Source organism: Marmota marmota, unplaced genomic scaffold, assembly GCF_001458135.2.
Source record: "Marmota marmota marmota unplaced genomic scaffold, marMar, whole genome shotgun sequence".
In the NCBI taxonomy this organism is placed as follows: domain Eukaryota; kingdom Metazoa; phylum Chordata; class Mammalia; order Rodentia; family Sciuridae; genus Marmota; species Marmota marmota.
Window position 1 is genome coordinate 18,225,294 of NW_025999999.1, and position 72,089 is coordinate 18,297,382.

General features: G+C 39.6%; 1 protein-coding gene across 1 annotated transcript; it reads left to right on the forward strand.

The window, feature by feature from the left end:
- Nucleotides 1-4,110: 4,110 nt before the first annotated feature.
- Nucleotides 4,111-34,376, forward strand: Fhip2a (FHF complex subunit HOOK interacting protein 2A). The gene is made up of 16 exons (XM_015494871.2): nt 4,111-4,381; nt 8,825-8,994; nt 11,644-11,748; nt 12,193-12,315; nt 17,755-18,048; nt 18,435-18,631; nt 19,905-20,019; nt 20,523-20,599; nt 20,677-20,869; nt 20,976-21,145; nt 21,497-21,640; nt 22,758-22,848; nt 25,735-25,878; nt 30,470-30,610; nt 30,952-31,055; nt 31,149-34,376. Exons 2-16 carry the CDS (start codon nt 8,875-8,877, stop codon nt 31,252-31,254), a joined length of 2,124 nt encoding a protein of 707 aa, XP_015350357.2. The 5' UTR covers nt 4,111-4,381; nt 8,825-8,874; the 3' UTR covers nt 31,255-34,376.
- Nucleotides 34,377-72,089: the final 37,713 nt, after the last annotated feature.

A 72,089-nucleotide genomic window follows, 5' to 3' on the forward strand; every position in this document is an offset into this window, starting at 1 on the left:
TTCCCACTTGCTCAAAAACAAGAACTGTAATGTGATTCTTGTTTTCCTTCTCAGAAAGGACACTCTTCCCTCAGTTTGGAAATGATTGGCTGGGGAGAGTCTTGTGAAATGGACTGAGTTCTGTTAGTTGCCACATGTCTCAAGTCTGAAGTTAGGCCTCTGGTAAAGTTAGTTCCCAGATTGGATTGGATAGTTAGCACAACCTTTCCAAAGGATAAAGGACACACTTTTCATTCAGTACAATTTAGTCTTTGTGTCAGGCCCTAGTTCCTCCTAAATTCCAAGCATTTCCACCCTTGAGGACAGATTTATTCCAGAGAGGATAAAGGACAGTGTCAGGGAAGAAAGTTTTATCTATTTTAAGGAGTTTCATGGAGGTCATCCTTTAGCATTCAGATGCAGTGTTTTCAAATTGTAGATGATAATTATATAATGATGAATATAGATGATAATTTTTGGGACCAGCAGTTCTTTAAAAATCTACTCTGTGTTGAGAATTAAACCTCAAATCAAACACATGTAATGTTTTCTCTTTCAGTGCTGGGGCCTGATCTCTAGGTCTTAAGCATGCTTTACCCCTGAGCTGTATCCCTAGCTGTGTGTGATATTTTCTTAGGTATATTTTTGTCCAACAGGTGACCTCTGACCTCAGTCCTTTTCTTATTTAGCAGATGTTTTATGAGCTGCCATAAAAGCATGACACAGTGCTGGGGAAACCAGGTATATCTGTCACAGTGATTATAGTCTAATTTGGGAAGCCAGACAAATTCACAAATTAAATCTTAGAATAAGGAATACACAAGAATGTGACCTCCACCCTAGAGCCAGACAGAATAGGGTTCCATTCTTGCCTGTCCAGTACTTCTTTACTTGGACAAGTTACAAAGTCATCATACATTTCAGTTTCCTCGATATAAAATGGAAAGAATTAAATCCATTTTGTAGAATTGTTGGAGAGATTAAAATGAGATGTACAGGAAGTTCTTAGAGCAGTGCCTTGCACCTAGTAAGTGCTCAGTAAATTCTGACCATTATCGTTATTATTTGGATGATTTGTTTGGTCAGGCCAGTGAGGTCTGAGGTAGGTTGGGAACAAGCACTTTGGAGCAGTTGGAGAATGTCTAGAGGAATGGAGACTTGCTAGATTATGGAGAGGCAGAGAAGACAGGAAAGGATGTTAAGAAAGCTGGGAGGGGGCTGGGGATGTGGCTCAAGCGGTAGCCTGCTCGCCTGGCATGTGTGCGGCCCGGGTTCGATCCTCAGCACCACATACAAACAAAGATGTTGTGTCCGCCGAAAACTAAAAAAAAATATATATATATATTAAAATTCTCTCTCTTTTAAAAAAAAAAAAGAAAGAAAGAAAGCTGGGAGGGGAAGAGGCATTTAAAAAAATCCAGGAGTAGAATGTGCATGATTTGTGACAGTGAAAGCGGAGGCGGCCGTTGAACACCAATTGTCATTTGAATTATCAATGTAGTTTCTTTTTTGTGTTGGACATTGTAGAGAAAGTCCAGGTTTCTATTTAAAAGCACTGTATCCCAATGACAAGACAGTTAACTGGGTTTGGATCTTTATAGGCATCTGAGCAGAAATGGAAGTTTATTATGAGAATTTAAGACCATATAGTGTGTATAAACTTTGTAATATAACAACTCATCAAACAGTGGAGACTGCCATGCCATTCAACAAATGTTATTTATTGAACACTGACCTTGTGCCCTCACTGAGCTAAAAACCAGAAGTTGAGGGATGAAATGATGACACCATCCCATCCACCAGGGGTTTATAGTCCAGGGGAGGAGATGGCTAATTAACACTGATGAAGGGATAGACTGGGGGAGAGCATCAGGCTGATAGAGGGAACCTTCATACTGAAGGGAGAGGCTTCCCAGAGAACATAGTCCCAGTTAGATGTTCATGGTTCAGATAGTAATTGCATGAATTTTTAGAAATTTAATCTCTGTATAGCAAAAAGTTAAATTAGAATCTCCTGGTGCTGATTCACACACATTTCTTTTAAAATCCAGAGCATGATTTTTCTTTTCTTTTGTGCTGGGATTGAACTCAGGGCCTCATGCATGCTAAACAAGCACTCTACCAACTGAGTCACATCCCCATCCTCAGAGTGTGGATGTTTTAATGCAATGATAAAACAAGTAATTTTCATATTAAAATTAATAACTTACTAGGAAATTTGGCATAAGGAAATTTATTCATGTTTGAGTAAAATTGTTGATAATCTCAAATATTAGCAATTATTTGGAACTGTTTAGCTATCTACCCTCTGGGGAGAGGTATTCAGGAAGTAACTAAACACTGTTCTGCTTTGAGTTTGACTATATTCTGCAGCAGAGGTCACAATACAAATCCTGTAAGACCTCTGTGGTCTAGTGACTTACAGTTAAGTCCCACTGGTGAAATGACCCGGAAAAGGGATGCTGTAATTCCATAGAGTCCTAAGAGTTTCCTTGGAAAAATTTTTGCACTTAAAAAACTAAGCCTATATTCCAGTGGCTGGGGAGACTGAGGCAGGAATATGGCAAGTTCAAGATCAGCCTCAGTAAATTATCAAGGCCCTAAGCAATTAGAGAGACTCTGTCTCAAAATTTAAAAAATTAAGAAGCAAACAAACAAAATGGGCTGGGATGTCACTGAGTTGGTAAGCGCCTTGGGTATAAAAACCAAACCAAACTGAGGTTCAGGTCTTGAATCGGGGAATTCCATTTGCTTGTTCTGCTTCTTTGTACATTGAGCAATAGAATGGTAGTCTATAAAAGCTAGGTCCAAAAAACTAGGGAAATGTTCTGTATTTCGAAGAAGATTATGAAACCAAGAAGCCCACTAAAAGATTTTTTTTCTTTTCATCTGAAAATTTCAGAAAGATTATTCCTTTTTCACAATTTTTTTTCTCAATTTCCTGTGTCTCTCTCCCCATGTTCTCCTTGAAGTGTGGTACTCCCACAGGTTTTAACTCCTTAAAGTCTTTTAAAAAGGATTTCACAGCATTTTATGGAGAAACGAGGTGCACATTTAGGTTCTCTTAACCCAGTTCTGCTTGGTGCGGAAGAGCCACTAGCATTAAGATGTGCTGATTACTGAGCATTTTTCAGATCTATTTTTTTTTTCATTTCCTCTTTTGGGTTGAAACACCTAAGATGTCCATGACTGATGTTTAGTTTGCACAGTAGTTTAGAGATTATTTTGAAAGGGTTGTCAACTTTGAGGTCAATACTGAGGGCACCTAGAAGTCAAAGTGGAACAAGCAGGAGTACAGAGTAACCTGACCTCCCTTAGGCCGTCTGGTTGGAGGAAGCATATGAAAGTGGGAGATTCCTCTGCTGCCCTGCAGGTTCCCAGAAGAGAAGCCTGGTTGTTCTTAAAGCTGCGTCAACTCTGTACTTCTTACAAAAATTGACAACAGTATGGCTGGGCGAGCACTCGCTCTCTCTCTCTCTAAGGAAAAGAATATGTTGGGGAAGGCACATACATTTGAAATGCTTGTCCATTTGCAGGAAGATGACTGAGAGATGTAATTTTGGTCTAAAACTTCTGAAGTGAATTTCAAAGCTTAAAATGTAAAACATCTTTGACTTTGTGGAATTTAAATCGGTAGCGTCTCATTCATGTAGTTATTTTGATGCATTGCCGAATCCAGGCTTAAACACAAAAAGATTTGCATCAATATGTCACCAAAAGTAGGGAACAGTTTAATCTGATTATGACTTTGCTTTTGCTGTGTGTTTTAATAGTGGTGATGTGTAACTAATTGCATAGCAGCTCTTTACCACTCTGTATTTCAAAGTCCTAAGTACAAAGATCTCTGGTTATCAATAATTTGATTTTTTAAAAATATCTTTTAGTTGTCAGTGGACCTTTATTTTATTTATCTATATGAGGTGCTGAGAATCGAACCTAGTGCCTCATATACATGCTTGGGAAGCACTCTAACACTGAGCCACCACCCCAGTCCCCTCAATAATTTGATTTTGCTGACCCCTCAGTATAGAATATTGCTGTGTTTTTGTTTAATATAGCTACTTTTGAAGCCACAGATTTACAGGGAAGGGGCAAAGCCCAATATCATGTTTTAATAATGTTGATAAATGTGATTTTCCTCTTTTTGAATAAATCATTTTTAATTCTTGAATCCAACTCATTTTGTTTCTTTGATATCTGGCATCAAGTCAAATTAAAGCTCAACCCTGTTAAATCTGCGTTAGCATAATACATAGAGTTAGACTTTATAGGGAACTTTTAATGCCATGTTCATAAATGTTTGGTCTCTTTGTTTTTGTATAGCTCGCTCCTTCTCTTCCTCTACAAGAAGATTTTGTTTATCACTGGAAGGCAATTACCCATTACTACATAGAGACTTCAGGTAAGGAATGATGCTGATATTAATTAAGCAAAATTTATGGGTATACTAAAATATGTTTTAAAATAAAATTTCAAAATTAGTTTATATTTAATTTTAAACATTTTTAACTTTACTTTGTCTTTTATCTTCATTTATTCATTTTAAAATGTATCTTTTTGAGCATTTACGTGTCAGGCATTGCTCTAGGCAATGGGGGATAGAATAGTCAGACAACTCCCTGTCCTGATAGATTCTATGGATTGATTAGCAGAGAGGCAAACAATAATGGACAGATTCATAGTGTTCCAGATGGTATAAAGGGGAGAATAAGGCCAACTATGGAGTTAGAAGTATGTGTCTGGGGTAACAATGGGCAGTTATCTATTTTAAGTTAGAGAAAGCCACAACATCCAAAGTGATCTGAGCTGAAATCTAAAGAAGAGAGGAACTAAGCCAGCTGGATAACTGGGGGAGTGTCCCAGGCAGAGGACCAAGGTCACAAACCCTGGGGCTGGAGCAGGCTGCCTGCTTGGCAAGTCCCAATCACTTTGACCTATGAGAAAGATTAGATTGAAGGGACAGTGGGTTACAGCTGGTGGAAGGGTCAGGCAAGGATTGTCCAAGCGAGAGATCATAGTGACTTAGATTGGGTGGAAAAGGTAAGAATTGATTGTATTCTGAATGTATTTTGAAGGAAGGTTGGTTGGTGGATACTAGATATGAGGATGTAAGAGTCAAAGGAGATAACTAAAGGTTTGGGCCTAAGAAGCTGGAAAATTAGAGGTGCCACTTACTGAGAATAGGAGCTCTGAGGGAAGAGGGGGTTTGGAAGAGAATTCTGGACTTGTTAAGTTTGAGAAGCCCATCAAGTAGTTGGATTTATCAAGTAGACAATTTCCAACAGGCATCTAGACTTCAGAGATAGGAAATTGAGTCATCAGTATGTCAGTAGGATTTAAAGCCACGTGTCTAGGGAGGAAGGAGAGATGAAAGAGAAGGTATTCAAAAAACACCTTTGGGCTCAGTGTTCAGAGGTTGGGAAGGGGAGGATAACAGTAAAGCAAACTGCTTTTCTCAGTGAGGTAGAAGACAGCCAGGAGAAAATGGTGTGCTTAAAGAAGAGGAGTCCATTCTGTCTCATGATGCTGATGGCAGGCTAATGAAGACGAAAAATGGATCACTGGCTTTAGCTACAAGGAGCTCATTAGTGGGGTTTTTATTTTTTTGCGGGGGGAGGGGGGTACCAGGGATTGAACTCAGGGGCACTCGACCACTGAGCCACATCCCCAGCCCTATTTTATATTTTATTTAGAGATGGTGTCTCACTGAGTTGCTTAGTGCCTCTCTATTGTTGAGGCTGGTTTTAAACTCAAGATCCTCCCACTTCAGCCTCCCGAGTCTCTGGGATAACAGGCATGCACCACCATGCCCAGATTCATTAGTGTTTTGTTCTTTTTAAAATATTTATTTTCATGTGGTGCTGAGAATCTAACCCAGTGCCTCATGCATGCTAGGCGAGCACTCTACCTCTGAACCACAACCCCAGACCTCATTAATGTTTTTGATAAAATCCATTTTAATGGCACCTAGAAAAGAGAAGTACTGACTGGAGTAAATGTAGGAGAAAATGGGTGGAAAGCAGGTATAGACAATGTGTGTAGACTGCTCTCTCGAGGTGTGCTAGCATAAAGCAAGAGGGAGATTGGGGGCAAGAGGGGGGTTTTTGTTTTTATAAAGATGTAAGACGTGGCAGTTTTGTACTTCGGTGGCAACATTCTAGTAGAGGACAAGGTGGGTGCAAGAACAACCAAGGTGGTTTCTGAGTAGTACCTTTAGTCGGCAAGAGTGTTAGGATCCAGTGTGTTGGTGGATGCCCATCCTTCGGCAGGCACTGGACACTTCCTGCCAAAACAAGGGAGGAAGCAGAACTAGGACCAGTGCAGCAGGTGGGTAAGTTGGATAGGGAGTCTACAAGTTACCTTCTGGTTGCTTCTGTTTTTCTCACTGAATAGAAAGAATGGAGGATAAATATGGGGAATGTGAATAGATTTCATCAAGGATTGGCAAGCTTTTTTTTTTAAATTCTAATTTGTTATATATGACAGCAGAATGCAATTCAATTTATAATACACACTTAGAGCACAATTTTCATGTCTCTGGTTGTACACAAAGTACAGCCACACCATTCGTATCTTCATACATGTACCTAGGATAATGGTGTCCATCTCATTCCACCGCCTTTCCTACCCCTATGCCCTCTCCCTTCTCCTCCCTCCTCTTTGCCCTATCTAAAGTTCATCTATTCCTCCCATGCTCCCCACCCCGCATCCCCTTTGAATTGACAAGTTTTTTGTAAAGGGTCAGAGAGCAAAATGCTTGAGGCCTTGTCAGCCATACAGTCTCCTTTCCAGCTGTTCAGCTCTGCTGTCACAACACAAAAGCAGCTGTAAACACAACAGAAAAGAAGGAGCATCCCTGCATTAATAGCACAACTTCATATTTATGCAATGAGTAAAAATTAGGAAAAATATATATACCTTTAAATGTAAAATTTAGTTTTTAACTCATTTGTTTAGCAAACAGATCTACAAAAGTGATTTTTTTGTTTGTTTTTTAAATATATCTGCATTTTTCAAATGACTCTTCCTAGTTAGCCCTTGTGATTTTTTTTTTTTTCCTTCTTCAGGACTTTAAAGAAATGCACAGGTTCTTGCTTTAAAAGTTGTTTTCCCCACCTAGTAGCAGAAACAAGTGTGTATGTTGCAATGAAGTAAGGGATAAATAACAAAACCTCAGTCAAGAAGAGTGTCAGGTACAGAAAGAGAATGAGGAAGGAAGAAATAGAAACAGCAGTGTCTGACCCGGGCTGGGCTGTAAAGGATGAGTAGGAGTTCGTGAGGTAGACGGGAGAGTGAAGGCATTTCAGGTGGAAGGCTTAGCATGTGCTGAGGTACAAGGACATTGATAGTTTAGATGGCTGAAACTAAGTCTTATCTTCCAAAGAGCTAGGATTTTGATACTGTCAAATTAAATTTAGTTAATTTACTTCTTAAATTAAAAAGTCTTTCTGGTCACTTTCTCCCCATAAGTAGTTATAATCAAATCATGCTTGAACACTCATTGTTTCCTGGAGTATTTTATACTTAGCTATATATTTATAGGGAAAACATTTTTAAAAATCAAATTACAAACAAATTTATAAATCATCTTATATTAGTGCGAGGTTGCTCATTTTAGAAGAATACAGAATTAGACCTAATAAGCTAACATTTCTTGAATTTTTACTGTATGCTAAGGCACTGGACTTCACATGTGTTATTTCACTGAAAACATAATAGCACATACTGTTGTATTTTAGTTGTGTTTTATAGATGTTGGTGACTGAGGCTTGAATAATCTATACTGAGTCATCCAGCTAAAAGTAACAACCACTACTTGAGTCCAAGTGCTTTTCACAACTGTCCATACCATATCAAATTAGATATGTGTATTCTCCTGGGAATCGAGGGTGACCCTTCTCTTTCCGCTGTTTTCTGCATCCAGCTTAGTTTTATGGTTAACTGTGCTTATGTACCCATATGTGCTTATGTATGAAGCAATGTATCAATACATAGCTCATCGGGGTTGTGTTGCACAAGCTGTAGAAGGATTAAGTGAACTTAGAGCTTGGCATTTCCTAAAATATTTTGTATTTAAATGGCCTATAATGTTTTGTATTTTATTAAGAATAATTTAACCCTCATGCAGTATGGAAAGATGAGTAAAACCAAGTCCAACTGTGATGTTAAAAATATCCAACTTCTATTTTTTTTAATCTGTAATTTTAGTAAGAATTCTGAGAAGCAACTTTGAAAAACGAACTTTGGTACTAGCTATTATTAATGAGAGGAGATGTCAGAAATTTTAATAGTAGGTTTCCTTTTGGCTCCTCATATTTTAAAAGATGGAGATGGATTGAGGGCATTAAGTGACCGACTTCCCAAAGCTACAAAGTAATTGTAGTAGCAATAAAAAAACAGAACCTGTCATTTCCATATGTCCTGGGTTTCTCAGCTCAATAGTCAAAGCCAACCTATTTTTATATGAAGAGACTTAAAATTATTCACATCTTCTAAACTATGTGGGGAAAAAAAAGGCAAATTACAGGTACATAGAAAATTTTTATGTTACATATATTTTACCAATTATCTTCCCATTTTCCACATAAATGACTCACTCTATATTATCATGGATGAATATTAGCTGATAGAATTTATTTCAGAATCTGAGTTTTTGAATAAGAATATGGAATAGCATCATCTTAATTCTCACAAAGGTCATCATACCATGTATATAGACCTAACATAAGTTCAGATTTTTCTCTGTGTGAATAGGAATAGGGAAAAATAGAGGTTGTTTTAGGTGCAAATATGCAGTTTAAAATGTTTGAATATTTCTTTGATGAGCTTGTTTTTCACTATCCAGATGACAAAGCCCCAGTGACTGACACGAACATTCCATCCCATCTGGAACAGATGTTAGATATACTGGTTCAGGAAGAAAATGAGCGGGAATCCGGAGAGACGGGGCCATGTATGGAATATTTGCTCCATCACAAGATCTTGGAAACATTATATACCTTAGGGAAAGCTGATGTAAGTTCCTACTCCACAACATGTTCTTGGGCATGTAATACATACATGATGTCTTAGAGATAAAGAAATGGCCAGTTAAATTATAGAGGTCCATATCACACATGGCAGGATTCAAGTCCAGATCCTGGGACATAAACGTTGTATGGCCTGTACAAAGGTGCCATCCTTTGAGATAGCAAAGCTCCCAAGTGCTCCAGACAACAGCTGGTACCTGGACCACTTAGATTCCAGGGTAAACTTTCATGAAAATAAACTCAAGTCCATGTGCCCAAAATCAAAGAAAATGGGAAAAAACCTAGGGACAATTGGGTTACAAAAATTATTTTTCACAGTCCTGGAAGAGAATGTCACTGATTATACTGACATTTAAACGAACTGATGAGTGGAACCAATTCAAAATTTTAGGCCTAATGAATTTTGAAAATATCTTTGCAAAGGTAATACTGTCCTGTAAATAACATTTTATGCCATGAAACTTTCAAATTATATTCATGCATCACTAAATGACAGGGATATGTTCTGAGAAATGTGTCATTGGGTGATTTCCTGTGTGCCTACCCAGACCTTCATGGTATAGCCTACCACGCGCCGAGGCTATATGGTCCAGCCTGTTGCTCCTAGGCTACAAACCTATGCAGCATGCTACTGTACTGAACAGTAGGCAGTTGTAACACACTGGTGGGGATTGAAACATAGAAAAGGTATAGTAAAAGTAGGTGATGGGAATTTCTCAGCACCATTTTAAGCTAATGGTGATCATCCTTATATATGTGGCTCATCTTTGAAATGAAGTCACGCAGTGCATGACTGTACTTAGAGCAGTTTTGAGACCACGTGGTAGTGTGAGGGAAGAGGAGGAGCCTAGGGTTGGGTAGGAGGCCTTGCTTCCCTTTTCGGCTTTGTCACTGACACACTGTGACCTTTGGCAAGTCTCTTTGATTAATCTTCCTGCTCTTTAAGAACATGTAAGTGGGGCTGGGGATGTGGCTCAAGCGGTAGCGTGCTCGCCTGGCATGCGCGAGGCACTGGATTCGATCCTCAGCACCACATAAAAATAAAATAAAGATGTTGTGTCCACCGAAAACTAAAAAATAAATATTAAAAAATTATCTCTCTCTGCTTTAAAAAAAAAAAAAAAAAGAGCATGGAAGTGATTGATCAGGAGCCTCCCCTAACTCTAAAAATCTCTGATTCTATTCTGTGAATTTCTATAACATGTGAAAGGCAAACTGAAACGATAATGGACACACTTTAATACCAAAGAGAGTTCCGACTAGTTTTAAAGTGTATAATACATTTCAATTTTAGGTTAAATGCATTCACTTTATATTTTCTAAGCCACAAATTCCTAAAAACCTGTAATTCATTGTCTTCCTATCTGTCTCCCCAACCCCTATCCTTGGAGAAAGTGATTCTACAATACTAAACTGTATAAGTAATTGTACTCCTAGTAAATTTATTTTGATACAGGTGGTTATAAATATTATTAGCATTTTACCTGAATAGTGCAAGAAACTTATTATCTTAAAAAATATCATTGTATGGGCTGGGGCTGTAGCTCAGTGGTAGACCACTTGCCTAGCATGTGTGAGGCCCTGGGTTCAATCCTCAGCACCACATAAAAACAAATAAATAGAATAAAGGTATTATGAAAAAAAATTATTAAAAAATATATCGTTTTGTAGCCTGGTGTGGTGGCACATCCTATAATCCCAGTGGCTTAGGAGGCTGAGGCAGGAGGATACCCTTTTGAGACTAGCCTCAGCAATTTAGCAAAGCCCTAAGCAACTTAATGAGACCACGACTCAAAATAAAAAATAGATAGGGCTGGGGATGTGGCTCAGAGGTTAAGTGCCCCTGGGTTCAGTCCCCGGTACAAAAAAAAAAAAAAAATTGTCCTTGAGATTACAGTTTATACTATTTCCAGGTAGCACATCTATGATGATGGTTTGGGAAGATTCCTTTTATGATCATATTTTAAATGGAAGGAAGTATCAGTGCTTAATTATAGAACATGTAAGCTGCTGATTCATGTTCTCTTCATCTACAGTGTGAGTTATCATTAGGTTTACCTACTTTTCAGCAAATACTTAAAATAAGTGGCATGTTACAAATACTTCCTTAGTGAATATTCTTTGCCTATAATTATCACATTGTAAATACTTTTGCAGCAAATTTAGAATAAATCACAACAGTGTGTACCATAGGATTCATTTTACATTTGTGTATTAGGAGGCTTTCTTGCTCCTGTGTTCGGATAATAGAATGTTATTGATTACCTGTCATTAGTGTAAGTCAGAAGCTTCTGCCTTTGCTCCAGCAGGGCATCAACTACTATAGTTTTGTGTTACCCTCCCATTTACAGGTTAATGTTGCCTGAACCAATCTTAGCAACATATTATCATTGTTTGTAATCACTCGAAGCTATAGTTTTCTGCACTATATTATGGACTCAGATGTATAATTTTTTTTTCTAGAATACCAGACCTTAATATTAATTGAAAATTTTGTTCTGACAAAGTCAGTGGCCAACTGCATTTTGTCTTTTGGAGGTGGAACGCATTTGCAAGTGTCCCTCCTCCTCTGTGTTAGGCTTTCAGGTGTGTTTGCATTACTGTTCTCTTCCCGTTTGCTTTCCTTCCTAACCAGTGCCCTCCAGGAATGAAACAGCAGGTTTTGGTGTTCTACACTAAGCTCCTGGGAAGAATCCGGCAGCCTCTGCTTCCACATATCAATGTGCATAGGCCAGTGCAGGTCTGTTGTTCCCCTTGCATGAAATCATTTTGATTTCTTTTGTATAGAATAATTTTGATATTTTCCCAAGAATAAAGTCAATAAAGGAAATTATTCTAAAAATAACAAGCAAATTAGCAAATACTTGAGTTTTCATTATATATGGTTATATTACTTGTACTTTATGTCTTTTTATTTCTCTTCAAGTTTCATACATTATTATATTTTTTTTACTTTATGTCTATGATATTGTGAAAAGAGTTTATTATGTACCCCATTAAAATTTTAAATTAATGAACTTGAAAAATTTACTATTACTAAGTTTATTTTTATATGTGATTATAAATATTGCTAGTGTTCTAATTCATGCAAGGTATTTGCATTAGTTGAAATATTTAAATATCCTTAAAGTAAATGAATGGCTATTTGCATACTTTTTCAAGGTTTTAAAAATGTTTTTGACAGAAACTGATTCGACTCTGTGGTGAAGTCCTTGCAACACCAACCGAAAATGAAGAGATTCAGTTCCTCTGCATTGTGTGTGCGAAGCTGAAACAGGATCCCTACTTGGTTAACTTTTTTCTGGAGGTATGTTATGCTTCTCAAACCCCAAATATGCTTCCATGCAGATCATTATGAAAATTGAGTTCTGTGAGTAAGCTAAGGAGGAATTACACTTTGCAAGTTAACAGAAAGCTTGTTTCATTTCACAGAATTGTTTTTCATTTAAGATCACTGTTTTGGGGCTGGGGTTGTGGCTCAGAGGTAGAGCGCTCACCTACCATGCGTGAGGCACCGGGTTCGATCCTCAGCACCACATAAAAATAAAATCAAGATATTGTGTCCACCTATAACTAAAAAATAAATATTTAAAAAAATCACTGTTTATTCTAATTTGAAATCTCCTGGGAAAAAGAGATTTTCAAAGAATGCAGTTGAGCCAGATACGTAGGACGGTACCAGGTCTGGACAGATACCAACTGAGTATCTGATTACAGCTTGTTGGAGAAGTCACCACAGTTCAGATCAGGCGGATTCAGCCAGGCTTGCTCCACTGTGTGATGGGGTAATCTAGCGTGGGGCAAGGAGGACATGTGCAGATTTGGACAAGTTGTGAAAAATCACTCTTCAACCTCATATGGCAGTTGGGTTTGCTCTAGTTATTTGTGCTGTTTTTATAGCCATAATCATCAAATCATCGTTTACTTAAAGTCAGTTGATGTTTTGGACTTCACTTTCAGTCTTGAAGTATAAATTAAATTTTGTGCACTCTTTGATTGCATTTGCTTTCTTTGTTTCCAGTAGTGAAAACAGGAGTATGTTAAAAAAAATAGCTACAGTGTTTTTATTTAAAAAAAAAAAAATCTCTTTTGTCTGTCTTTCATTTTAGATTAAGGTGTAAGTTATGTGCATCACGATTTACTCTTTTTGGTCTATAGCTCTGTGAACTGACAAACACATAAAACAGGGTAACCACCACCACAATCTAGGCACAAGGTTGCCCCCCATCTCCCACCCCCAGGCCCTTGGCTGTCCATGCCTCCGCTCCCAGCCTCCAGCAGTAATGGCCTGTTTTCTGTCTTGACAATTCTCTTTTCAAAAGCATGTGAGCCTGCTTTTCCACCTAGCTCAGTGCAGCCAACATCTGTCCAGGCTCTGGTTCCCTTGTTCAGGTGAGTAGGTCCCTGTGTGCCACAGGTTTTGGTTCATCAGTTGGGGACTTTGGGTTGTTTCCTGTTTGGAGCAGTTACGACAAAAGCTACTGCAAACATTCACACACAGATTTTTGTCTGAATTTAGATTTTCATTTCACTTGGAAATATTCTTAGAGGCAGGATTACTAGTTACTGTATACATATATAAATGTATTTATTTTCATAAGATACTGCTAAACTGTTCTCCAAAGTGGTTTTATCATCTCACATCCCAACAATATATGGAAGTTCCTTTTGTTCCCTGTCCTCACCCAGCACTGAGAGTAATCAAGGTTTTTTTTGGTGTGTCTGTGTGTGTGTGTGTGTGTGTGTGTGTGTGTTTATTTGTTAGCCATCAAACTATAGATGAGTTTGTCTTCTACTCACACTTTTGAAGAAATAATTTAGGACCCTAATAGGCACTGTTAACTGAAGGTAGGTAAGTGGTTTAGGGACAAAATTTATATGAATTTTAATTTGTAGGTAGTGTTAAAGACTGTAAATGCCTGTTTTTCATGATGTGCATAATATTTTATACATTGTTATTTTACAAGTTTGATTCAAAATGATTTAAATAGTCTTATGATTTATATTTCTAAATATTTGTCAGTTCTTTTAGTTTTTTCTATATTTATAATAAATAGATCAGTTTGAGTATGAGATTTTTCTTCTCAAAGTTCATTTTTGCTAATGTTTTCTTAGATCCTTTGTGTACTTTAGATGTATGGATTTTCCCCCAAACTTAAGTTTGATTTCTTTCTTTCTTAAAATTTCTAAAACTTGTTTCAGAAGTACGTAGCTACAAGTCAGAAGCAGAAGAAGTTCTCAGGCCTATAGGTAGAAATGATGAGATGTACTTTTTGTTCCTGCCTTCAGAGAAACTTACATTTAAACCACTATGAAGAACACCCTTCAGAATGGTGACATGCCTGCTTTCTGCAGCATTTTTTAAAATATTTATTTTTTAGGTGTAGATGGACACAACACAATGCCTTTATTTTTATGTGGTGCTGAGGATCGAACCCAGGTCCTGCCCATGCTAGGTGAGCACTCTACCGCTGAGCCACAATCCCAGCCCCTTTGCAGCATTTTTATAGCACATATTTCTCCAAAGCCTGAGGTGGTACATGTCTCCACTTTTTTGAACAAATACTTATATTCACAAGCTTTTAATGTCAGTTATTACAGCATTCCTAGCATTGGAGTTATTTATGTGCCTTTCATATTCTCCTGCTGGTCAATAAGTTCCTTGAGGACAAGGACTCTGTCTTATTAATCTTTGGTTTTCCCTAGCTTCTTTAGTATTTAGTACAGTATAATAACTGCTTAATTAACCTTTGAAAGAATGGATCTTTAGAGAAATGCAGTTTTATACTTTAAGTACAGATGGTAGTGAAAATATTTTGCAGTTCTCAAGCATGTGTCCCCTGAAGTCAAATCTCTTTCATTCGTATCAGCTAGTACATGCACCTACTATGGGCCAAGTGCATACATATGATAGTTGTGTTAGAAATAGTTTTTGCCCAAAGTTGTTTACAGTGTGATGAAGAGGGGACGATCAATGTTCAGATACTGGGATAGAGGGTGAAATAAGATGAAGATCATAAAAATGATTCAAATGAAATTCCCTAAGTGCTCACAGGATGAAGAGTGACATTTGTTCTAGGTCATCAGAAAAGACTTCATGAAAGAGGTCACCTTTGAAATGAGCCTTGATGGATGTTTAGGTAAGATTAGGTGAACATAAGAAATAAAATATGTTCAGAAAACACTAAGATGTGTAAGAGTAGCCTGGACAGGCTAGGAGCTGCCAAAGGCTTTGAATGGCAGGATGGAGATTCATGCTTAATTGTGGACACTGGGGAGCCACCAATATTTCTTGAGCAGAAATATTATTACATGACAGTCTCTGTCCCTTAAGAAGTGAAATTGGGGCCAGGCACAGTGGCACATGCCTAAATCCTAGCCACTCAGGAGGATTGCAAGTTCAAAGCCAGCTTCAGCAACTTAGCAAGGCCCTGTCTCAAAATAAAAAAATAAAATGGGCTGGGGATGTGGCTCAGTGGTTAAGCATACCTGGGTTCAATTCTTAGCATCAAAAAACAAAACAAAAAAACCCCAAAACACAAAGAAATGAAATTGGTAGCAGCACTTTATACAATGGGTTCCTTTGGTAGGAGAGAGAAAAATGGGGAAACTAACTTGGAAGCTGCCAGAGTAACCCCGACAAGAAATAATAAGAACTATAACTGCAGGTGCAGTGGCACATGCCTGTAATCCCAATAGCTGGGGAGGATAAGGCAGGAGGATTGCAAGTTCAAAGCCAGCCTCAGCAAAAGCGAGGTGTTAAGCAACTGAGACAGAGACACTGTCTCTAAATAAACCTCAAAATAGGGCTGGGGATGTGGCTCAGTGGTCAAATGCCCCTGAGTTCAATGGCCTGTATCCCCCACCAAAAAAAAAAAGAACTGTACCTGAGTTGCAGCAAGAGGGTTGAGATGAAGACCTGGAGGTAAGCGCTACCTGGCTGTATAACTGCTAAGGTACAGGAAGCAGATCCTGAACTAGTCAAGCTGCTGCTGCCCATGGAAAGAAAGGAGCCCCAAAGGAGCTTGTTTTGAGGGAAAGAGGATAATTTTGGTTCTGGATGCTTTGAGTACTCTACCATGATTCCCTGAGACAATGAGCAGGTGGTTGGTATTGCTAATCTGTGATCTAGGAGGGAAGTCTGGGTTTTTAGAGGTTCAACAGTTGTGTGTCCAAAAGTGTTGTGAAAACCAGTGAGATCCCTTACATGGAAAGAGACATTTTTAGTGGAAGCACTTTACAAGAGTTGGGCAGCAGTTGCTATCACCTAGGGAACTTGTCTAAATGCAGATTCCTTGGTTCCACCTCTAGACATTCTCAGCAGGTCAGGACCCAGGAATCTGTTTTTTTGTCAAGCCCCACAGAAGACCAGGGTGCCAACAGTCTTGGATTATACTTTGAGAAACACTGCTATATGGAGAGTTTCTTCTTCTTGTTCTTATTCAAGATAGTTTTCCCAACAATATTTAGTATTTTAGATGGAGTGAAATATCTTACTTTCATAAAGACTTTGATTTGAAGTTGAATTTGTAAAAAAAAAAAAAAAAAAGGGGGAATTATTTGGCGTATCCACTAGGTTCCATAGAGTTGTTTTCTTCTAATACATGTGTGCTCAATTTCTCAAGAAGATTGGTCTAAACAAAACTTAGGAGCAGTAAAAGTGATGTATAATCATGGTAACTTTGGAAGTAGTACCTTGACTTCCTTCAGCCTTAACGAGCTCCTGAGATGAGCAAGTGCTGTGGTGGCCTTGTGTGGAAGCTGCCTGTGATCGCCTTAGCTTGTCTGTGTGATCTGATATTTACTCTTACATTTAAGTGGAAATAGCATTTTCCCTTGAAACTAATCATTTACAGCAGTTAAGATTTTCTTTGGGTGTGTGGAAGAGGGCACCAACATTTCAAGTACATTTTCTTATCCTCAGATACAAATAAAAATGTCTCAGAGTGATTTCTTATATTTTTATGAAGCCGAAGGATAAGGAAGTATAAGGAAGAAGTTCATATATATTTAAGAAAATTTGAGTACTTTGGTGGAAATTGTAATTAAGTCTAACTTTTTAACTGAACTTTTGAACTTTAAAGTATTTTTGTTTTTAATTTTATGTCTTCTACCCCCATGATCTTTGAAGAATTGCCAATGAGACACTGTATTTACAGTAGCCTAGTAATAAAGAAAAAAATAACTATAATTGAACCCCCTCACACGCACACACTATTATTAGTTGGTTTTAATTGTGGTCAAATAGTTATCTTTAATATTTTTCATTATGGTAAGGGGTAAAACATTTTGTAGTTAATATGAAGAGTATCATTAATTTCTATGCAATTGTAAAATTATATATAAAGCATGGTTTGTTAAAAGTCCAAAGCTGGGCACAATAGCACCCACCTGTAATCCAAGCTACTTGGGAGGCTGAGGCAGGAGGATCACAAGTTTGAGGGCAGCCTGGGCAATTTGGTGAGACCCTGTCTGAAAACAAAAAGGGCTGGGAATGTAGTTCAGTGTAGAGCATTTGCCTGGCACATGTGAGGCCCTGGGTTCAATCCCTAGCACCATCAAAAATTTTAAAATAATTGAGAAAAGAAATGGATATTTTCATTTTACATAATACTTATGGCTATTTAGACATGTGGTATATTAGTTATAGAAAAATCCATGAAAGTATGATTTCTGGTTATAAAGTTCTTAATAATGTGAACCTTATCAAACATACAAACATACATATGTTTGTATTTCTTTTCAGAACAAGTTGAAATCATTGACTTCCAAAGGAGCAACAAATGTAATTTCAGAAGACATATTAAAAGGTGAAGATTCCTTGTCAGCTGACACAGGACAGTCCCATCAGCCAGAGGACCTGCATGGTGCCACCGGAGTAGAGCCCGCAGAGTCAGAGGAGGAGCCCCCTCATCAGATGGACGACCTGTCCACGAGCTTGGATGACCTCAGTATCACCTCACTGCCGGAGGCCCCTGTTGTTCGTCCAAACCAGGACTATAATTTAGTGAATTCTTTGTTAAATCTCACCAGAAGTCCTGTGAGTCGTCCTCTTGACTTTTTCTCTTTAACATGATCACAATAATATGCATGTAAAGTAGAAAACATCAGACACGGTGGCATAGACCTGTGATCCCAGCAACTCTGGAGATGAGACAGGAATCTCAAATTCAAAGCCAGCCTCCGTAAGTTAGCGAGGCCCTGAGCAACTTAGCAGGACTCTGTCTCAAAACAAAAATATAAAAAGGGCTGAGGAAGTGGCTCAGTTTTAAGTACCCCTGGGTTCAATCCCAAGTAATAAAAATAAATAAAGTAGAAAACAGTCTATTCTTTTTTTAATGTAAAACACTGAATCTTTTTATATTGAGTTTTTCCAGCTTGATGTGTGTCTAGTTCACAACTTGGAGGGTATGTCTTTCCCCTTAGGATGGCCGAATAGCTGTGAAGGCCTGCGAGGGCTTGATGCTGCTGGTGAGTCTGCCAGAGCCGGCGGCCGCCAAGTGCCTTACTGAGAGCACTTGCTTGTGTGAGCTCCTGACTGACAGGCTCGCCTCCCTGTACAAGGCCCTACCTCAGTCGGTGGACCCGTTAGATATTGAAACCGTGGAAGCAATTAACTGGGGGTAAGCACCATTCTTTGTATTTCCCCTAAAAGTGACTTCTTATACCTACATTCGAAAAAATGTTTTTATTTCACAATGATGAAAATCTTTAGTTTTGATCATTACTAATGACACTAAATGGAATATGGAGGCTTACATTAAATTTATCGAGTGGTAACAAGGTGGTGTGGGGACAGTCCAGCTGTTATATAGTTGAGGTACTTTTATTTTGTCTATTATGCTGATCAGTTTTTAAGGATTTACATTAAGACCAGGAACTGTGGTATGGTGTGGTGGCCATGCCTGTAATCTTAGCTACTTGGAAGGCTCACAAGTTCAGGGCCAGCCTGGGCAATTTAGCAAGACACTGTCTCAGAATAAAAACTGAAAATGGCTGGGTATGCAGCTCAGTGGTAGAGCTCCTGTGGATTTAGTCCATAATGCTATGAAGCAAACAAAAAACTAAACAAACATACCCAGTATCTTTACCTGGTTCTTTTTATTAAAAAAAAAATCTAAAAGAGGACTCTATTTTTTCTGATAAATGACTCGCACAGCCTCTACAGCAGTCTCATGTGTCTTGTGGCCTGCTCAAGTGGAATGTCTCCTACTTCATTCTTTCATTCCTCTTCCCACCTTTTTGGACTCCCCACTTGGTTCTTATAAGAATATATGATTATTGTAGAACATTTTATAAGTTTTTAAAAAGCAGCATAAGCATAACTCATAATCCCACCACCTATTAACAGCCTGCTATTTTGACATGATTCCCTTTTATTGTTTTTTTTTCTCCAGATGTTTGACCCTTCCTTGTTTTTCATGTGCTTTTCCATCCAGACTGTGTTCTGTCACCTTGCAGGTAGACATTGGGACTGGATTGCATTTTAAGGCCAGAAGAGCAGCTGGGCAGCCGCTTTCTCTTTGCAGATCCTCTGTTGCCCCCTTTCGTCACATCCCAGCAGCTGAGAACCTCCCCCTTTCACTGCCATCCCTTGGTCAGACTGATGGCAGAAGCATGAGGCGCTGTGTAATTGTTTTTTCTCCTGCTCCATCCTGCTTTAGTCTCTTTTCCCACTTAGGGGTGAAAATGATTTACATCTTTGATTTAAAAGGTTTTCTCTTACCTGTGATTCTGCCAAAAGTCCCCTGTGATTGTCATCCAGCATTGCCTCTGTGGACATGCCATACCGTGTGTTCTGAGTTCATTCATCCCTGTGCCCTGGCGTTCCCATGTGTGCTGCATGAGCTCCTGCCCTCGAGTAACTCCAGCTTGTTGTTTCCCTCACTTCCACAGCTTGGATTCATACAGTCACAAAGAAGATGCTTCAGCATTTCCGGGAAAACGAGCCTTAATTTCATTTCTTTCCTGGTTTGATTATTGTGATCAACTCATCAAGGAAGCACAAAAGGTTTGAAGTTTTTAATTTTTTATTGATAATTTTAGAATATGTCAACTAAGTAATCTGTCTGAATCCATAATTTTATCCCCAAGTAGATCTTAATTGTCGTAGGATACTATGTTTAGTTAAATAAATTTTATATGTGTGTATATGTGTGTATTACAATTCTGGACCCAACAAAAGTTCAAGTTCTGTCCTTTTCTGTTTCTTTGAGTATTCTAGTATAGTGTTAACAAACACTGACTTCACAACATTGTCTACCTCTAGTTCTCCTTTTGGGGAAGATGTTAAATTCTTCCCCAAGGTTATTGGGATAATGTTTTCATTCTGTTCCTCTTATTTTGGGAAATTAAAAAATGTGAATAATCAAATAGCTAACTTCTAATTTAGGTTTTTGGTTGATAGGCAAGCATTTACTTTCTATGTTAACTTGGGGAGTGCAAACTGATTTGCTGATATTACAAATTAATCTCTTTCCCTTAAAAAATAATTACACTCATACTATATTCTAGACTGCTGCTGTTGCTCTTGCCAAAGCTGTTCATGAAAGATTTTTCATTGGTGTTATGGAACCTCAGTTAATGCAAACGTAAGTACCTTCTTATCTTAAAAAAAAAAAAAAAGACTGTCGTTTCTGCCCTCTAATGACCTGTTTGTTGTGCTCAGTTCTGAGATGGGTATTCTGACATCAACTGCTCTGCTTCATCGTATCGTTCGGCAAGTAACCTCTGATGTATTGCTTCAAGAAATGGTGGTTTTTATCCTTGGAGAACAGAGGGAACCAGAAACTCTGGCGGAAATTAGCAGACATCCTTTAAGACATAGGTTAATTGAGCATTGCGATCACATATCTGATGAGGTAAGTTGTGTAATGATTTAGTATTGGGCTTGGATTCTTTAAAGTACTGATTTTAATATATGTGTGAAGATATTTTTCAGTCAGCTTTTATCAACTTTGGTTTCAGATAAGCATCATGACATTGAGAATGTTTGAACATCTTCTACAAAAACCCAATGAGCATATTCTTTACAACTTAGTCTTAAGAAATCTTGAAGAAAGAAACTATACAGAATATAAACCTTTGTGCCCAGAAGATAAAGACGTGGTAGAGAATGGCTTAATAGCAGGAGCAGTGTAAGTATGTGTTTGATTCTGTGAGTTGAATGTTCACCTTGGAGACAGAACTTTCTTAGTTCTTTCCCTATGCTTAAAAAGTACCTCTAATAGCTTACAAGTTTTAAAAGTAAAATCCAGAAGTCCTGATACTACTGTCCTTTAAAATTGTAAGACATTCATTAAACCTCATAACAAAATTAGCATAGTCTTGATATTGTTATTATAAAATGGTAATTTGTTTATAAAAGACATTATTCCTCAATTTTTTATATTAGAAAAATTATGTAATTTTTTTCAGAACATAGCAAAGACCCTTTTGTTTAGAAAATGTCATAATAATTTTTTTATGCATCATTAAATTAAACATAGAGATCTGGAAGAAGATCCATTATTTACTGACATTCCACCAGATAATATTTTATCAAACCAAGAGTGGCTTAACTCTTCACCTCCTGCTACTCCAGACCACCCTAGAAATGATGGGAAAACTGAAGTCCATAAAATTGTAAATAGGTGAGTTGCTATATAAATTTGACTTATATCTCTTTTATTTGTTTTTATAATATATACTAGCTCTGCTCCTAGACTGTTTGAAATATATTCAGAACTCAGTCTCCTTCAGAGAGTATGTCAGCTTTTTAAATTTGTTATATAGCCCATGACAGCCTAGGAGTAGATGTGGATGCCGAGAGAACAGCTCTGCTTAATAGAAAAATAATTCTAAAAATAGCAGTGGTTAATTGAATCCTTGCGTATCCAGGTTTTTATATGTAAAAGACGTAATTTTAAGTAATTTCCAATTATAAAAACATTTGAGAATAACCAATTTGACAAGCTGTGCTTATTAAGCATGTGTTAAACATAGGATATTCCTTGTTTTTAGTTCATGATTTTGCAGTTTTTTAAGTACCTTTTCTGTGGCAGTTTTCTTTATTTGTTTCTTTTTTTCCCCTGTCCTTTCAGTGCTGTCACTGATAGGCCTGGGTATGGCAGTTGATATTAAAAAGAAAAAAAATTGCATGTTGCTCAAATGAAAAATTATGGTGCATAAAAATTTCTGAAGTTCAATTACTTAAAAGCTAGTTTCCTGAGATTAATAGATACCATGACAATCTGTCATTGTGAAGCAATCTAAAAAGAAAACCAAAAGTCCCTTTTAGACTTACTTCTAGGTCAAGTACAATTAATCATTGTTTAATAAAACTTTAAATAATCAAAGAGTATTTGATCAGTGAATGGAAATCTGATTCATAATAAGGACTTAAAATATAATTTTATTTTTCAAGTTTCCTTTTGTTTTTTTGTTTGTTATTAGGTACCAGGGATTGAACTTGGGGGCACTCGACCACTGAGCCACATCCCCAGCCCTATTCTTTGTATTTTATTGAGAGGCAGGGTCTCAGAGAGTTGCTTAGCACCTCACTTTTGCTGAGGCTGGCTTTGAACTCACAATCCTCCTGCCTCAGCCTCCTGATCTGTTGGGATCATAGGTGTGTGCCACTGCACCTGGCTCCATTTGTTTTTAACACTTGAATAAACTTAAGATATTACTAGATACTTTAATAGATATGAAAATATTATTGGATTATGAGAGTATTTCTGTTTTTAATTATGATCTTTTTCATTCAAGTTTTCTCTGTCTGGTCCCGGATGAAGCAAAATCATCCTACCATGTTGAGGGCACTGGATATGATACCTACCTCCGAGACGCTCACAGGCAGGTCAGTGACATTAATTAATTTTTGGAAATAAGATCTAAGTGGACTTGCATACCTTGTCACATTGCCTCATTGCCCACAGCCATTAACCCAAATCAAGTAGTCCAGTTGTGACCTTACTTTGCATTTCACTAACTGTGGTCTCTATTTCAAGTTTTCTGTATGCTCTGTTAATTTTGTTTGTTTCACTTTAAGTTAAATTTCACCTGGATCCATTTCCCCTATTGATCCAACACATGATAGCATGATAATTCTGCCCACCCCCCACCCTGGTGCCCAACTCTCGGGCTGTTATCCTCAATTCCCTGCCCCTAGTATTTGTGTGTTGCTTCACTACCCACCTCGCTCCTTTCTTCTACCTTTCTGAAGTTACTTTCTCTAAGATTTACTCTTAATTATTAAATGGTCTTCTCTCATTCTGATTTCCTTTCTATAGCATTTTACATTGAAAAATGTAAAAAATAAATACCACTCCTTTAACAAATATATATTAAGATAAAATTCACCATTTTAACAATGTCAAAGTATACAATTCAATGACTTTTAGTACATTCACAGTGTTGTGCCACTATCATCACTAACTCACTTCAGAACATTTTTGTCACTCACCTGACTGAGTTAAGCAGTCCCTTTCATGTTTCCTCTTCCCACTCCTCCTCCTAGGCCTACCCCCCGGCCACTAGTCTGCTTTCTGTTTCTGTGGCTTTGCCTCTTCTGGTATCTCCTATCAATGGAATCGTACTATATGTAGCCTTTTTAAAAATTTTTTAAAAAAATCTTTATTTTGTTTGTTTATTTATTTTATGTGGTGCTGAAGATCGAAACCGGTGCCTTACATGTTCGAGGCAAGCGCTCTGCCACTGAGCCACAACCCCAGCCCTCTCTATGTAGCCTTTTATGTCTGGCTTCTTTTATTTAACATGATGTTTTTAATATTCATTCATGTCATAGCATGCATCAGTACTTTCTTTTGTGGCTTCAAATATTCTATTGAATATTCATGCCTACAAATCATCTTCTAGTCTAAAATCAGATTTTTATGCAAATTTTTAAGAGTTTATAGTTTTAGCTTGTGCATGTACAGTTAGGTGTTTTTGTTTTTTGTTTTTTTTGTACAGGGATTGATCTCAGGGACACTCAGCCATTGAGCCACATGCTCCGCCCTTTTTTGTATTTTATTTAGAGACAGGATCTCACTGAGTTGCTTAGTGCCTCACTGTCACTGAGTTTGCCCTTGAACTCATGATCCTCCTGCCTCAGCCTTCCAAGCCTCTGATATTACAGGTGTGCACCACTGTGCCTGGCTGTTTTTATTTTTGTTTTTGTTTAGTCTGGGGATTAAATGCAGGGGTGCTCTACCACTGAGCTATACTCCCAGTCCTTTTTGAGACAGGGTCTCACTGAGTTGCCTATGCTGTCCTCAAACTTGTGATCCTCCTGCTTCAGCCACCCGAGTCTCTGGAATCACAGACCTGCACCATGTGCCCCCAGCTCTTTTTAAGTCTTTAATCTATTTTGAGTTAATTATTGTATATAGTGTAGGGTGGGGTCCTATTTATTTTTTAATGTAGATATCCAGTTGTCTTAGTGCCCTTTGTTGAAAAGTTCGTTCCCATGTATTGGCCATAAACATAAGGTTCATTTCAAGACTCCGTTTTGTTCTACTGGTCTATGTTTCTGTCCCTATCCCAGGACTGTCTTGATTATTGTCTGATTATTCAATATGAAATTAAGAAGTATGAGTCCTCCAACTTTATTCTTTTTTTTTTCCATTTTATTTATTTATTTATTTATTTTTTAGTTTTCGGCGGACCCAGCATCTTTGTTTTGTATGTGGTGCTGAGGATCGAACCCGGGCCGCACGCATGCCAGGCGAGCGCGCTACCGCTTGAGCCACATCCCCAGCCCCAACTTTATTCTTTTTAAAGATTGTTTTAGCTATTTGTAGTTCCTTGTACTTCCAAATGAATTTTAGAATTACTTTGTCCATTTCTAAAAAGGAAAAAAAAGGGGGGCACTGTTGGAATTTTATAGGATTGTACCGAGTCTATAGATGTATTTGTGGAGCAGAGCCATCTCAACAATATTGAGTCTTCCCATTCAGGAGCACAGGATGGCCAAGATTCTTCAATAGAATGCCCTGGTTTTCAGTATACAAGTCATGTACTTCCTTGGTTAAATTCATTCCTAAGCATTTCATTATTTTCAATGCTATCATAAGTGAAATAGTTTTGTGAATTTTATTTTCTGATTTTTCATGCTAGTGTATAGAAAACAACTGATTTTATATATTGATCTTGTATCTGCAACTTTGCAGAACTTGTTTAGGCCCTCCTATTTAAAACATTAACCTTCTTAGGGCTTCTGCAGCATAATTATAATTATATAAATATAATACACCAATTAAAAAACAAATAAATTGTAGGAAGACCAATAGAGTAGAGAAGAGGGGTGGGGGTAGGAGGAAGGAAGGGGAGGAGGTAGTACTGAGAATTAAATGAAGAAAACTGTTATGCATTTTTGAGTATGTCAAAATGAACCCCACTATTATGTACCTCTGTGGTGCACTAAAAAATAAATAAAATAAAAAGTGCTCAAATCTGTCATGAAAATAACTAATGATTAAATGCTTTAAAGAAAGAGCAAAAGCACAGTTATTAAAGGAAGTATCTTCTCCATGTTAAACCTGCCTTTCCCACCAGCGTATACTGGTGACTGCAGGTGAGAGTCCTCCTTGTTGGGTGTCACCTGCCTCCTAACTGCCTCCTCCCCTAGGGTACCTCACCCATTCAGATGCTTCTTTATATGCCTACTTGAGGAAGTCACTTATATTGTATGTCAATATGGTTTTTGTTAGTTCTTTAATGATCCAAATACTTTCCCCCCTAGTTCCGGGACTACTGTGCTATCTGCTTAAGATGGGAGTGGCCTGGGTCTCCAAAAGCATTGGAAAAGTGCAATTTAGAAGCAGCTTTTTTTGAAGGTCACTTTTTGAAAGTTTTATTTGACAGAATGGGCCGAATTCTTGACCAGGTAATGCATTTTAAAATACTAATCTTTTTATTATTTTGTTAGCATATATCATGGTGCAATCTCAATCCTTGTTTAGATTTTTCTGTTAAGTACTTCTGTTGTTTTCTTAGTTTTTCCACTAGATGACTTTTGCATATGGATTAGTTGCCAAGAGCCGGCGAATTTCTGATGCATTGAGTATGCTAATGGCCTAGTGGCCATCACTTGGCCTACTAGACACCATAGAATTGTGTATCTTACTCCTCATGTTGTGGTGACTTCCTTTCTGAGTAACTTAGCATTTTAGGTGTTACAGTCGGTGAGTAAAAATAGAGAGTAAAACTTGTCAAGCTTAGTTCAGAAGACCCCATATGTCATTTCAATAGAATCTTGAACACTCTGATCTCAGTGCGATAATGAACTTGTGTCTTCAGACAGAGAATTTATGAAGGGAGTAGCCTGGGTCTTTATGAATTTATGATGCTCATTTTCATAAGGGAGAAGAGAAATAAAAATTAATTTACTAAATTGCTTAAAAAGTGGATGGAGATCGCCATCAGCCAATATCTTGCAACTGTCATGAGAAATGAGTTCCGGTTATGGACTCCCTCCTCCCTCTCTGACAAACAGTGACAATAGAGTTTTGCACACCGAGATAGAGATGCACTTGAAATAAAGCAGCTGGTACATGCTTCAATATAGAAGCTGAGTTAACCAATTTAGAACTAACTTTAAATTTATATATCAAAGTGCTTGCTCTTTTGGCATTAGAGTTAAATACTTGTGAGAGCGTCAGGAGTTACAAAGGAAGTTTATTCCACAAGCAGACTTCCTTTAGTGACCAGAAAGTAGGAGGAATTATAATTTAAGAAGTATTTCACTAGGTTAGCATCTTCAATCATGCCTGCTTCCGGCAGTTACCAATAAAGAGACCAGGTCCTTGTTTTAACTACTTAATAGCATGTGGGCTATTTCTAGCGTTTTTCTGTTGAAGCCAGACAGCCCGAGTCTGCAGATCTGGCGTTCCTGAGTGTGGTCTGGTGTTGCAGCTGTGTAAATCTCTTGGGTGGCCGGAATTCATCACTTGATTGTTGTTTTGCTCTAATTTGCCAGGATTAGTTTGAATCTGATCAAGCTAACAAGCAAGAGATATTAACAATCAGCATGGAGTTAGTGATCTTTGGATATTTTGACCAAAAGCACTAAAAAAGGAATCTAAATTTTAAATAGTTGTTTGTGGCTTGAATTGAAAAATCCCCCAAGTGGTCATCACACTTGGGTGTTCTTCCTCTGGTTTGAGAGTGACACAGAAGTCCCTAGAGAGAATGTCCAAAGGCTTAGAGCTCCCCGCAGAGCTGATGTTCCTCCTGTCACCCCATAGCATAGCAAGACAGAGTTCCAGTGTTATTTTATAAATGAGGAGTCCCTGTTTTATATATCTTAGAGCTAGTAAAAAGCTCTGGAGCCCAGCCTGACACTGTTATTCTTTAGCACCTTGATTTTCCAAGCATTTTTGGTAAGAACCTGGGCAATATGATCTCAAAGACAGTGCGTGAGTTCAGGGTGCTCAGTGTATTTGGTTTCATTTCATTTTCTTTCTCTTCTAAATGTTTTTTGCTGAGAATGATATGTACTTGCATTTTCATAGGGTGAATCCCCAGCAAGGTCAAGGTAACGAAGCTGGTTAAACATTCAGTGTGGATAGTTAGTAAAGCACCAGTGTGTCCTAGTGTAGAGCTGAAAAGTTACAGAATCCAGTGTTCACAGGACACTGTTGTGTTGTCACACGTAGTATTATTTTTAGCTGTGGTGATTTTAAAAACATAGTAAAATGCCAAAATCCACAACATAATATAAAGAAAGTCAGAAAAAATAAGGAAGCCAAGTCCTGTTCTGCTCCAAGAATGAAGAGTGTGAGCTTGGTGGGGAACTTGGTCATTTGTCCCATTCCATACTGTTACAGTGAGATTGATGCTACTTGGCCTAATCTCCTACTCAAATTTGCTTGTAAGAATTAAATGAAATAAGCAATTTAAAAGACTTCTAAAATATAAATTGTTGTTTAAAACAGGTATATTTAGAAATTTTAGAGAATTATCAATTGAGATTTTTAAAAATAATTTCAATCTTGTTTTGACTATCTGCATATTTATCCTTTAGTAGAGGGTTGACTGCTGGTGACCGCAGTGTGCTTTTCCTTTTTTTTTTTTTTTTTTTTTTGGTGCTAGGGATTGAACCTAGGTGCACTTTACCGCTGAGCTCTATCCCCAGTCCTTTTTATTTTTTATTTTGAGACAGGGTCTTGTTAGATTACTAAGGCTGACCTTGAACTTGTGATCCTTTTGCCTCAGCCTTCCTAGTTGCTAGAATTATACTCATTCACCACAGCACCTGGCAAACTGCCTTCAAGTCAAAGATTATCGTCCCAAAATTCAGATTTTATAATCGGCGTGAGTTCAGTAAAAAAAATGGACCAAGTCCTTTTGACATATCAGAGAATCTGGTTATCTTTCCTTTCAGGTGAATACTGTATAAAGCACAAAATAAAGGGATCCCAAATAATAGATATAAACACTACTAACAACCCCCCAAATATCAACTTGTTTTAAGGTTATTACCAATACAAAGAAGAGACCAGTTCAGAGTATATCGAGATAATTCTATTCTGCTGAAATTAATTTTATTTTGACATCATTAAGAAATAATCTGGGCCAGGCACAGTGGCACACGCCTATAATCCCAGCTGCTCAGATGGTTGAGGCAGAAGGATCATGAGTTCAAACCCAGCCTCAGCAATTTAGCAAGACCCTAAGCAACTCAGTGAGACACTGTCCTTAAATAAAAAATACAAAAAGGGCTGGGGATGTGACTCAGTAGTTAAGCACCTGTGGGTTAAAAAAAAAAAACAAGAAAAGAAATAATCTGGGCTGGGGTATAGCTCAGTGGGAGAGTGCTTCTTGCTTACCTTCCATGCACAAAGCCCTGAGTTTGATCCCAAGTTTGATCTGCAAAAAAGAAGAAGGAAAGAAACAGTGTCAGCCTTAAAATTCTTAAAGAATTCAAGACCTAGATTTTTGTTTAAATAAAGTTTCAAACCAAAGTAGTACCATACAGAGAAATTACAAAATCTAGATCATAAAATAGCCTTATTTAAAGACAAATAATGGTGGCACCTGCAAGTGGCAGGCTTTAGAGATACAAAAATCTTAACTACCTGAAATGAAGAATGTACAGTTCTGGACTTGTTATATTTTGAATTATTTTGTCCCCACTTTTTATCAAATGCATTTTTTAAAATTTATTTTTATAAATCATTTCTTTTTAACCTAAAATACAATTTAATTGTTTATTGAGTCTTGAAGAAAATTATTGTATCACAAATATTATCAAGTAGAATAAACTCTTAGACTCTATTGTAAATACAAATTTCCTTTCATTTTTCTTGCTTAAGGCTACATTTTTGAAAAAGAGTGACTTGGATAATTTTTCTTCTTTTAAAACATCCACATTCAAGAGTTTTATGGTAAGAAAGACGAAGATTGGACTTCAGGCCTAGGAGTTGAGATTTTGCCCATAAAACAAAAGACATTCAGTATAATGTCTAAGAGTCTCCTATGAATGTCAGAGATTCACTTCTAATTGATATTCATTATGATCAAGGGTTTAAAGGCTGCTCAGAGGATGAGAATAAAGCTTCCAGTTCCCACTGCTGATGTTAAACTTGGTCCTAAATCACCCTTCCCTTCCCTGAAATGCCATCTCTGTTTCACTCACCTAGGTTCTCATCCAGCTCAATTTTGTTTCAGGCAATTGGTTTCATTTGGTTCCTTGGAAAAAGAAAACTAGAAGGGTCAAGAAGTTTTTTTGAAAGTTCTAAGCAAATAATAAGGACTTGTTTTGCCTAGTAGACCTTTTGCTCTGATGTTGACACACTGTAAAGTACTTTCAGGCTGGCTTCTATGAAGAATAAATGGAAATTAACAACCAGAATTCAAATAAAGTTGTGTATTATATACACAATATGTCTGAGGAACTGTACTGGGTAGGTGTACAATTGCGGGGAGAGTGGATGTTCATGTAGTCACTAAGCTGTTCCTTGTCTGTAGGCGCCATTTTGAATCTCCTCAGGACCTAGAGGTATAGAGTAGCCATTCCTATCCCATCCACTTCTATTCTGTTGATAAGGCTCTGTGATTGGACTTTATCTTATTGTACATGTGCTTTTGGTAATTGGCAATCATTGGATAATCTGAGGTGGGGAATATCATTTCTGGAATAATGTGACCCTATCTAAGAAGATGAATACCTTCTCTTCTTTGATCTTGGACTTAATATGTCCTTTTTGGTTTGTAATTAATATTATATATGACACACTGGTGGGTTTGATGCCCTCTTGAACTTTGTCTCTATGCACACTTCCTATTTTTTGTTTTTTAAGTTTTAGGACTGTGCTATATGTGCTTTGATGAAAATGGTCAGAGGTAGTTTGGTTATAGATATTTTCATTGAAGAACAACATGTGGAGGATGGATTTTTCTTTCTCAGAAAAATTAGGTACACAGAGTGTGTATGTTGTACATTACTCTTGCTGTCTTTCTGTCCTTCTGCACAGCCATACGATGTGAATTTACAGGTGACCTCAGTGTTGTCCAGACTTTCCCTCTTCCCTCATCCACATACACACGAGTACCTTTTGGACCCCTACGTGAACCTGGCCCCTGGCTGTCGATCCCTCTTCTCTGTCATCGTCAGGGTAAGTCTCACTCTCTTCTGTTCTCTGGCATGGCTGAGCCTTTTCATATCACTGTATGTAGTTAGTGACACACCCAGTGAAGAATATTGTGTATCTATTGTTTTAAAGCAATTAACATACATTCTGAACTATAACAAAATGTGGGGGTAGGAGACAAATTTATTTGCTTAAACAATATATATAATTTTAATATTTTAAAGAACAGATATGAGTCCTTGGTCAAAGATGGTTACAGAGTAGTGAAAGTTGGGGTGCTCTATTTGGTGACAGGGAGAGAGGATTTTATCCAAGAACTCTTATGTAGTTGATTTCAGGAGCTGAGCTCCCTGTCTCTGCTGCAGGTTGTTGGTGACCTTATGGTTCGAATTCAGCGTATTCAAGACTTCACCCCCAAGCTGCTGTTAGTCAGAAAGCGGTTGCTTGGTTTGGAACCTGAAGGCCCTATGTAAGTCCAAATTTTATGTGCTCAGTGATCCAAATATTTCGCCCAATGTAAAGATCTGTTGGTAGGTCAATCTGTCCTCTGCTTTTTCTCTAGTATCGACCACATCACGTTGCTAGAGGGTGTGATTGTGTTAGAAGAGTTCTGTAAGGAGCTGGCGGCCATTGCATTTGTGAAATACCACACTTCCTCCACACCATGACTGACTTCTTTCAAGTCACTAGGGATCCGGACGATTGTGTACAGTCCATCAGAAAAGACAGTTCCACCCAGCCAAGAGAGGACGAAAGCCTTTTTAAAGAAAGTAAACTGCACAGAACCGTTAAGAACCATTGAGTGAACACGCAATAAAATGCGGCACCCTGTTTTTGTTGCTTTATTTATCACAGTGGTTCTCTCTATAGATTTGCACGTTGTTGAACCCCGGAAGCAGTTGAGGGACTTGCAGGAAATAAGGCATTTCCAACAACTGTGTGAAAGCTGCACAATTTCTGATGTCACGACTTTGATGATACTTCTGTTTTTTTAATATCCTTTTAGGCAGCAAGGCATTTACATTCTCTGGGACTCAAATGCTTATATTCTTTTGGATTAATAAGCAGCAAAAAAAATTACTAATTTTATAACTTTTTAAGGTTAAGATTCTTATCAAACAAAAATATTTAAAAAACTGTAAATGAGAAAAAAATATATATAATTCAGGAACCAACAAAGGAATTGAGTTAATTATAGGAGATAAAAATGTGTAGAGCAACATTAACTTTCTTCAGCTTTTCTAAGAATAACAATTTAATATGATAAATTCTTGATTAATATAATATATATATTTTTAAAGAAATGTTCTTTTACTCCTCTGTTCACATAGCCATGTTAGTGGTTGATTTCCATGTCTGGGTCCCAGTTGATTTAAATTGTCATTTTTTGCAGCAGCATCGAATTTATGCTCATCATTGGTAGCATTTGCTAAAATGATATTTTTTTAACCCAATTAAATTAACACATACTGGGTTGAGAAGCTTTTTTCCCTCCCTCTCTGAAAATTGCTGATGAAATTTCTTTATAATTTGTTTTTGTTATCGAAGCGCATGGTAGCGTCCAGGTGGGGAACCAACTGATAACTCTTAGCAATCAGAATGCCAATGGCCTCTTACTGTTTACATTTTTTCATTTTGTTGGGTTTTTTTGCTTGTCTGCAATGATTCTGAAGAGATTAAACAAAACAGTCTTTTGAATGTCCTGTTTACAAGTTAAAGGATTGTGGGAATTCGGGGTGTCCGGGAGTGGACACACATGGGGTGACAAGTTTAGCCAAGCTGTGCTGTGCACAGCATACCGAGTGGGTTGCACAACTTGTTTGCTATGTCTTTCTTTTCTGTCTTTAAATGATGCTTATCCCTCAGTTGTCACTTTTAAGCTTTTTTTTTTTTTTTTAAGTTGAAATATTAAGCAGCAGCACTTTCCTCTGCATCTTTCCATTCACTAATATTTGGAGAAGAGACTGTCACGTTCCAGCTGGAGAGACATGTCTCTACTCTCCTGAGAAGCTCTTTTATGTAGCATGTTTGCATATACACATCATGTGGCCATGTGCTTAGAAGCATGTTTTACACTTATCTGCTTACTTTGTTGTATTATTATTTCTGATTTACTTTATAATTAGTTTTTACTATTAAGAAAAAAACTATATCATGAATAGTCTCAGCTTTACAATGTGCACCATTGTTAAAACAAGAAGACTTTATCTCTAATTTGATGCAGATCTTTCTTAGCTCATAAGAAAAGCATTAAGTAAAACAGTGAAGCAAAAAAAGTGAGAGAGTTGTTTCATGCAGGATTTTCTTCCAGCGATTTTGAGTGATAGGAAAACATTCAGTTTGCTATATTTATTGTAGTTTACTCAAGGAACACTTCAACGTCTCCACTTTAGGTGGTAGTTAACAATCTACAGATGTATTTAAAACAAGGCATTAAGAGATATTAGATATTTCTTAATGTTTTTGTAGGTGTAGCAGCGATGATATTATGTCTCAAACCAAATATGTTCTTATCCTTGATTTCACAGAGGGACCTTATAGCTAATTCATGTACCAAGCTCAGAAAAGCTTTAATTCTTATATTTGATATACGTATGCTGCTTCTGAAAATGTCATTTTCCTAAGTTATAATGACTTTTATTTGTGCTCAGCTAAGGCTTAAGTTTTAGTTTTCTTCTTTCTTTTCTTTTTCATATTTAGTTCAGACCTAGAGTCAGCACAAGTTATCACAGTGAGTTGAATTTGTTAGCGTAGTACAACACTAATCTTTTCCTCACTGTTTCTCAGAAGCTGAATACTTCAGTTATTCAGTACTTGCCACAACAATGACTAAAATGCACTGTGTTGCGTAGAAAGTGCCACCTCAAACATTGATTGCCATAGCCAAGTTCCAAACTGCATTTTAGCCTTGCTTCACATTTGTATAAATAGGTAGGCACTTTTTTTTTTTTTTAAACATTCTAACAGTATAATCATTGGGTTTATTTTTGTTAATGAGCCCCATTCTTTACTTGATAGAACTCAGATTTGTCTTAGCCAATTTCATGGTAGAACTCACATAACCCATTAATGTTCTCATAACGCATCTGTTTGTGCAATATGGAAGCTGTGAGTGGATTCATAGCTTTTTGGTTTAATTGTACATTATTGTGTTGTACATGTGTATATATGTGTGTGTATATATGTGTGTGTATATATATATATATATGAGGACCAAAATCCTTAGCTTGCTTACACTGTTGCTAGTGTAAAGATTGTTACACTTAATTTTACGGGGCACAAATTATGGAATTTCTTCATAAATTCATGGTAACATTTCATAAATTATTGTATTACTATACAATTCACCATTTAATTATGAAGTTCTTAGGTATTGACAGAAGAAGTTACAGTGAAGTGCTAAAACCACAAATTGTAATTATACTTTGGGTTGTACAATATGTCAAAATATGCATGTCATCGTGACACTTGGTATGTTAAAACATGATAATCATACTTCTGGGCCCTGTAAAATAGTGTTACTGTAATACTCTGTTGGCCTCCTGCCTTGTTTACATTAAACAGAGGATATTTAGTAAATTTTTCTATGAACGTTGTGTAGGTTACTGACAGTGTTATCAAGGTCTGGACTTCGTGGGCCATCTAGGGAAAAGCTATTCAGATGGCAGTTGTGTACCTACCCTCTCTTCAAAGGAGGTTGCAATCAGGTTCAACTTTTTGTGCTAATAATGCATGCAGGACTAAGAGGGATAATTTTAAAAAAAGAATAAATACTGTAACTTAAACAAAATATTGTCTTACATTTTTGTAGAATTCAAATCAGAAATGCTTTATCTACTGATAAATCTTAAGCAATGGTTGTTAACTTCACCCTTGACAAAAAGACAGTCCACACCAATCAATGGGTCACTGCAGTATTGATTCTAGGGAGAGGAAAAAAAAGAAATACGTAAATATTTATGGAGGAGGTCTGTCTAACCTAACAATTTCCCTGGGTAAATCTCATATATGTCCTCCAGTGGCCTCCTTAATAATCACTCCCCTAAAGGAAGGAAAAGCAACTAGTTCTAAGCATTATTTCTTAACATTTTCCAACACATGTTGGAACCTTTCTTTTTAGCTGACGTTTGAAACAGACTCTAGATTTACTCTATTCGCTTCAGTATGCGCCCAAGTCCCTTAAATGGAAACTGAAGAAAACATGTAACACTTGACATAACCAGAAAGAAAAACAGCCACTTATTAATCTCAACCACCAGTGACCCTTTTCAGCTAGTGTTATTCAAAATAGTCTTAGAAGAAAATAAAGGATACTAGATTGAAAGGATGAAGGAGGCCGAGTTTAGGCACCCAAAAGTTGAAAATACCCTCTTTGCCCTGAGCTACTTCAAAAGAAAATTGCTTTTTTGGAATGCATAACTGAATTCCCAGTCTAAAACCTGGTTCAAATTGCTGTTAAATATCTTCCAGTGTTTTATCTAGAAAAACTAGTGATCCCAAGGGAATTGAAAGAATTCACACAATTTTGAAGTTTTGCTGGAGTAAGAGCCATACCTCTTCTCCCCAAAATCAAAATGAGCAGAAACACTTCATGCCAGTTTGATGCTGATGCTGAAGGATGCACAAAAGAAACAGAATGTTTTAGTTGGTCTTAACAAAGGAAGGTGTTGCCTGTGGGCTGCCTTGTGGGAGACTGGGTTCTAACCTTACTTGATAAGGTCCCTCTTGCCACCTCAGGGAGATCTACCTACGCCTGCTTCCTCTACACTCACTACCATTATAGTTTGAGTGTCATGTAATTTGAAATGTTTCATTTCTAAAAATGTTATTTCTTCACACATACCAGAAATAAGACTTATATTTCATGTAAAAATAAAATGATAATTGTGTTTATTCAACAAATATTTATTGAGAACTTTTTATGAACCAGTTATTTAAGGTGTTGGGGGAACAAATGGAAGCCATCTCAGCCCCCAAGAAGTCAGTCCTTGTGGCAGTTCAGTGTGTTCACACAAAAACAGTGCACATATGTGGTGGACGTCAGAGAAATAGTATCCCGGTGGTGTAAACACCAGGGGTCAGTATATTGCATATTATCTAAAAGGGAAGATCTGAGTCCTAGGTCCTGATTGGATATTATATTAATATATATTAATTCATTGATTTAATACTTTATATGTATAAACTAATATATAAGCAGTGCTGGGATCAATCTCAGGGCCTTGTGCATGCTTGGCAAGCACTCTACCTCATCAGTGATTAATCCATCCGATGGATTATACTAGATGGTAACTGTAGGCAGATGGTTGAAGGAAGTAGGTCGCTGGGAGCGTGCCTTTGGGGATTAGATCTTGTCCCTGGCACCTTGTTCTCTCTCTCTGCTTCGGGGCTGCCGTGTCCTGAGCAGCTTTCCTCTGCCTCCCTCTTCCACCATGATGTTCTGCCTCACCTCAGGCCCAGAGCCGTGGAGTCAGCCAATTGGGGACTGAAAAACCACAAGCAAAATAAACTTTTCCTCCAAGTTGTTCTTGTCAGGAATTTTGGTCACAGTGATGAAAAGCCAACACATGACCTTGCTCTTCCTTCTACTTAGACCAGGCAGTATATCAAGGGACAGACAGGGAGTCTCTTTAAAAAGAAAAAGGCCGTAAAGTATTCTCTTGATTGAGTAATCAAATCGTTAGATGAACGTAGAACCCACCAGCACACTGCCAGGAATCTGAATACCACTGTGGGCCTCTTAGCTGCCATATCAGGAGGTGAGGATGAGCGTTAGTTACTAGTACCCATGTTGCAATGTGCATCATTTGCATGGTGATCACATTATTGATTTTTCACAAACTATTCCATTCCAGTGATGGGCGAAAGGTTTCAGGAATGATGCTGAGTCTAGAGAGTCCAAATCAGCCAACAATGTATCCTGGCTTCACCAAAAAGACCACTCTTTCTAGGGTTGAGAACTATAACCAGGATTTGGCCACGTACCAAAGAGCTACATGCAGTTCCGAAGAAAGGAACAAGTGACATGCCCAGCCTGTGAGATCAGGGGAAGACAAGCCAAAGCATCTCAAGACTGTAATTTTTGAGAAAGGAATCGTAAAATCAATTTTACTATAATGCAGAAAGATGAGATGACACACAAATTCAGTATAGTCTGAGTAAAGCTATATTTCAAAGCCCTGAGGATGGGTTCCATTTATGTAATAACAGGAGAAATGTATTCCTCATTCCATTCACAAGTGGAATAGCATTTTTAATTGATTAGATTTTTTTCCCCCAAGAGAACACAAACTGAAGATTTCTACAAGGAAGCAAGCTAACCCCATTCCTTAAGCATTTTTCTTTCATGTTTAAAATATGCTTTTCTGCTTAAATCTCTTTATTGTGTTGCTCTTACTGACAAATGGCAAGCGGGGCATTTTGTTTCTGTAATCTTTGTTGACGGCTTAAATTGTTTGAATGTCCTGTGATCTTTATTTCCATTCCATTTTAGAAATTATTAGTATTTTCTTCAGCTGCGTTGGTTTGGGGCTCCAGCAGAGATAAAGCTGAGAGGGAAAAACCTATTTTTAGGATATAAACATTATCACAGTAGTCCATGTGCCTTAGACGCCTTGACAGTAAACAAGCCTCATTATAAAGGCTTTTGTTTCCATAAAATAATCCAGTGTAATACAGACTCAAGTCAACCTCTCCCTGAACACATGAAGAGCTCATGGGACTCATTGGAATTTGGGTTCCAAACTGCATTCTAAAAATAAAACCTGCTAAAATAAATGTGCATAGCAACTTCTGGGCATTTTTCTTTGGAATTTGACATTGAAATAAAAGTGATCTTGCACAGTTCTTAATGGTTGGAGACTTTTCATGCAAAACATACAACATAATTGATATTCATCAAATTTTGAGTATTTCAAAGAAAAAAATCTGATATGTATCTTGCAGAGCAATGTTGCCCTTATTGTCATTTTTATTTCAATGGAAAGAAAAAGACTAAGGAAGTATAATTAATTTGACATAGATAATTCTGGGCTGAACATTTAAATATCAACGCTATTTAAGACCCATGGCATTATTCAAGGTTCTTTTTTTTTTTAGTTTTCAGCGGACACAACATCTTTGTTTCTATGTGGTGCTGAGGATCGAACCCGGGCCTCACGCACGCCAGGCAAGCGCGCTACCGCTTGAGCCACATCCCCAGCCCCTATTCAAGGTTCTTTGCATCTTGTACATTTTGCATCTTCCTGTTGCTATGTTTTCTGAAGATACTAGGTCATTGTATTTTGGCCCTCCCTCCAGGAATCTGTGTATCAATCACTCAGCTACCAATAACTTCTTCAAACAGAAATCATCACTGTCAGCCTTATTTGGTTAAAAAGATGCTGGATTGGCGCAAGCACTGGGTTAGTTTTAGAAAGACCTTATAGGAGTCTCAGACACTGCATTGTATATCTGCAAACTCCAGAAATTCTCACAACACCATGGGAGCTGTTCCCTGCCTCTTACCAGTGTTTTGTTTTGTTTTGTTTTCCATAGGAGCAGCTAAGCTGCCCTCAACACCTCTAGGTTTCAGCCACTGACAGCCAGAGGTTACTCCATTTATACAAGGGTAGGCCCTGCTCTCCTGATAGAACTTTCCTGAATGATCTTGCTTGGAAGGAACTTTCTAACTAAATACATAGAACACCATAATTGAATACTATCGTCATAAATATTGAGGTCTGAGGTCCAATGGATTCTGTTGTCACGAAGACAAAATAACATCATCCATAGTGTTCAGCAAACATTTATTAAATGTTTTAGTCAGTTTTTTTGTGTGTGTCACTGTGACCAAAAGACCGGACAAGAACAATGTAGAGGAGGAAAAGTTTATTAGGCTCCCAGTTTCAGAGGTCTCAGTCCATGGTCAGCTGACTCCATACCTCTGGACCTGAAGTGAATTAGAACGTCATGGCTGAAAGGTGTGGTGGAGGAAGGAAGTTCAGGACTTGGCAACCAGGAAACAAAGAGAGAGACCTCCCTCCTCCAGCCACACCCTACCTACCTACAGTAACCACCCTATTAATCCATATGAGTGGATTAATCCACTGATTAGTTTATACCTGTCATAATCTAATCATTTCACCTCTGAAAATTTTCTTTGTCTCACACCTGAGCTTTTGGGAGACACCTCACATCTAAACCATAACACTAAACCCTATCTGACTCTGGCAAGCGAAGGAAATTTCAAGAAAGTCCGTATCTCCTTAAGGTTTGCTTTTTAAGGTAGAGGGGACTCCTCCACCAAGTTCTGTGGATTACAATACTGTCCTTCAGTTCCAAGCTCACTCTTCTATGCTCTGCTTTGTGTTGCTGAGCTGCGATTCTCAAAACAAAATCTTTCCTTCAGTAGCTGGTTTTCCACTAGGTGTGTCCATAGCGGGGCTTCCAGACAGAGAAGGAGAAATAGGAGGGAAGAAGGAGCTTCCTTTCAGTTTGTTTCTGTCCGTGTCACCTCAGTAATGGGTTTGCAATGGTTAGTTTTAGTCTTCATATTTCTTAAGTCCCCCAAGAGCCATCTCATGAAGTCCCCCAATGGCAGCAGCAGCTGCCGCATAGCAGACCCCTCTGAGAGGCCTGACTTCCCAGCTAATTCCTCCCAGGTTAGCCTGCCCTCCCCGGGAGCAGGCTGAGAGCTGGCCCTAATCAGACAGCTCTAGAGGCCAAAATTTCCCATTGGCCGGGAAGCCTGGGGTTCAAGGTGTTCAGTTTCTTGGGAATCTACCAGAATCCCAGAGTTCCCCTCTGTCAAACCATGTTTTCACATAAGGTTCGACCTACATTGTAATTCGGTGACCCTCTTTTTGTGAGACTGGCCTTATGGCTATAGAAATGTGAAGGGTCATTTTAGGGCTGCCATAGAATATCTCTGATTCTCTGGGGCTTGGATTTGAACTGGTTTTATCCTTTCTGCAACTGCACAGCTGGCTAAGGCCACCCCCTCCAAGGCTTTGTGTGAATACAGTGTAACCTAGGGATGGTAAAAATTCATGCCTGTTGTCCTTTTCCCTTTCAATGCATATATGAAATTTCCAACGTCCCCTAAGCCCCCTGTCTCAGTAGACATTTCCTCCCTGGTGATCACTATGACGGCTGAATTTTGCTATGTCTTTGCATGCAGTGGGGCACTAGGGTAGTGTTTGCCACTGACTGAGGACTGAGCCCAGTACACAAGGTCAAGGGCATAATCAAATCCATCCCTGAAACCAACCCCAAAGGGGCTTTCCCAGTACCCGGCACTGTTATCAGAGTTCAGTCCGAAAAATGGAAACTGCACAAGGAATTCAGCAGAGGGAATTGATACAGGGAGTTGAGTGTCGGAGGGCTGAATGAGCTTAGGGGAAACCGAGGTAACAGCAGGAAGCACACCACCTCCAAACCTGGAGGACCCCAAGGTGAGAAGCTGAGATTATCAAACCCTAGAAGGACAGGAGGGGGCCTGGGGGGTGGAGCTCAGACCCCATGTCTGTGGCGGTTCCCAGACTTTCCTGATGTTTGGCGATCTTGACAATTTGGGGGAGGATCAGTCAACTCTTTTGCAGGATGCCCCCCTACTGGAATTTGTCCCCCCACTGCACTGGGACTGTGGGCTTGGGAAGAATGATCCCATCACAGGGGAGAATCCTCAGCCTGCTGTTGACCTCAGTCCCCTGGCTGAGGCAGTGTCTGTCAGGTTTCTCCATCGGAGTTACTCCTTCCCTCCCTCCCTGTTTCCCTACTGTCCTCTGGGGAGCAGGTCACCGTGGTGGTGTGCTTCAGAAGTGGGGAGTTCATTCACTATGCCTTCTTGAGGGTGGGGGGACCCACGTAAATTATTTGGGATTCTTTCTGTGCCCCCCCCACTCATCCATTGACCTAGTCATTTATATCAATATGGACTCATGGATATTTATTGTGTGCTTTGGGTTATAATCCAGTACTACCTCATTGATTTTGTTGCTCATATTTTTCCAGCTTTGTCCGGTGGGAGCTCTTTCAGTTGGCTCCTGCGTCTGTCTGACACACCCTAAATAAATATAGGGTGTGTGTGTGTGTGTGTGTGTGTGTGTGTGTGTGTCCGCGCGCGCATGCGCATGCATTTGAGCATTTCTTTACTTTGGGGAACTAAAAGCAACTCTAGGCTCATTTGGTGTATTTGCTGTCCCAGTCCTAGAATTGGCCATTTCTCTAGGAAGCAGCAGGGTTGTCTTAGAATCTGGACTCCCGGACGGACGCGTTGACCCAGCGTGCTGCTTTGGACACAAATAGCCCAGGAAGGACTGTTGGGCTAAACATATGGTATTTATAAAGTCCTTGGAATCTACACATTCTTAACACAGGCCAGAGGACACCAGCTAACAGAACTATCCAGAATGAGTGGCCATGGGGAAAGAAGAAATTTTGGGGAGAAAAGAGGCCTATTTCAGCAGAGGGAAACCTCCCTAATGACCAAGATCCTGGGCTTGAACATGGCCATAGGAAATCCTTCTATTTCAGATCTTTTATGTTATTTCCAAAGTAGTCATATACTGACAGGTTTGAAAGAATTTATTCAAAATACAGCTTTACACCTGTGTCCCATCACTTAAGTGCCCTACGAATGATCACTTTGTATGAGCCCTGTGATTAGCTTGAAGCTAGAACAATTATATTGCATTAACTCTTTTGTGTTAAAACATCAACTTGTTAATGATAAACATTTCAATGAACTACAATTTTTATAACTTAACCTATATTGGCATTTCTTCATTTTGAAATTACCCAGGGACTCAGAAAACGGAGGTAATCCAAACCTCTCTAGGACACAGAGGCCCTTATATATGGATTTTTCTCTGCTTCTGACAGAATCGGTTTGCTTACATCTGTGCAGACGAGAACACAATTACTGTAAAGTAGGGGAACCCACGTCGGCTTTGGACGCTTGTGTTTGCTCTGCAAAGGGCAGCATCGCGTATCTTAGGCGGTGTCTTGAAAGCTTCGCTGTCTCAGAAGCCTGCTTGCATTAAACATGAGAAACGGGTAAGTGTGATTGCCACAGGGATTCGCAGGCAGCTCCTCGCAGCAGGATGAGCTCAGCTCGCTGGGCTGAGAAGGGCCTTGGCCAGGCGAGGCCCTGCCGCACTGGGCCAAAGCTGGTGTGGATTTGGACTGCAGGTGAATCTGATCTTGTGCTTTCCATTCCTTGACTAATTGATTGCTTTTTCTCCTTAACATCCCATGAGGAGTCCTTGGCGTGCTGTGAGGACATGCTCTGCTGCGTGAGGGAAGAGAAAACCTCTCCTGGAAAGAAGAAGAGAAACAGAAAGCTAGGATGGGGGACAAACAAGAAAGGAGAAACATGAAAAGATCTGGAAGGAAGAAAGGAGAGTCAAAAACAGGCTGAAGGAGGATCAGAGGAGACCCCGTCCCCCATTCTCCCTGCTGATCGGATCTTTGCCTCCCAAACTTCCACATCCTGCAGGCTTCTGCCCAGTTGCCGGGCCCTGCCTCCTCTCCCCCTCTCTCCCCACTGCCTCCCTCTGCATCCCCCTCTCTCCCCACTGCATCCCTCTGCATCCCCACCCAACTCCACCCTTTCTTCGGGAAGAACATAGGGTCCCCCAGGAGCTCCATGGACTTGGAACACAGGTCCATCTCATTGCAGGCCCCACTCTGACCTTCGGCACTGGACTTAGTAATTAAGAATTTGAGGGCTGGGGCTGGGGCTGGGGTTCAGTGGCAGAGCACTTGCCTGGCGTGTGTGAGGCCCTGGGTTGGATCCTCAGCACCACATAAAAATAAAATAAATGAAATAAAGGTATTATGAACATCTACAACTAAAAAATAAAAATAAGGAAATAAAAAAAGAAAGAATTTGACTTGTTCCTGTGGTCAGCTCCCACACCATGGCACTGCACTCCAGGGGACCTAAGGCTCCCTCCCTGAGTAGCGTTAGTGTTCCCATCTACCTCAGAGGGTTGTCGTAAGGATGCTATGAAAAAATACTGCCTAGGATCCTGCTGGGTACACAGTCAGCACTGCACCAACAGCAAGCCTGCTTCTGCTTCTCAGAGTCCTCTTGTAACAACAAGCTTGCCGGCAGCTTTCTGGACAAGCTTCCCAAGTGGATCTGAGGGACTATCAGATACTGCTTACAGAGACTGCTCTCTCCAGTCCCCAGCTCCAGGGGCCAGGTTGCAGTAAGGTCTGTCGTCCCTGCCCACTCTGGGGAGACTTTTCCTCAGCGGCCCCACCCTCAAGGTGTCCCACCTACCTTGGACTTCCCTACCCAAAGGAAAAAAAGAAGCTAACTCTTTGACTATGTGTCTACACACTCTTCTCCTTCCTTCCCATATCCTGTAACTGTTGACTGGGTTGTTTTGTTTCTATAAAGGGACTGGAATAATTCTAGCTAGCTCAGCATTTCCAATGTGGAAAAGAAACTCTGCAGCTTTTATCTGCTACTGTTACTCCTGACAATTAAGAACGAGTCTGGAAACTTTGTCCCAGGTTGATGGTTCAAAGTCGGTTGCTGACATGGCAGGCAAGGGCAAAAGAACAACAACTCAAGGGACCTTTCAAAGGGGAGGTCCACACCGAGCCATTCATTGGCTGAAAGGGGTGCAGATGCCATTGGAGGCTCTGACAATCGGGTCTCAGCGCAGCCTTCCTGCTTGAAGCAGAGAAACAATGGGAAGCAAGGGTGAAACCAGACTGCTAAACAGTTACCAAATGTGGCCACTGGAGGGCGATGTCTCCAAACAGTCTTTCTCACCAGAAGGGCCACTGCACAGGGGTAGAAAGGCCAATTAAATCAGAATCTCTTGAAGATGGAGCAGGGGCATCTGCATATTTTTAAAGCTTCCCAGTAATTCTTGGGTTCACCCTCCAAGACTCAAATTAACACATTGGTAGCAGACATCAAGAGAAAGTTTATGGGAGAAAAATTTAATTTTAGATAATTTTATCATGTTTTCTCCTATAACTTGGGAAATCACTACTGATTTAACGTGGAAGTTAAATAATAGTACTTTGCTACTTTTTTTACTGAGCAGGCTTTTGTGTCAGGTTTGACTTTTAGAAGTAGAACTGTTTAGCCTAGTTTTGGAAGGAATAGGTGGTCAAGATGTCATCTTGCTGCTGGAAGGCCACTTTCAAATAATAATACCCTTAGGAAGGTAATAAGTTATTAACATCTATGTGTGAATCAGTTTATCAGATATCAAAATGGGATTCTGAAAAAACTGAGGCCAGCGGAGCTAAATTTTTAAAGGGAAGAAGAAAAAAATGCATATTGCCCCCCTCCACATATAGACTTTTTTGGAATAGTCAGAAAATATTAAAAACTAAAATAATTCACTATTGATATTTTTTAATTTATTTTTTAGTTGTAGGTGGACACAATATCTTTGTTTCATTTTTCTGTGGGGCTGAGGTTTGAATCCAATGCCTCCCATGTGCTAGGTGAGCACTCTACCACCGAGCCACAACCCCAGCCCAACACTACTGATATTTTCATATAATTTCTTTCCAGTATTTTGTGCATATATATGTATATTTTAATCTGTGAGTTATACATAATTTTGACTTATACTCCTCTTTTTAACATTATAGTATAAACATTTACATGTGCTTTAGAGAGTTTAGGAGTAGTATGAATGGCTGTCTAGAATTATTTTGTGTGAATACACTGCAAACACAACTGTGGGGGAACACAAGAGCATGTGTCTATTTCATGCCTGCATCTTACCATAGGCCATATGTTTATGCTTCTAGCAGAAGATATCTGCCAGTTGTTATTAGGTTTACATATCATTTTTCTAAGAGCCCTAGAAGGCACACACTGGAATCTCTTGGACCCAGTTGCAAATTCGCAGAAGAAGAAGAAGGAGGAGAACCTCACTAGCCAAGCTGGGACTGGGTGACTTCACCTAGTCTGCCCAATTGTGGCTGGGAATAAGGGTGAGCAGGCGTGAGGCCACACATAGAAGTCCAAGGAGCCTGCTTCTCTAACCTAGTGGACGGACAGTGGAGGTCAGGATAGAAGAGACTTTGAACAGAGGTGCCTGAGCAGGTGGCTCATAGGTGTTCTCAGCAGCCTCTCTTTCCTTCCTTCCCTCTTTGCTTTTGCATGTGAGACACTATGTTACAAGTTTTGTGGGCATTGAAGGATTTCCTTCAAAAGAGCTTGGAATTTCCAAATGAGGAAACCATTTGTCAACCATACTGGATATGGAATTTAAATAAGAGTAATGTTTGCTACTTTTTTTACTGAGCAGTTTTTTGTGTCAGGTTCCATAAATTTACTATTTTACTTTTCAGAATCATACTATGAGCAAGGCTCCAACCTTCCAGATACAACTAAGAAAACTTTACCATTTCATAATGGTAAAGAGACCATTATTAAAGGGGCAAATCAGAATTTGAACTCAGGCAGCCAAAGCCCTCACTATCTGCACAATGCCAGGTGATCTCTCATAATCCTACAGTGACCCTATCCCAGTGGAGGAACAGTCTCCTGGAAAACACTCAGAAAATTGGGCATCATCTTAAAGTGTCTTGAAGAAATACAGTGAAGCTGTTAATCCCTATTTTACCTCCTTCCCCTGGGACTTGGCCTGGCTAAGCCCCAAAATCACATTAGAGAAGGGAACTGATCTCATCTCTGAAATGTGGTTATACCACAGCCAGACTAAAGTAAGGTGAATAAATCCACATGGGATGCTGAAACACACACACACACACACACACACACACACACACACACACACACACACTGGGGCACTAGCATGTTTCAAGACCATGAATGATACAGGAAAAATCACCTCTGCAGTGGAACATGTTACTGCAGTTCTGAAATACATGTTCATTCACTTCCTACACCAGAACACAGATTTCTGGGTTCCAGACAAGATGTATTAATTCTCCCCTTCCCCAATAACAGAGTATAATTACTCAATTGCCTCATAAGGAGCAACGGACATGGTTAACTACAGGGCTTTGGTTTTTGCAGAGTGAAATGTTCAACAGTTTTATTAAGACGCAGTTCACGTATCATACTATTCACCTGTTCAAAGTGCACAGCTAAAGGACTTTACGCTTGTTCACAGAACTGTGCTCCCACCCCCACAATTTCACATTTCTGCCACCCCCAAAAGAAATCTGGCTTCCCTTGGTTATCACTTCCAATCCTCCCACCCCAATTTTCAGCCTTTGGGAACCAAAAAATCTACTTTCTGTCTCTATGGATTTCTCTCCCGTGAGCTTTTCATGTAAATGGAATCATACAATGTGTGGTTTTAGAGTGAAGTTTGCAAGTTTGGAGCAAGAGCTGATTGGCAGCAGGCAACAGAGAAAGGTAGCACGTGCCACTGTCGTCCCCTCCTAACACCAGGTGTCTCTCCTCTAGGTAAGTGTTGGGTGAATATTTAAAGAATATTGGCTTGAAGGAAGCCACATGGTCAGCCTTCTCGGGACCCTTGTGGGTCCTACCCTGGATTACACCAAACAGACTCCAAAGAAGCTCACTGTCTTCTCCTTTGAGCACTGGACACCCAAGGGTAATATTCTCAGATCTAGCTGGACAACTGAATCATCTGAGAAGCTGGTTAGAAACAAGGATTCCTGGGCCCCTCCCCAAGGTCTGCATACATCTCGTGTGGGGCACTGCCATAGGTATTTTAAGGAAATACTCCCAGTGATTCTGATGCTTGAGGGGTACCAGGCAGGCATTTGGGAACCTCTGTAAAAGACGGTTTCAGAGAAAAACAAAAGCTTCCTTTGCTCGTGGGCTTCCCGGTCAATCCGTCTTTCTGGCAGTAGCAGCAACAGGGACATTAGCTTCTTACAAGGCCATCTCAGTTATTATAGAAAATTCCATTCTTACAGAGACCAAGGGACACTTTCCAACATGAAAATAACAGAAATCCCTGGAAACGTTTGCAAACCGCTGACCCGCTAGACCTTGCTTATTTCCTGGAGGGTGCTTGGGGACTTCAAACAATCACTGTGCCTGACCCAAAGAGGGGGTTTGACGAGGTAAACTCACCAGAAAGTTCTCCTCAGTCTCTCAGCTCCCTGCCTAGGTCTGAGATAGTTCTTTCCCAGAGAGCAGAAAAACCTCCTTTATCAAGGTCCCATTTTATGCCTTTGATTTACAGAAGCTTCTCAACAAATAAATACAAGTGCAACGCTAGGTCACAGCTTCTTAGAGAGCCTTCCAGAAGCCTTCAAGGGCAAAGAAGATGAATTGGAGCAATATTTGAAAAACAGTCCCTGTGGTTTATGACTTTACCAGTGACTGAGATACTGATTGTGTCCTGGCTCTCACTGTCACCTTGTCAGGTTGACAAGGCTTTATTGGATACTTTTTGTAGCTCTAGGAAGGAGACTCTGAGAACTTGAGATTTGCCCAGGATTACCCAGCTCATTCTGGACCTCTGTCCCAGATTTCCAAGCCCCAGGCGTTGCTACACTGCCTGCCCGCTGTAAATATTTCAGACAAGCCGGTTAGGATGTAAGAGAGTTCAGAAAATTTTGCCCCAGCCGTTCAGCCATAGATGCTGGGTTTATGGAGTCACTAATTCACTGTGACAGTGCCTATCGCCTGCAGAGCCTCGGCAGGAAGAATGAGACAGATATAAGCATTTCAAGGATGGCTAGCCAAGTAGTTCTCCCAGAATGCCCATTCTAGGGCACCTCAAGGCTGTGCTAGAATCCGACATCCCCCCCCTCCACCCCCAATCTCCTTCTCTCCTGGTAAACCCAAACATGACCTGGTTTATTGTAAGTCCAAGTGGCCAATCCATTTCCAAGAGAGTCAACACCCAGTTATTACATCACACTCCTGAGAGTTTTGCAATGGCTTTGGTTTAACGAGGCTGCTTTTGGGTCTCACTATTTGGCCAGGATTTGGAGCAACAAACTAGGGCTCACTGACCTGAATCAGCTGTGTCTGCCATTAAGTGCACATCTGCTCACCCCTGGACAGAAGAAATGCTCCTGGGCTATTTCTGATCAGCTTTAGCCAGGCGGTAATTACTCACCACCTCCCATTAGCCTTCAGCAGCAGCCTCAGGCAGATGCCTCTGAGCCAGCACAAGACAGGACTGGTCCCCAGCATGTCTTTTCTCCAGGACAGGAGATCACATGCTTGGAGAGCCTACTGCATACATGCCCTTTATCTGCGGCCTTTCCTCCTACCCACAGAACAACCCCACTTAGTGCCTACCCAACCTCTTCTTGCTCCTTGTACAGATGAGATAACGGACTCAGAGGCAGGAGACAGATACCACAGGCATCCCTCCCAGTGCAGTAAGCACTGGGGAAGTGCTGTGGTAGTGTCTGAAGGAGCTGGCCAGGGGTCATAAAACACTGCCCGAGCCAGTCATGTGTAGTCTGGATCCAGAAGGATGGCCAGGGTTAGTGAAGGTGTGAGATAGGGATGCGGTGGGAGACAGCCGTCCAGAAGGGGCACTAGGATGGGGGAAAGGCTTGTGGCAGGGCAGAGCCTTGGGCACTGAAAGAGGCTCAGCATGACATAGTGGACCCAGGAAGAGGGAGAGTAAAGACTTTGGAAAGAAGGGCGGAAGTTAGCACAATTTTATGACGTGATACTGCTAGATAATTTTTGTAGATGAAACTTGGAATAGCAGGATCTTATATCATTCTTCCTTTGTGAAAATATTCCAAGTTTCACACATTCATTTTCCAAGGGACTTTTAGGACACAATCAGTTAATTTGCAAGATGTGGAATGACTCCCAATTTGGACATCTTTTCATATTTATGTTATCTTATCTTCCTGCTCATACTATAAATTCCTTGAGGTCAAAGGCACCATGCTTTATAGAACATTCTTTCTCCCTCCCAACATGCACTTCCTACAGCCCTAGTTATTTACTATTAGCGTAAACAATTCTTGATGATTAGAAGGGGAAAAAAAAAAGATTGGCCCTGAAAATAATTGCAATATTCCACCCTAGCTTAGCATGATAAACATAGATTGTTTCGTAATACAGGGCAAACCATGCTTCCTTCAGAAAAGACCTGATCATATAGTGAAGAGTCTGGTTTCCATCCTCCAAACACAAAGATCTACCTGATTGTAGTTACATCATGGAAAGAGTAGTATGTCTATTTCACTATGAAAGCGAATATGCAAAAGTGAATTAGTGACCTGCCCTGAAAGGATAAAAGAAATTGAAGTTAAAATGTAAAAGACCAGGCATTGTAAAGCTTCTAAGCTGCAAAGCCTGAGTTAAAATGTAAAGGACCAGGTATTGTAAAGTTTCTAAGCTACACTCAAAGCCTGACATTCCTGTGGCAGTTAAGACAATTCCCGGAACCGCCCATTAGGTGTGTGTCGGAATCCCCCCCCCTTGACTACCTAGTTGCTTAACAACCCAGACCCCGAGCAGCTCAGCACGTACGCACTCCGGGGCCTAAACCAATCAGTTTGAATGTATACCCTGCCTTAGGACTAACCTATCACCCCCGCCCGACCTGTTCCCGCCAATGAATGTACTAATCATGTTCGAGAGTTGTTGTTTGATTTTCCCGCGGTGTATGGTGATTTGTTGAAGGGGACTGTGATGTATGTAAAGTCCCTGCCCTCCCTAAAAAAATGTATATAAACCCTGCTCAAGTTGTTCTCGGGGGCTCTGGGTCGCTCTCCCTTCTTGAGTGAGCACGGAGCCCCAGCGCGCTGGATCTCCAATAAACCCCCTTTTGCGGTTGCATGAGTCGGTCTCTTGGTGGTCTCTTCCTCCGTCGTTCGCTGGTCCCTTACAGCCCCATCATTAAAATTGCAGTGGGGAATCAACTGGGATACCCTGGATTGAAAACATCAGGAATTCAGTTCTCATTAATTTAAGAAAAACCTCATTTGGGGAAGGACCATGGTATAATGAAGAGGGATAGGGAGGTAAGTAGCTCTCACTGGGTTAGAAAAAGCCCTTCTCAGGAGAAAGGAAATATTCTCTGGACAAAATGTGAGTGTCAACTTTACGCAGCTACTATATAAACTTTGAGACTTGTTTCTGTAATGTTTTCAGAAGAACACAATGTGGTTAAAAACAAAGAGTCCAGTATTTTGGGGTCAGGTGAAACTAAATTTGAACTACTGATCTACCATTTACTAGTGCTAAGACCTTAGCAAATAACTCTGAACCCCTTTTTTTTCAAAGCTGAAAGATTACTATTTAAAGATTTAATGAGAGAGTGTGTATAAAAGAACGTAGCCCAGTGCCAGAGACTAACTAAGCACTGGATACATGTTACTCTGTTCTGTTCTCCGCTCTTTAGGGAATGAGGATAACCACCTGTCTCAAATGGCCCACTATGGTAGAAGCTCAATGAATTTTAGCTGTCATGATCATCATTTTGATGTTTGTTATATTTCCTTATAAGAATACTTGTAAATGAATCCAATGACTAACTGTCCACCTTCCTGGGGAAAATAAACATGAAAAATAATTGAGGACCCTTTTATTTATCCTATTTTCATTTTAATGCTAGTAATTTTTACTCTGTAGCACCTGTCAGAGTTTGGACGCTCAGGCAATATGAATTAATGACATTGGCACTGATATGCTGGCTCTTTGACACTGAAGGTTCTTATGCCAGTAAAGCCAAGGTGGAGTCAGGTCTCTGTGCAGCAATCCTGTCACGCATGTAATCACCATTTTCTGTGCTTATATTTCCTGTGCAGTTCATCCCACCATCTAGTTTGTTACATTCACAAAGCTTGTAAGGATGCACCTTCTGTAGCCCCTTCAGGAATAATCTTCTGTCTTTTTCCTCTTCTGTGGCTGAGGGTATTAGACGATCGGTCTTTCTCTCAACTAGGGCCTGAATATAACCCGCGGCAAAGAGCGCAGAGGAAGCGCCAGGCTTTCTACCTCCGTGTCTCAGCAATCTCAGGGCTTTGTTTATCCTGATAGTGAACCTGTCATTACGGTTGTCAAAGGAAACCTTCCTAGCAACCTAAAGGGGCAGCGTGGACATGGTCCCATTAAAGGGGCTTCTCAGGTGGAAGATGACAATCTTCTTAGTAGCAGGGGCACTCTCTCAAGTATCTTGGTATCTCTTCTAGGGTTTATTTTAATGCTCAGTCAAATAGCAAAAAAAAAACAATAATGGTACCAATAAGAGGAGGAAAAAGTGGAGAAGTTAAACTTATTAAATATTTAGAGATGCTAGGCATTACTTTAAGCATTTCACATTTTACAAATTACTTAGTTTTCAAAACGACTTTACAAGAGAGTTACTATTATTATCTCTATTTTACAGATAAGGAAACTGCAACACAAAGTGGTTAAATAACCTGTCTAAGGTCACCCTGCTATTACATGATAGAGCTGGCTTTCAGACAACAGTAGCACACTTTGGAGTCCATGATAGTAAATGTACATATTGACTAATTTGGATGTTCAGTTAGTGACTAGTTATTTTGGTTTTTGTTTGTTTATTTATTTTTTGTATCTGTAAAGTATCCTTTAAAGTTTTCTCCGAGGGAAAAAAAAACACAGAAATATTTATTGAATGTCCGCATTGGGCCAAATATGGTATTGAGCATTATCACATGTTTTATCTCACTCAATTTTTGAATGATTCTGTAAAGTAGATGTTATTTTCTCTGTTTTAACAGATGGAGACTCTGAGGATCAGAGAAGTAACAAAAGTTTCTTTTTTTAAAAAAAAGAATTTTAATGTTTATTTTTTAGTTTTCGGCAGACACAACATCTTTGTTTGTATGTGGTGCTGAGGATCGAACCCAGGCTGCACACATGCCAGGTGGGCGCGCTACTGCTTGAGCCACATCCCCAGTCCAACAAAAGTTTCTTAAGATCACATATCTAATTGAGAGTTCAAAGCCAGCCTCAGCAAAAGCGAGGTGCTAAACAACTCAGTGAGACCCTGTCTCTAAAGAAAATACAACATAGGGCTGGGGATGTGGCTCAGTGGTTGAGTGACCCTGAGTTTAAACCTTGGTACCCAAATAAAAAAAAATTCAATTATCTAGTAAGTGGGGGAGATGAAACTTGAATCATCATAAGTCTATCCAACACAAAGGTCATAATTCCACACATTTCCTACAGCTTCCAACTTTGCCTTGCACATGGAAACCATGAAGTCATTTTTCATAAATTTTCTACCACACTTTCCTTTTGAGATAAGATTAAACAGATACTATTATATATATGCATACGTACTTTGAGAATACCAGCAAAAGACCCAGGATCACCTTAATAACTTCCAGATGGATCACAGTCACAGCCATAAATAACAACACAAATCACTATTAACACTTCACATTTTTACATTATAATTTCATTAATAGTGAACAACATATGTGTGATGATGTAATAGGGATAAATGAGACAAGACACCGAAGATAGCAGGAAACAGTTTTATTTGGCTGCAGCCAGGTTCAGAGGGCACAGCTTTTGCTGTAATCAATCAATCCCCTAAACCCCAAGTTCAGGTAGTTTCAGAGTTTTTCTCTTTTTAAAGAGAGAGAGAGAGAGAGAGAGAGAGAGAGAGAGAGAGAGAGAGAGAGAGAGAATTTTTAAAATATTTATTTTTAGCTTTTCGGTGGACACATCTTTATTTCATTTTTATGTGGTGCTGAGCATCTAACCCAGAGCCCTGTGCATGCCAGGCGAGCGCGCTACTGCTTGAGCCACATCCCCAGCCCAGTTTCAGAGTTTTATACCCAGCATGTAAGGGGAGGGGCTCAGAAGTTCACATAAAAGCAGCTTTTTCTTTCAGTGTTTTGGGTAAGTTAACTCTTCAAGGACAACACTGAGAAGGAGAGAGCTTCTTCTCCCCTTTCTTTCCTCCCGCTGCCAGCTGTTACCATTTGTAACTTATCTTAAAAATGTAAACATCTCTGTGAAGCCCAGCTCAAGGCCAGAGGCCTTGTTTGCACATTTCTACAAACTACTATACTTGATATGTTTGTGAAAAACTAGTAAGGGGGTGTCCAGCACTCCAGGTATCTTCCCGGCCAGTGGCCAAGTAAACAGGGTGAAACGAAAATAAGAAGTTTATCTACATTGAACTCTTTTGCAGAGACTCTTTTGCTGACAGTCCTAAAATCATCCATGGTGAAGATTTCTGGAGAAGCCAGTTAAGACTTTTCTGTGGAGAAAGGAGGTGCCACTTCAATGATAATTACCAGGTGCCTGATAACTGTCCCAAACATTTCACATATATTAGATCATTTAATCCTCACAAAAGCCCCTGTGAAGTCTATTGTTACCTCCGTTTTTAGATTGGGAGATTAACATACAGAAAGGCAAGCAACTTGCCCACAGTTGTCCAGGCAGGAAGAAGTGGAGCAGCCAGGCTGCAAAGCCTGTGTTCTCCCCCAGGCCCTACACTGCCTCTCGTTCATTATTTGAGAAATGTTAGTGCTAGTTTTCTCTGCATACATCAGGCAATGGGGATTAATATGAGAACTAAATGCATACAGCATCATCTGATGAGTGTATTACATGATCTAAATATTTATTTATTGAGCATTTGCACATACAAGGCATTATATGAAGCCCTAGGAATGCAGCATTTATCCTCAAGGAGCTGAAATAAGCAAACCAGTGAATACACCTCTATGTGACAAAGGGTTACAGTAGGAATATGGTGGCAATTGTCCATTTGCCATCTGTTCTCAAAACTGATGCCCCAGAAGACAGACATGGGCCATTTTTGCCCTTTGGCTTCTGGCTAGGTACAGCCTGTGGGAGGGATATTGGAGGGAGGAAGGAAGGTGGGTGCAGAGAAGGGAGAAAAGTCAGGATAAATATCCCCCCCCATCCCTGGCTGCCTCAGTCTGGCAGTACTTAGGATTCTCTCCGTCTATAACTTCTATTGGGCTCCTCCTCTCCCATGGCCTTAGCTCTTAGAGGGTGTCAAAAATACCATTCCCTCCCTTTGGTCCTTCAAGCTCAAGGGTAGGAATGTCCTTTTGCTGCTTTCTTCAAGCCTCTGGATGAGCCATTTGTGCCCCCAGAGCCCTGACTGACACAGGGAGTAAGCAAAGGAGATGCTGAGAGGAGCACACAGGAAGGTACCTAACCAAGATTGGAGGGTGAGGGAGGCTTCTCAAAGCCAAATCTACAATGACTCCTAAAGGACCATCAGGAATTATCCAGTTTGGGGAAGTAAAAGGAAGAATATTCTAGAAAGAGTAAATAGCAAGTGAAAAGGTAAGAAAGTCAGATCATAGAAAGTTTCAAGAACTGCCAGGTGGTATAAAATTATAGTTCAAGGTAGAAAATAACCAAGAAGCATAAGTGGGCAGTCTCTACATGGTGCAGGTGGGATGCCGATGGAATTTCACTGTGTCACCTGCCATCCTCCCTTTGATTTCCATATGGGGCATTCAGCAAAATCTATGCTGCTTACCAAAAGGTCTAGAGTTGGGTTTGGTGGGGAGCTGATTGAGATGAAGTGCTGAGTCTGTCTCCAGGAGAGCATGGGGTTTGAGACGGCTCCATCAGCCTTGGAAGCCTACAAGGCCACCCAGACCGCTGCTAAAGTGTGGCTGAGAGGGTGGGGAATGGATGAGGCCAACAACATTTATTTAGATGGAGAATCAGCAGAGTTCAAAGGAAAAGAAGGCAGATAATGTTCAACTGATCTACAAGAAGGCTTGCCCTCTGTTGGCATAATCCTTAATAAAATAAACCAGGGTGATTGGCACACAGTATTTTAAAAGTACTGTAACACTCAGTTCTGAGGAGAAAACATGAGACAGCCACTTTCATACGCTGTTCCTTCATTCTTGCCTCTTTTTCAGTTCTAGATGTTAAGCGCCACCCTGGTTGGCATCTTGTGGATTCTGTCCCTGCAGATCCTAGGCTCTAATAGTTGTCTCCATAACTCCTTGCCAGTCAAGCCCCCGTGGCTTCCCTTTCTACGCTGCTAGTCATTAAGGTAATGGTGGACTCCTGGCTTCTGGTAGTTAAGCCATCATCCCCATGGATATTAACAAGCCCAACTCTGAACACATTGTTTCTACCATGGGCCCATTCCTGCAGTAAAGAGCAGCCACTGAATGTATTAGCAGTGCAGGTGACTGCTCACCACAATCTAATGGCGGGGGAAACGGCACGTCCTCTCAGCCCTCCAAGGATGGAGTCCTCCAGCCCTACAATGAATATCCACTTAAGCGTGCTCACTTGCCTTAACCTCTGCCTTAACATTCCTTCCTCCAGCATCTGTCAGGGCAACTCAGGCATTTACACTTTCCTCCGAGCTGACTATTGCTTTGCCAGGTTTCCAAAATCCATCCCAACGCGGGCTTGCCCCATCCCTGGAGGTGCCCGTACACTCCTTTCTGAGCCTCTTGACAGCCTGGAATTTTGAAATTATCTTTGAAGTTTGATACTAGGTGAATCTTTGACTTGCATGAATCTAACTTGAGAATCCAATAATTTCTGGATATCTATATGTATACATATCAGAAAATATGAATACTAATTAGATATTTAGTAATGAATTATTATGTTTTGGGGGTGTAATATTAGTACTGTTAGGCTTTAAATATGTGCATATAGAAATATTTACTGATGAGATCATTCAATGTCTCTGATTTGTTTCAAAATAATCCAGAGTGTAAGAGGGAGAAGGGGGACACATAAGACAAGATGGACTATGTAATCCTTAAAACTGGGTAATGTACTTATGGGGATTCCTTATACTCTTCTCTCTAGAGTTGCATATTCAATGTAACACCTTTGAAAATTTGAAATTTTACAGGATAAAGAAATTTCAAAATACAAACAATCAAATTTAAACCAAACAAGGTAATTGGAAATGCCACAAGGGTGAAGATATCTTATATATATATAAAGTATTCTAACTAAACATGAAAATAAAAGCCTGCCTACAGAAAAAAGAACATTCATAAACAAAAAGTTGTTAGAAGAAATATTTTAACAACAAAGTTGGAAAATAATTTTCATTTCCGACACAGTGAAATACAAATTAGTATGATACTATGATATTATTTCTATCTATAAAATTGGCAGAGAAGGAAAAATAATGAAATAAAGTATTTCAGAGAGTGCAAAAAATGGACATTATAAACTGACAGTCTACATTTTGCATCTTTCTGGAAAACATTTTTGCAACATAATTACCAAACGTTTTTAAACTGTCCCACTACTTGATCCAAAATCCAACTTCTCTGAATTTATCCTAAGGTAAAAAAAGATAGGTGTATGTGAACATTTAGGTACAAATACATGCAATAATCATTGTTTATAATAACAAAACAATTTTAAATGATATAATAATACTAATTATAATAAAATAAACAGGAAGGCAGGGAGATAGGGATAGAGGAATAAACAAAAGGAGGAGGAAGACCTGGATATACAACAAGAGAAAAAAGTAAAATAAATTGTGGTATTAAGTGCAGATATAAGCATACATGCTGTTCAGTCGTTACAGAATATCGCAGGATGACAAGGAACCATATGCATGATAATTAATTAGGTTTAGAAAGCAAACTGGAAAAGAGTACTAGCAGAATTTCTCGTTTGTGTTTATATTCAAAGAATATATCTATAGAAGCACAAAAATGTGGACCAGGGGAAGAAACAGTAAACATTGAACAGGGATTGTATGGCATGGAGGGGGGCAGTTTATCAATGATTTTAATTTTCTCCATTTTATGTATCTATATTTCCTAAGCATTTTGTAACAAACCTGTATTACTTTTATAGAAATTTTAAATCATCTATTGAGCCACCAACACACTTTTAGGAGTCTTTTCTAAGTATGAAAAAACTCAGAAGAGCACATGAAAGATGTGTAAGGATGCACATTATAAATGTAGAAAATTGTAAATAATCCAGTTATCACACGACAAAGGAATGATTAGATAAATTATGATGTTGACAATAAAAAATTTCCCATACTCCTAGGAAAAGGCAGTTCTGTAGCTGTGGTAACGAGTACCACTATAACTGGGTCTTAAGAACCTCTTGTCAGTGTAACTTACTTCAGTGAACACATTTTGGCAAACCAACCAATCAGTGATAGTTTATCTGAAAGTCAACCAATCAGGAACGGAGTCAGTCCAATAAATAAGCTTCTAAATATGAACCAATCAACAAACGTTTAACTGGAATAATCATGTTTCTAAAATTGATGTCCATCTACATATCCTGAAAAATCTGCCAATCCCTGAAATCCACACTCCCCCCAAGTCCCATAAAACATCATCAGTCTGTTCTGCCTGTGAGGTTGTGCCTGCTCAACCCAGCTTTCCCTCACTGCTGGGAGCAATGAATTCATCTTTGTGATGTGTGGTATTCTGAGTCCTTTTACCATAATGAGCAATGATTCAGGTATGTGTGTGTCTGCTTTCCTGTGTATGATTACACACACTGAAGGGACAGACAGACACATCTATAAGCATGTTACAGAATGTCATGCATTCAATGAAAATCTGGTTTTCAAAGGCTACATGATGACAAAAAAAAGAGGGTTCAAAATAAGTGAAAAAGCTAAATACAAAACCATGTATTGTAAATCTTAATAAGAGACAGAGCAAGAGAGGAAAATACACCAAAGTGTTTTTTAAAAATCTAGGCTGTCAGACCATGGATGATTTTTATTTTTATTTTTCCTTATAGTTAAAAAAATCTACAAGGACCATTTATCACTTTTATAATGAGGGGGAAACTGATTCTTTAAAAAATTTTGGTTTAGCATTATAGCATTAATCAGTTAATATTAAATGCCATTTGAAGAGTTTAGGGCTTTCTGGGGTTTTTTTCTTAATTTTTTTTTTTTTAGCTGTAGATGAACACAATTCCTGTATTTTATCTACTTATTTTTATGTGGTGCTGAGGATCGAACCCAGTGCCTCACACATGCTAGGCAAGTGCTCTCCCACTGAGCTACAGTCCCAGCCCTCTAGGGCTTTCTTATAAATCCTTCTGATAAGATTCTTTTATTCATCAAAGGATTCATATAAATTAATCCAAAGGTCTCAATCCAACACAGTTATTGTGTGCCTGCACCTGACACTAGCTGCTAAGTGAGCAGTACCTGGAGTACGTATTAGAGTGTGGAAAATAAACTTTAATTTCTCCTACTATCTTCTTTAATGATGGAATGCTTTCCTGACAACTATGTGGAAAAGAACATTTTCACGAGTTTTACTGAGAATATGAAATTGTGCTCTTCTGGTTCAAGTGCTTATCATTTGGGGAGCATCCATATAGCAAGTAAAGACAAGAAGCAAAGTGTAGGTGTTTGTGAGGCGGGATTGGGAATCGTGATCTATGGATGTGCAATAATCAATACCTGGGAGCAGCCTGGAATGGGCATTTTTGAGGGCGTGGAAAACAAACTTTACTTTCTTCTACTATCTTCTTCATTTTGCAGGGGGAGAAGTGTTAGCTTCTTTTCTTAATAAAAATAGTGTCAGTGTCCTAATTGCATTTAATTAAGCCATATTTCTAGTGCCGAGAATGTGGAACGAGGTACTGGGAGCCTGCTGTTCTCCATTTCCTAATTCATGCAAGCAGCTCTTAAATGGGGAAGAAATGATGATTGAATATTGTGAAGGGCACAATAGTTAATCTCGTGTGAATAGGCAGTGGGAGGGGACTGGGTTTGTCTTGGGTTTGTTAGAAAGGTTTTCATGATCAAACACTAAAAGAGGATTTTCCCCATTTTCTTCTTGCTGACAATGCATGGCTGGTAGTTTGACTTAATGAGGTTCTTAGATTTAATAAAATAGAAAAAGGCAGTGAGCCATTTCCTAAAATGACTCGGAAAAAAACTATTTGGCAAAAATAATTGAGGTTCAGAGATTACTGGTACAAAGAATTCTATCAATTCCCACCACCCCAGACTAGGCCCACTCGCTCTACATTTCCTGCTGACTTTAGAATTCCCCCTGTTTGTGGCCTGGGTGGCAGCAACTTCCCCTAAAAGAGGCCATTTTTTTTTTTCATAAAATAAGAGGTGCTAAGGAATTCATCGAAATTTTCTGTGGGTAAGCAGTAATCTGAGTCTGCACAATCCTTAATAATCATCCTTAGCCTCCTAATAATCTGCTAGAGTTTGCCCAGTGCTTCATAGACCTGTAACTCATTCAATTCTCATTCTACTCTGGGCAACTGGGAACTAGCATCTTGGATTCATAGCTATGAAAATTGATGCTCAGAATCCTCGAGTGAGTTGCCCAAGGTCTCACACTGAGCTTAAGACCTGGGAGAATTCAGACGCAGGACTTTCATCTCCATGGCTGGTGCTTGACCCAGTCTGCCTGAAATCCCTTCCTTAAAGGACCAGAAAGGCACATTCAGATCTGAGGGCTGATGACCTGGGCCAAAGTCCTGAACCTGCCTCTTGTTAGCAGATGATGTCAAGCAGGTCAATTAACCTCTCTAGATCCTCAAATGAAAAACAAAGACAACTATGCCAGTTATCAGTTTATCATTCTCTCTCAACTTCAAAGCCACCCTTCATTGTTCCACTACTTAATACTGCAGCTTGCTGTGAGATCGCCACCTGGCCATTTTGAGGTGACATACCACCGAACCAATGAACAGAAAAGATGTTACTGTTCTGGATACAATGATTGAACCCAATTGCCAAAGGGAAATTGAGCTGCTGTTCCACCATGGGGGAAAGAAGGACTGAGTCTGGAACCCAGAGGATTTGCTGGAGTTCCTCTTGGTACCTCCGTGATCAAAAGCATAGGGTAATAGAAAACCACAGACAGAAGAAGACAAAAAGTAGGATGACTAAGGGCTCTGACCTTTAGGGAATGGAGGCTGGGGTCATCTCACCAGGTAAACAACTCAACCATCTGAGGTTCTGTAAATACAGACTAGATCGTGGAAGAAAGAAATCATGTATTATCAACTATGGCCTCATTACAAAAATGACTGTAGCAGCTTTGCATATTTTCTCTGCTTCTTACAAGCGTATATTTACTTGGATATGATAAATATGTTTTTCTCCTTCCTGCTATTTATTTGCATATATTTAGATGTAAATTTTGGGAGGTTCTTTGTAGTCTTTAGGTAACAAAATGTCCCATGGGTCTGTGACTGACTAGTAGTGGAGCCAATGGCTGCTTGACACTATGCATCTCCTCATTTTCATGGAGCACACCCTCATTTTTATGAAGAGAGGCAGGCTGTGGTTTGCTAGGTGGAAACAGAGAGGTGTTTTATTCTTGTGTGGATGTTCAAATGTCTGTAAAAGGGGCATGCAGAAGAAGCCAAAGGGGTGGACTGTGCTAGCCGTCGATTTATTGCTTCTCGGTTCCCTTTGTTGACCTGTCCAATCCTCCTTTGTCACTTGGTGCTGCATAAAGCTTTGTCAGGGGAGAGTGTTGAAGAGATGCTGTAGGTAGATGGAACCTCTCCTGGTTTGTTATTTTCTTCTTCCCCCTTTGGTACAGCTGCCGATGGCACTGTTTTTGTCAGCTTTTGCATCGCTGTGACCAAAATACCCACCAAGAACAACCTAGAGGACAAAGTTTATTTGGGGCTCATGCTCTCAGAGGTCTCGGTCCATAGGTGGTCAGCTCCATTGTTCTAGGGTCCAAATGAGGCAGCGTGTCATGGGGAAAGGGGTCAGGGGAGGAAAATTGCTCAGCTCCTGGTGGGGTTAAGAGGCAGAAAGCCAAGGGAAGTGGGAAGGGACCGCAGGGAAGATGCAACCCTCCAGGATATGCCCCTAGTGACCCACTTCCTCCAGCCACGCCCCACCTGCTTACAGTTACATTCAATCTAGGATGGACTGATTGGGGTATAGTTCTCATAATCTAATCTTTTCTCCTCTAAATATTCCTGCAGAAACATAGGAGCTTTGGAGGAACACCTCACATCAATATCCTAACAGGCATTTATGGAGGATAACCAGGGAACTCAGGCTTCAGCACATTCTGCTGGCATTCTAATGAGAGGGTTAGGGTTTCCTGCACACCAGCCTCAGCTGGTAACCAGCTCTGGGCTGGGACAACACCGTCAAATTCTCCACCATCCTTTGGGCCACTGGCACACTCCTCCAACCCCAACATGGTCCCTTGTCCAACTCTGTTCTTTTCTTGGTTACTTTCCCTAATTCCTAGGTTATTCCTGATTAGGCATTGACTGATAGAACAAGGATACTGATCTTGACTGTTTCACAGGATTATAATGATATTCACATAAGCAAATGTATTTAAAAGCATTTAGAAGCCAGGTGTGGTGGTGCATGCCTGTAATCCCAATGGGTAGGGAGGCTGAGGCAGGAGGATTGCAAGTTCAAAGGCAGCCTCAGCAACTTACCGAGGATCAAAGAAACTTAGTGAGACCCTGTCTTAAAATAAAAAATCAAAAGGGTTGGGGATGTGACTCAGTGGTTAAGTGTCCCTGGGTTCAATCCCTGATACAAAAGAAAAGAAAGCACTTTGATAAATTGTTGCATTAGTGGCATCTTAGTGTGACATTCTTCCCGAATTCATGCTATTCTAGATTCCTTACACACTGACTCTGGACTTGGTCATATTTGTCTTGGCCAGGAACTGAACAGACACTTTTCAGAAGCTGATACCCAATCAACCAACAAATATATGAAAAAATGTACAACATCTCTAGGAATTAGAGAAATGCAAATCAAGACTAAGATTTCATCTCACTCCAGTCAGAATGGCAGCTATTAAGAATACAAACAACAATAAGTGTTGGCAAGGATGTGGGGGAAAAGGCACACTCATACATTGCTGGTGGGACAGCAAATTAGAGCAAACAATATGGAAAGAAGTATGGAGATTCCTTGGAAAACTTGGAATGGGACCAACATTTGACCCATCTATCCCATTCCTCGGTCTATACCCAAAGAACTTAAAAACAGCATACTACAGTGACGCAGCCACATCGATGTTTATAGCAGCTCAATTCACCATAGCTAAATTGTGGAACCAACCTAGATGCTCTTTAGTAGATGAATGGATAAAGAAACAATGGAATGTTACTCAACATTAAAAGAGAATAAAATCTTGGCATTTGCAGGTAAATGGATGGAGTTGGAGAATATTATGTTAAGTGAAGTTAGCCAATCCCAAAAAAACAAATGCTGAATGTTTTCTCTGATATGAGGATGCTGATCCATAATGGGATGCGGGGGGGAGCATGGGAGGAATGGAGGAACTTTAGATAGGGCAAAGGGGAGGGCAGGGAGAGGAGGGGGAATGGAAGTAGGAAAGATGGTGGAATGAGATGGACATCATTACACTAAGTACATGTATGAAGCTACAATGATGTGAATCTACTTTGTGAACAACCAGAGACATGAAAAATTGTGCCCTACATGTGTAATATGAACTGAAATGCATTCTATTGTCATATATAACAAATTAGAATAAATAAATAAATAGAAAAAAATCATTTGCCTTGGCCAATGGGACATCATGCATGTGAATAAAGCAGAAGCCTGTTAAGCATTTGTACATTGGGGCATGTCCCTGATACTGCCACATGAAGCACATAGGCCTCCCTCTTGGCGAATGGACACTTACATGAAGGGCTTAGCCCAGTCCCGAGCTGGTACACCAGTGAAATGCAGATGCATGGTGAGTTCACCCAGGGAACTTACAGAATCATGAAGGGAAAATATTGTTTTAAGACACTAAGTTTAGGAGTAATTTGTTGCACAGTAATAAATTAGTGATACTAACATCAATTAACTTGGGAAAATACTGAGACAATAACTAAAAATACATACCAGTTGATAATAAGTTTTTGTGTAAACTAAAATCTAACTAAACTAAAATGTAACTCAAACTAATGCAATAAAAAAGAGGAATTAGTTGGTCTACACATCTGAAAAGTCTAGGAATTGATTAAGTACTAGATCCATAAGCTCAAATTCAACACCAAGGCTCAGCAGTCTCCCTTTCTCCATCTTACTCTACTTTCATCCTCAGGCAGACTGTCTTTTCTTTCAGTGCAGGGAGAAGGACTCCTACAGCAATTATGTCCTCACAGCTCCAATTGATTCTTTTAGCACAAAAATCCTGATTACTTGCCCATCCTCAAACTGCTGTGACCAAGGGAATAGGAGTCATGTGTCCCACTCCTGGAAATCTTATTTTGGTGAGATGTACCCAAATCAAGGGACTAAGAGTGTTACCCATAGGAAATCAGGGGACTTGGAGACAGGATTCCATCACAGGTATCAATAACACAGTTGTTAGTAAGAAATATTATTTTGGTGTTTCTTAATCAGCAATTATGTGGCTGCCAAGCATATAAATAGTCTCAACTTAAGGAAATGAGCACATTTATTGGAAGCATACAGGTACTCCTTTTTATCAACAGGCAGTGTGTGTAGGCCTCACAAAGAATGATCTAAGAACTAGAAAGTCAGCCTTTTCTCTTTCCTCCTCCACAATTAGATGGTATTTTTAAAATTGTTTTTCATTGATATTTAATTTTTAACTCTCTTACTTCTGTGGGGAATACATTCTGTGAGATCTAGTTGAGGCTGGCCCAATTTTCTGCCACAGGGTTCTGCAAGTCTCCCAGCCATCAGAAGATGTCATCATCTCCTAGACGAGTCAATCAGAGTGTGTCACCTTCCAGGCAATAGTAATGGGCCGGAGTCCTCCTGGGATCTCCAGCCGCTCCAGAGTGCTCTTTCTTCAGGGTTTGCCCAAGTTAATTAGGTGAGTATTGGGTTTCCACAGCCATCGTGCTAGGCATACGGGAGAGAGCTTTTTGAAAGCTAAGGAGAGAAAAGCAGCCTGATAACAATTTGAGGTTTCAGAGCCAACCATGACCTGAAGCATTAGCGCTTTTCATTGCTTGATCACTTGTGCAAGGTCCTGGGTTCTATCCCCAGCACCACAAACAACAACAATAAAAACATTAAAATATTAACGCCTGTTCCCTAGACTACTGCTTCAAGTTTGGGAACCTTCTCAGAGTCTGTCTACCCTTGCTCAGCTGCCCTTGGTTCCACTGATTCTTTTGGGAGACAAAATTCCCAAAGAGAAGAGACCTCATGAAGAATGACTATGAAGGGGTTGATTTTTTTTAATTGTCCTAAGAAATATAAAAATTTTTCCTTACAGATAACTTGCCCACTATAAAGGACTCCTGTCTTGAATTTGTATTGGTTTCCCATTGCTGCCATCAACCAATTATGACAAACCTAGTGACTGCAAACAATACCAACTCACCATGGTGTACTTCTGGGGGTCAGCAGTGGATGGGTGGCAGGTGGTGTTGCTCCTGGAAGGTCCAGGACAGAAGCTGCTTCCTGGCTCTTTCCAGGGGCCAGAAGCTGCCCTCAACCCTTGGCTCATGTCCCCTCTAGCAGAGGTGCCCTTCCAACCTCTGCTTTCATCCTCACATCTTCTTCCTGATTTTTAAAAATATTTTTTTAATTGTAGATGAACACAATATCTTTATTTTATTTATTTATTTTTATGGGTACTGAGGATTGAACCCAGGGCCTCACACATGCTAGGCAAGCACTCTACCACTGATCTACAACCCCAGCCCTTCTTCCTAATTTTGATCTTCTATTTTCCTTCTCACACGAACCCTTATGATTACGTTGGACCCCTGAGTCCATCTAGGATAATCTCCCCATCTCAAGGTTCTTAATTTAGTCACATCTCCAATGTTCCTTGCCATGTGAAGTGACAAATTCATATTTCTAGGGATTAGAATGTGGACATCTTTAGGGGGAGATTATTTAGCCTATCCCATGTATTCTCATTTAAAAAATTGGGTGGCAAAAAAAATGTAATGGTAATAGAGAATGACCTTGAAGTCACCCATTTAAAGGAAATATTTGCGTTTCAATAAAAAGGTCTCATTAAATAATCTGTCATTCTAATTTATTTGGGGCAAGGAAGACACTGAAATTTCACACACTTGCTTCCTTTGCAGAGAGGACACTGCTCCTATTTTTCTTACAATATACACATTTTATTTGCATTTTCTTACAATATACTCATTTTATTGTGCAGAAAAGTAAAATAGAGGTAGGGACAAGGAAGGACAGAACTATGTGGGCAAGATGTAGAATGTAAGATCTACAACACCACAGAAGAAATTTCTAGCACTGCTGCAGAAAGAGAGACAAAAATATTTCCCATAAAGTTTGAATGAGAGGAAGGTCTAACCTCTGACTTGGAGGATGATGAGGGCCAGAGAAAGCTTCTTCCATTTGACCACATTTCAAAACAATACCAAGCAAGTAAATGTCTTTTAGAGTAAATGGCAAAGGCAATTGATTTTTAAATTACTTTTAAATCATAAAACCCCACAATCGTAACAGCGTTTTGGGTAGTCATCCGGCAATATACCAGGAAATTTGTTGGAGAAAAAAAATCCAGGAAGATACTTAATGAGAAGCACTAATAAATGTATTTCTGTTGTATTGAAGCTGACAGCTCACCTTAGTAATTGCGTTTTCATCCCAGAAAAAGATTATTTATGATGGGTGAGCATTTGTTTTAAAAAAAAAAAAGGCCTGCCCTGAAAGCATAGCAGAAAATATGACATTTTATAAATTGAATAAAACTGTATATAAAGACATGCCTTGCTAAGAGTGAACCTAAATACTTTCTGTAACTTTGATGATTGGAAGCTTTAAAAAGTACCAATTTAAGTATGTAAACAGGTTGTGTTTTTCTCAAAAGATGCAAGTTTGGATTCAATATAAATTTTTCATTTATGTCAGTGCTTTTTGTTCATTGATGGAAATTGAATGATTTCTGGATGAATTATCTGACAATCAACTTGTCAAAGGCCAATTTGCAAAAATTTTTTTAATTGACTCAATGACAATTTGCCAGTAAATGATTTTCCAAATTTATTTAAAAAGACTTGTTTAATAAATTCTTTAATATGTCTTACTTTTCAAACATTAAATTAACATTACAGTATCCCAAATAAGTGAAAAGTAGCTTATACAACTCTCTCATGTATTAAATGCTAAAATTTTTATTTCTAACTAAGAAAATTGTATTATAGACCCAGTACCAGTTTAAAGAAAGACTCAATGTGAAAAAATACAATTACTCAACTTAGTGGAAAGAACACCAAAAAGACTTTGACTGTGACTCAAAGTTCAAACTTGAGTTACCTTAGCCATAAACATAAAATTGTGAAGGAAGAATTTCAAAAGGATCAAAAACCCTAAAAAGGCTAAACCAGAAAAGTGACAAGAACAATCACATCACCTAGTAAACTAGGGATATAAATAGCAAAAATCATATGAAGAAAAAAAAGTTTGGTTTGCTACTTGAAAAAAATGCAGAAAATGTCTTTAAAAATATTAATATAGTAGAAGAACAGAAAGTCACACTTCAAAATGATAGCCAAATAATTAGAAATTAGTACAAACAAAACTTTCTCAATGAAATGTTAATGTGTTGGTTACAGTTGATTTTTATATTAAATATGTTTAACTGAGGACCAAGCCATTCTATAATTCATAGCCATTGATCATTCGAGCGTTCCTTAATATGTTGCTATGTAGACAAAGTCAGAACCAGTCAACCTAGAGTTCATAGGAATCTTTGAAACTTGTTAAAACTATCACATCAAATTCAAGAGGCTGCAAAACTGAGATGATAAAATGCACTATATGTTGTTCTAAACTTTATAAACTAAAGAAAAGGTTTTGGTCAATGTTTACATTATTGGACAGGCTCCTTTGTCAGACCAGGTGACTTACTATTGAAATCCCTCAATGGCTCCTCGATGCTCTCAGACAACTCTTGATCAGAGGCTACCAGGACTCCCATGCCAGGCTCCCACCTACTTCTCTAGTCTCATCCACCTTGACTTAGGCTTTCTGGCTCCTTTATGTTCTCTAAAATCCATTTCTGATTTTACTGGATTTGGGATAGTTGCTCTTGATAGTTTTTCTCAAGAAAGACCTTTACTCTCTTCATTCAGGTTTCAGCTCAATGTCACTTGCTCAGGCTGGCCTTCCATGATCACCCTGTGATAGTATGGGCCTATACTACTATGAGTTACCCTACTGGGGAGCCTGGGTGGGAGGATTGCTTGAGCCCATGAGTTTAAGACCAACCTGAGCAACATAGTAAGACCCTGTCTCAAAAGCAAACACACACACACACACACACACACACACACACAACCCTATTACTACTAACTATTGGATTTATTTGTAACTTTGCTTTTTATCCATCTTTCTCACTAGAATGTCATCTCTGAGAGCTGAAGTTAAACTTTAAGCCTAATACATTTTCCTGAAACACAGTAGACATTGTGCAAGTGTTTGTTGAATGAATCAAGGGATAAATTTATCTTTGGGAACAGAATACCCTTTAATTAAAAAGAAATCATTTGGGTCTTTTAATAATGAAAAAATAAAACAAGGGCTTTCTTTGGGAATGTTTATGAGACAACGAGTCTTCTGCCAGTCTTTCTTACCCTATGTCCAATGGAAGATTCCTTTTCCACTTGAAAAATATTTCCCCACCTAATGGAAAAGTACTCGGCTCCAGAATGCACCGACTGCAGAGATTTGGAAGGATCTATACCAGGCTGTGTACCGAGAGTGCGTGGAAGAATGACTCATCTTCTAAGAGTTGACATTGAAGACAGATCTGTGAGAGTAGGTGCCTGGGTCAGCATAAATCAACCGATGGCCCTGGGAATGGTGTCTGCTTGTGTGCATCAATATCTTCCTTGGGAGGCTTGGATCCAAAGGATACTTTAAAAGGAGCGGTATTAATCCCTAGAATCACTTCAGAGGAAGAGATGAAAGATGCCCATTACTTCTGCAACCTGTGCCCCGGGCAGCCTCTCCCACTATTTTCACTTTCCTGTGAACTTTTGTCATTGAAGACAAGCTAATTAGAAGTCAAAAAGAGGTTAAAGTTCCCCCGGAAGACAATTTCAAACAGAGAATGGGGGAAAGTTTCCAAACTTGGTGCTCAGAAGTGGTTTTGATAACCATTAAGGTGACCTTAAGTTCACCTTCAAGCAAGATTCTGAGAAAACTGGTGTAAGCCTCAATCTATTTTTACTCAATGACCTGAAAGCAAAAGGAAAAAAAAAATCTAGACACTGTGTTGCCTGTCCTCAGTAAATCAATAAGGAAGCTGCTCTTTTTTGAAGGTTTGTAGGGGCTTAACAATCCTTAAAACCTGGGTTCAGAATTAAAAAAAAAAAATATATATATATATATATATATATATATATATATATGGATATAATTGTTGCAAATTTCATTCCAAAGCAAAAGTTTAAAATAAGAGATTCAAGGAAAATGTATGTGGAAGGCTGATTATAAATGATCATACCTATTATCGTCACTTATTCAAATATTTATCTTTTCCGGGGTCTCTGTGCCCACAGGGATTGGTAATGAGATATTGAGCCTTTTGCCATTAATATTCTGCTTCCAGTTGAGCCCAGCTTTATGAAGAAAGAAAAAAAAAATGTTGTCATCTCAGTTTTTGCTGGCTTCTGTCTGTGAAGAAGGAGGAGGGTATGTCAGAACTGGCCCTGGGGAGCACTGGAAGCTGAGGTTGGCTTTCTCTCTTCCTTTTCCCTGTATGTCACCCCTGCTCCCTCACTCTGAGGGTCTCATTTCCTTAGGGTCTCATTTCTGTTATCCCCCCACAATCCCGAGGGTTTGCAGCATAGTGGCCCAATAAGGCAGCCCCTTTTGCAGAAGCCTCTACCTTCCTTTCCTCGGTTCGACCAGAGAATGCACCAGGCTCTTTGGAAGGTGGGAAAACTTTTCAGTTCTTTCGTGTGGTTTTCACTGTGGCCCTCCGATGTTAGAAATGCAGTGGCCCTCTGAGAGTTCAACTCTAAATGAATTCCTAATGGGTCAGAGCAGAGATGAGCAAGGACCTTAAAGTGGTCAGATGGCTCCCCAGGCAGTAAGAGTGGATATTAACCAGATTGAAGATATTAATAGGTATCTATAGGATGGGGGTTGGAGGCGGGGTGGTCAGTCAAGGAGCAGAAATCATTTGTCAGAGGAAGACTAGCAGAGTCTATCTGACTGCGGGCCAAAGACGGACACCCTTCTGACTGCCTTCTTCGCGTATCCTGTGCAGATGTCACCCAATGTTCAGGTTGTAAAACGGTCTCCCATCCCCACAGCTCCAGCTTTGCCCCTTCTCTTCAAGCAACTGTCTGACAACCTCTCTGCCCATGCTGCTTGCCCATGTGGAGAGAAATGCTCTGGTAGGTGAGCAAGAACGTTCTGCATGTCTAGTGGTTATTTTTCATATTAAAAATTGATGAGCAGGTACCACGATTATATGACATCATGGAGTGAGCTACACAGATCCATCACCTCTAGAACCCCCATAAGGTTTCTGAGGCTACCAGGCTGATGTAGAATACCCAATGGAACCAGTCCACTGTGGCTCACTGTGGGTGGAGAAATTGTGGAGATAGATGTCATATGATTCATAATTAAAAGAGGTACAAATTTCACATTGATACGAGTTGAATTGTGTTCCCCCACCCCAAGCCATAGGCACCCTTCTCCCAGGTTCTTCAAGAAGTGACCTTATTTGGAAAGAGAGCCAGTGCAGAAATAATTAGTTAAGCTGAAACTGGGTCATGTTGCAATAGGGTGGGTGACACAGAAGGAGATCACCATGTGAAGATGGAGCAAGGTTGGAGTGATGCTGTCACAAGCCGAGACACACCTTGGACTACCAAAAGCTAGAGGAGGCAATGAAGGATCCTCCCCTACAGACTCACAGAGGGCATGGCCCTTCCAACACCTGGATTTGGGGCTTCCAGCCTCCAGACCCAGTTTCTGTAGTGTCAAGCCATCCAGCATGTAGTACACCATTATGGCGGCTCTAGAATGCTAGTGCATATAAGAACAGATACGTGATGACTTGACACTCCACAGTGTATGAAGCAAAGTGATCCAGGGAAAAAGCCTCAAAGCCCTAGGGCTGGATCCAAAGGGCGTAGTTGAGTACCAGAGGATGGAGATGGGGAAGTTGAAGTCCTGTCTTAGTCTGTTTGGGCTGCTATAACAAAATACCTTAGAGTGGGTAATGTACTGCATATACAACAGAAAGTAGTACAGTTCTGGAGTCTGGAAAGTTCAAGATGAAATCTGATGTTTGTGAGGGATACCAAATGTGTCCTCAAATGGCCAAAGCACAAGCAGCCTCCCCCAAGCCTCTTTTATACAAGCACTAATCCCATTCAAGAGGCTCTGCTCCCAAGACCTAGTCCCTTCCCAAGTCTCTATTCTTAATAACATCACCTTGAGGGTTAGATTTTAATAGATGAATGGGGGGGGGGGACACATTCAGACTACAGCAAGTCCCCTCTCAGAATCTCAAAGTGCAGAACACATCTGGGCTTCTCATTACCATGACTGATTGGAATAAAGAAGCCAGAAATTAGAACTGTAAGTTTTTAATTCTCTGTTTTCCCTTTGTAATTAGCAGTGAGATCCTTGAGAGTAACACAGGCAGCAAGAAAGACTCATCAGGAGGAACCGTGGTCTCAAGGAGTATGAGGGTGACTGAGAAGATACTGCATCCCAGAATCCTGGTTTGGGGGGAGAAGAATCTCAAGGGAGAGAGATTGTGGAGATAGGAAGAGAAAGTGGGGTGTAGGTTCCACAGTCTCCCCCTTGACCAGTTTCCTGAGAGGGAGATCCTGGAAAACAGCTCATTTGTCTCACAAGCAATCTTATCTCCACCTCCCAGGTCTTACCCCATCTGTAAATTATACAACGACTCCTACTGCTACCCAAGCCAGAAATGCAGCAGTGCACCCCAATCCCTACCTGTCCTTCCCCCTCCCCTCCCATATATCAGGAAACCCCACTGTTTTACCTCCAAATACATTGTCTTTTCTGACCACCTCCACAATTCCGCCTGGTTCAACTTTGCACCACCATTTACACGGAGGCCACGGTGGCCTTCTAACTGGTCTCCCCACGTCCACATTTCCCTCCCTAATCCTTTCTTCACTCCACAGTAAAAGTGTTCTTCTTCAAATAAATATGGTCACTTGGCCACTGCTGAAAAGCGCATGTTTTACTGAGAATAAAATTCTATCGTTTTACAATGGTCACAAAGCATTTTACTATGGAACCCTGCCTTTGCCTTCACTCGTCCCTCAGTTCTAGCTTCACGGGTTTTCTTTCAGTTTCTCTATCTAAAAACATTTCCCGTCACAGGCCCTTTGTACATGCACCTTCCTTTAATTTATATGTTCTATCCATAATAGCATATCTAGCTACTCCCTATTCTTAGTTCAGCTTAAATATCACCTTGGAGAGAACTTCCTTGGTGACCACCCACATCTATTTATCTTTACTCAGTAGCTCATTTTTCCTTCATAGTATTTTAGCTTGCAATGACTAGATCCTCTCCTTTCCCTCTCACTTGTCTAACTATGTAAGCTCCATAAAAGTAGGAACCATGATTGTCTTGTCCATCCCTGTATCACTAGCATGTAGCACAGAAGCAGAATAAGTACTCAGTAAATACTGGTTTCAATGAACAAATAGTATAATCACAATTGAATGAGGTCCCAGAGTTGGAAGTTGGATGGGGGGAGTCGGGAGGGATTTTCTGAACTGTGCATGAAGGATAATTTCACTCAGTATGACATTAGCTCTATCTGCAATACAAAGTGCTGGGGGGAAAGCATTATATAAAAATACACTCATTGAGGCATTGTTTACATAGCAAAAAAAAATTGGTTTCTTGGTAAGTGGAGAGGGAGGTATATTATGAAAAAAGTAATAGTTACTACGTGGAACAAAAGAATATACGCAGAACCAAATCTCAGTGTGATCTTTATTTGTTGATATTAACCTGTGAAACAGAAGGTCAAGTGTTCCGTGTGGCATCAGGGGGTTGTTTATTTTTGTATTTGGGTGGCTAAATAGAATGAGAAGTTCATTTCTGATTAACAATAATATTGTACATTGACCCCACTGAAGCATGAAAAGAGGACTGAAAAGTTTTCAGAGGATGTTAGTGGTTTAATATTTATCAAAGGAGGAGACAGAGATCCAGGGAGCAGAAGTCTCTGACATTCCACCTTGTGGAAGGGACACACTTCAGCCCAGCTCCCGGGTCCGCTGCTTCAAACTCAGTACTTTTATGGCTCCACTCGGTTCAGTCTCCCTCCGACTCTGGGCTTTCTCAAGAGCTCAAAGCTTTACTTTCAGCATCATGGAGTAGGGCCTGGGGAGAAGGCTGCTATGAATATTCATGCAACTTTGTACTGAACAAATTAAAAGCATGCCACCCCAAATACAGGGCTCTGGCGTAATGGCTATTTTAAAAGCACTTAAAAAAATTGCAGATGCAAGAAGATCACTCTGAGCATATTCTGTTTCTCAAAGCAAGAGAAGAAATCCTCATATGAGTGATATCCTCCTGACACCAAAAGGAACAGCATTTTATTATCAAGGACAGCAAGTGGAAGCTCAGGGAAATCCATACAAAACCAATCTCATTAATCTAACCCTTA

Bases quoted from the DNA above. Each gene is read 5' to 3' on its own strand.
- Fhip2a (XM_015494871.2), top strand. From the start codon at position 8,875: ATGTTAGATATACTGGTTCAGGAAGAAAATGAGCGGGAATCCGGAGAG. The intron at 20,870-20,975 runs GTAAGTTGTGTA...CTTTGGTTTCAG, and splicing joins GCGATCACATATCTGATGAG to ATAAGCATCATGACATTGAG. The intron at 21,146-21,496 runs GTAAGTATGTGT...AATTAAACATAG, and splicing joins GGCTTAATAGCAGGAGCAGT to AGATCTGGAAGAAGATCCAT.